We start from the raw sequence: 60948 nt of genomic DNA, 5'->3' as shown, positions 1-60948 counted from the left end.
TAGGGGTCCAGCTAGGTACCTAGTGGAGGACTAACTGACCCTCCTGCTAGAAGATCCACACCTCCAGGAGGCTGCAGAAGGAAAGAGGCTGTGTGGCTGGACCTTTGGTTAGTTTATTGCTATCATAGTGGTCATGTTTGATTGACATTTTCTGTACATTTTCGGGAGCCTGAATTAAAGCAACAGACACCAAGACCATGTTGAACCACCCTGCCTGTCTATTCTGCCTGGTCTCCCCACACCCAGGGGTTGGCTACAACTTTAGATCTGAAGCTGTGACCAAAGATAGGGGTCCAGCTCCCCAAGAAGGTTGATCATCCTGGAACATGACTCAGTTCCTTTTCTCAACACCATGTCGATGATGTCACGTGCCTTCTCTGCCCTCTCAGCTATCACCTTTACTGACTCCATTTCCTCCTGGTTGATGACTGTGTGTTGCAGGAGTCCGTCCAGCAGACCTTCCAGGACAGGTCCTGACACTCGTCTCACAAACTCTGTCCGTACAGAACGCAGCTGCTGCTCTGCAGAACCAGTCAGACTGCTCTCAGCCGGACGCCCTACCCCCAACACAGCACCTGAGAGAGGCAGGTTACAAAATAACTACATTTGTTCATTCACATTTACATTTCAGACATTTAGAAACAGAATTCTTTCAGAGTGACCTACAGTAAAAGTCTTCATTGTATTGTTAATCTTTGCATTAAGAACACATTCTGTAACAATAACAACCTGCATCAATGAACACATCACACCACTACTGTTTCATTCATATTTAGGGTTGGTTTTCACAGACGTAGAAAAACAGGCTGGGGCATTCAGAACCAGGCTAATCTACATCACGTCCTGGAGGAGATGTCATTGGGGCATTCAGAACCAGGCTAATCTACATCAAGTCCTGGAGGAGATGTCATTCAGAACCAGGCTAATCTACATCAAGTCCTGGAGGAGATGTCATTCAGAACCAGGCTAATCTACATCAAGTCCTGGAGGAGATGTCATTGATCTTGAAGACAGCCTTTTATAATCAGGACTAGTCCAACAGTAAACCATGTCGACTGGCCCTCAAGCCATTGGTTTGTACCTCTCATGTTTACTTACTAGTTGAATGGGTTTCAGGGATGTATTCATCTGAAAGAAACAAAAATAGGTTTTAATCACTAAATAGCATCTGTCAGAAAATAACAGAGTTATGATTGACATATTCTCCTACCTGTTGGTACCATATCTCTCCATACTGTCCTCTCATCATCCCCGATTAACTCCATCTCAATGTCAACCCCTGTGTTTCTCATAACCATCTTACAACAGCTTGGTGTGGTGTCTGCAGGTAACAGCTGAATCTTCTGTAGAAGGTCATATGGTGCAACGATTGAGACAACAGACAGAGAGAGAGAGAAAGAAATAGAATGATATTCCAGTTATTCATATATAATATGACAGATTCATGTCCTCAGCCTGCTAAAACTGCACCTCTGGATTGATGGAGGAGGAATGGGGATTCTTGACAGCAAACCAACTGTTCAGCTTTAAGGACCCGTTTGGACTTGACAGGACCAATTCTGAATATCCTTGGGACACCTGATGTTTCTCCCGGTCCCGAACAGCCTACAAAATGAGCAACGTAGTAGTCAGTCTGAACAATGTAGTCTAATAATTCACACAACATGCAGCTCACTGAGCAATCCTTTTTTGTCAACATCAAAAAAATGTGTACACTATTTTATTTATTTATTTTACCCTTATTTTACCAGGTAACTGACTGAGAAGAGAGTCTATTTTACAGCAACGACCTCGGGAAGTGTTACAGGGGAAAGGGGATGAATGAGCCAATTGGAAGCTGGGGATGATTAGGTGGCCGTGATGGTATGAGGGCCAGATAGTGAATTTAGCCAGGACACCGGGGTTAACACCCCTACTCTTATGATAAGTGCCATGGGATCTTTAGTGTTCACAGAGAGTCAGGAAACATGTTTAACGTCCCATGCGAAAGACAGCACACTACTCAGGGCAATGTCCCCTTCACTGCCCCGGGCATTGGGTTCTCCTTCGAACAGAGAGAAGAGTGCCGTCTACTGGCTCTTCAAATGAATGAGACAGAAATAGATTTCTCACAGAGCTGCATGTTGTCTTTGTAATCTATAGATTTTCAACAAACTATCAGCTTTCCTTTAGTAAGTTTCAACATACTGGTGTCACTTCAATGATGGTGCCTCACCTCTTTCTGACTGGAGTTTCTGAGGAGCATGTACAGCCGTGAAATTACTGTTGCCTTTTTTACTGCCATATAGAGGACCACGTCACAGTGGACATCTACGTTCCAAAAAATATATAGCTCAGTATAACAGCGATAGGTGAGAACTTGGGATGGAGAATCTTAGCATGGAATCTGGTGACCTCATGCACTTCCTCAACAGACACTCCATGTTCCTCTACATGAAGAATCTTCATCTCATTCCTCAGGGAAGGGTTGGTCCCTGAACAACACAATAAAAAGGAGACAGAAAGACAAATATTGTATTATTCATCCAACTAAATCACAAAGAATATGCAGTATCAGATCACAGTAAATAAACTCCTAGAATATTCATTTATTCATTCAGGAAGTGAAACTCAGTCACATGGAAATGTCTTTCTGAATACTATGTCTTTATGGTTTTACCTAAACAGACAAAGTGTGGCAGATGAACTTCCTCCAGTTCACCTAACTCCATAGTGATGTCCAGCAATGGACCACCTTGTCCGTACTGCATGTCTTTCAGAAGGTGACTGTAGGGTTCCCAGTTCCTGAAGTGATACTTCAGAATGACATCTCTCTCACACACCCAGCGGAGCCCAGACACTGTGCACTCATAACGCCCTTTGGGTGTCCTGTGCCTGAGGGCAACAACAAGATATGGTAGAGAGGGTCAATCGTCAAATGGAGAGGTTGGATTAGAAGACTATTCCCAAAGGTAATGGGGAAATACACTAGCAAGCGGAATTAAATGTTAAAAGTAGTTATTTTACCTGAACATTGTCACTCCCTGGACAGTGGAAGTCAAGGGTTCAATCTGAAGCCAGTGTGTGGAGTCCTGAACAAGGACAAGCATGTCAGTTATACATATGGGGCCAGTTTCCTGGACACAGATTGAGTCTAGTGCTGGACTTTAAGCCTAGTCCTGGACCTTAAAGAACTTTCTATTGAAACTTCCATTGATCATGCTTTATCTGTGTCCGGGAAACTGGCCCATTAACCAAAGTAACTAATCTAATGTATTTATTCAATGTTACATGGAATGCTGGTATGACAACAGCTAAAATCCTGCATGCCTACAAGCAGAACACAGGACCGTCTATATCCCAGTATGAATGGTTGGTCAGTACACACCTGGCTTTCAGACTGTGTTTATATTACTAAAGCAGAACACAGGACTGTCTATATCCCAGTATGAATGGTTGGTCAGTACACACCTGGCTTTCAGACTGTGTTTATATTACTAAAGCAGAACACAGGACTGTCTATATCCCAGTATGAATGGTTGGTCAGTACACACCTGGCTTTCAGACTGTGTTTATATTACTAAAGCAGAACACAGGACTGTCTATATCCCAGTATGAATGGTTGGTCAGTACACACCTGGCTTTCAGACTGTGTTTATATTACTAAAGCAGAACACAGGACTGTCTATATCCCAGTATGAATGGTTGGTCAGTACACACCTGGCTTTCAGACTGTGCCTGACTCATGAAGGTATGTAAAAGTAAGAATTGACATTATGACTTACCTCAACATGGTCACAAGTCTTACAGCTCTGAGGAATCCCTGAAGTCAAAAGTAGTTGTTATTTAAAATGGACAATCTCATGTAATAGTTAATTCATAATGATTAAATAGACTTGTAATAAAAATATATATATGTTAGCAACAGTCTCATTAGCACACAGTGTTATATTAATGAATGTTTGTGGAAGCAGGAAACAACATGGTTCTGGTCCATGTTTTGGAGATGTTGGGGGCCTGATTTCTGGTAGATCCCAGGATGAGAGCTTAAAGGTAGAGTCAGCTAAATGATGTTGTACGAGCAGCACCGCAGATATTGTGATGAGCAAGATGCCTGACTTCTCTCTCACACAGTATCTGCCCGTGTGCACGGGTTCTCTTCACTCTCTTACAGCGTGGTAGCCACGGGACCAAAGCAGAGAAGTTTAGCATCGCGCTCCAACGCTCTTAGTTGTTGTAGAAATTGACCCACTATGCTATTTACTTTGTGCATCTACATCATATTGCTGACTCTACCTTTAAGTTTGTTTTGACCAAATATATCGTGATTGTGTTCCTTGCCTGGGACTCAAGTATAATGAATGCTTTAAAAGTATTTTGATTGAAAAACAATTAAATCAGTTAACACTCACATTTCTCAGGAACAGGCTTGATACAACACTCTCCACCGTGGTCTCTGGTGTTGGGAAAGCAGATGGATAGACTGTGATTAAACTAAATACAACTTATAAAGGCTTTATATAGCATACATTCAGTCTTCATAAGCAATACAAAGGGTGTATAAAGGGTGACAGAACCACTCCCTATGTAGGGTGCATTGCCAAATGTGACATAACACCCTGTCAACTTCCATGAAGTCAATACTGATGGTGACATTACAGGTGACATTGCTTATCTTGATGAAAGCCCCTAGAGATGTGATGTCACCCGGTATCATGAGTTACTGTCTGTAGGTCCAACAGAACACATTAAAACACACCACTACTACTAATCTAACTGTCTGTAGGTCCAACAGAACATATTAAAACACACCACTACTAATCTAACTGTCTGTAGGTCCAACAGAACACATTAAAACACACCACTACTACTAATCTAACTGTCTGTAGGTCCAACAGAACACATTAAAACACACCACTACTAATCTAACTGTCTGTAGGTCCAACAGAACACATTAAAACACACCACTACTACTAATCTAACTGTCTGTAGGTCCAACAGAACACATTAAAAAACACCACTACTAATCTAACTGTCTGTAGGTCCAACAGAACACATTAAAACACACCACTACGACTAATCTAACTGTCTGTAGGTCCAACATAACACATTAAAACACACCACTATTAATCTAATTGTAGGAATGATTCCAGAGGAAAACACATGATAAAACATTGCTATGACTCACCTTTGAATGTGTTGGTCATCTATCTGACACAGGGTCATTGAGGAGGAGGAAACCCCAAACCCAGGATAGAGGGGTTCAGTGAATGTGGTGTGTTCTGTGTAAAGGTGTGTCAGTGTACCAGAGGAGGACACACTATAGAAGGACAAAGTACCAGCTGGCCAGTCCAGATACACTCCAACTCTGTTAGAAACAGGACCAGGGATGGTTATGCTTCGGACTCCAGCATGGTAAAAGTCATCACCACTATCAGAGCAGACTAAACACCAGGACTTCCTGTTGAGTCCAATCCAACTGTCCTCCTTCTCTCCCTTCCTCTTCATTCCTTTGTACACCACACCAATGTCAGCCCAGTCACCATCCCTCTCCACCTCCCAGTAATAACGACATCCAGATAAGACTTCTCTGCAGAGAACTTGGGAATGTTGGTCAAATCTGTCTGGATGGTCTTCATAATGCTGCTTCTCCTCCACCCGTGTCACCTTCCTGTTCCCCTCAGACAGCATCAGGTTTGGGTTTGCTGTATTTGGGTCCAGGGTGAGATGACAGGCATCTGTAGACAAAAAGAGAGTTTAATCAAACCACATCTTCATATAATATGCTGTTTTGTAGGTACAGAACAAGTATTGCTTAGTTACTATGTTACTGTAGTTCTGAATATGCAGTTAATTAGGATTGAAGAGACTTACATTTCCTCAGCCCTGATTTCAGCCTGAACTCTCCACCATGATCCACACTGTAGGAGAAACAGGTTATTGACTGACAAAGACCTAATGAAGCAGTCAACATTTACACCATATTGTTGTGTTCTGATGCACTATCCAAGTTCATTACTAGAGAAATACAGGTATTCTATCCTACCTACTGCATACAGAACAGATTACAATTCATTACTAGAGACATACAGGTATTCTATCCTACCTACTGCATACAGAACAGAGTACAATTCATTACTAGAGACATACAGGTATTCTATCCTACCTACTGCATACAGAACAGAGAACAATTCATTACTAGAGAAATACAGGTATTCTACTGTCAGTTGGTGCTGTAGGTGGGTGTGGTGCTGGAATCAGGCGCAGGACGCAGAAAATAAGTCCAAAAGACTTTAGTGCAGGCACAAACAAATACACGATCCAAAAGCCCTGAGGCGAGAAACTCTGCACGCAGGCGTAAAACAAAAGGCGCACTAAACAGGTGCGAAAAATACACTCCTAAACAGAGGAGGAACGCTACAAAGAGCAAACGGTATACTGAAGAGCACAAACACGACAGCGAAACAATCACACACAACACCTGACAAAACCAACGAGAACTTATAGGACACTAATGACGCTAAACGACAACAGGTGTACAATACCAGACAAGACCAAACGAACATAGAAACATACAACGGTGGCAGCTAGTATTCCGGAGACGACGAACGCCGAAGCCTGCCCGAGCAAGGAAGAGAGGCAGCCTCGGCCGAAACCGTGACAGTACCCCCTTGACGCGCGGCTCCAGACGTACGCCGACTCCGGCCTCGGGGCGACCAGGAGGACGCGGAGCAGGGCGCGTCGGGTGACTACGATGGAATTCTGTCAGGAGAGACGGGTCCAAAATGTCTCTCCTCGGCACCCAGCACCGTTCCTCCGGGCCGTACCCCTCCCACTCCACTAGATACTGGAGACCCCCCATCCGACGTCTCGAATCCAAGATGGACTGCACGGAGTACGCCGGTGCCCCCTCGATGTCCAACGGGGGCGGAGGAGTCTCCTTGATCTCATTTTCCTGGAGTGGGCCAGCTACCACCGGCCTGAGAAGAGACACATGGAACGAGGGGTTAATACTTTTATACTCAACAGGTAGTTGTAATCTGTAACACACCTCGTTCAATCTTCTCAGGACTTTAAACGGCCCCACAAACCGCCGACCCAGCTTCCGACAGGGCAGGCGGAGGGGCAGGTTTCTGGTAGAGAGCCAGACTCGATCACCAGGTGCGTACACGGTCCCTCACTGCGGTGGAGATCGGCGCCGCCTTTTGACGACGGAGGGCCCGCTGCAGGTGGACGTGTGCAGCGTTCCACGTCTCCTCCGAGCGCCGCACCCACTCATCCACCGCAGGAGCCTCGATCTGGCTCTGCTGCCAAGGTGCCAGAACCGGCTGGTAACCTAACACACATTGGAAAGAGGTTAGGTTAGTGGAGGAATGGCGTAGGGAATTCTGGGCCATTTCTGCCCAGGGAACGTACCGTGCCCACTCCTCCGGCCGGTCCTGGCAGTATGATCTAAGAAACCTACCCACATCCTGGTTCACATGTTCCACCTGCCCATTACTCTCCGGATGGTAACCCGAGGTGAGGCTCACCGAGACCCCCAAACGCTCCATAAAGGCTCTCCAGACTCTGGAGGTAAATTGGGGACCTCGATCAGACACAATATCCTCGGGTACCCCGTAGTGCCGGAAAACATGGGTGAATAGCGCTTCGGCGGTCTGTAGGGCAGTAGGAAGGCCCGGCATAGGGAGCAAACGACAGGCCTTAGAGAACCGGTCCACAACGACCAGTATAGTAGTATTCCCCTGTGAGGGAGGAAGGTCAGTAATAAAGTCCACCGAGAGGTGAGACCATGGTCGTTGTGGAACGGGCAGGGGTAGTAACTTACCCCTAGGCAGATGTCTAGGCGCCTTACACTGGGCGCACACCGAGCAGGAGGAGACATAAACCCTCACATCCCTCGCCAACGTGGGCCACCAGTACTTAGCACTAAGGCAGTGCACTGTCCGGCCGATACCAGGATGTCCAGAGGAGGGTGACGTGTGAGCCCAATAGATCAATCGATCCCGAACCTCGAGCGGAACGTACTTCCGACCCTCTGGGCATTGAGGTGGACTAGGGTCGGTGCGCAACGCCCGCTCGAGTTCAGCATCGACCTCCCACACTACCGGTGCCACCAGACAAGACTCCGGCAGTATGGGAGTGGGCTCCACGGACCTCTCCTCCGTGTCATACCGCCGAGACAGTGCGTCTGTCTTACCGTTCTGTGACCCAGGGATGTACGTGATCTTAAATACGAACCGGGTCAAAAACATATTCCACCGCGCCTGGCGAGGGTTCAGTCTCCTAGCTGCCCGGATGTACTCCAGGTTACGGTGGTCCGTCAAAATGAGGAAAGGGTGTTGAGCCCCCTCAAGCCAGTGCCTCCACACCTTTAGGGCCTGTACCACGGCTAACAGCTCCCTGTCCCCTACGTCATAATTTCGCTCCGCCGGACTGAGCTTCTTGGAATAAAAGGCACAGGGGCGGAGTTTAGGTGGCGTGCCGGACCGTTGCGAAAGCACGGCTCCTATACCGGCCTCTGACGCGTCCACCTCTACCTGAAATGGTAAAGAGGGATCCGGATGCGCCAGCACCGGAGCCGAGGTAAACAGGTCCTTCAGCCTCCCAAAAGCCCTGTCCGCCTCGGCTGACCACTGCAAACGCACCGGACCTCCCTTCAAAAGAGACGTTATGGGAGCTGCCACCTGTCCAAAACCCCGGATAAACCTCCGGTAGTAATTCGCAAACCCCAAAAACTGCTGCACCTCCTTCACAGTGGTTGGCGTTTGCCAATTACGCACGGCTGACACCCGGTCTACCTCCATTCTTACCCCTGACGCAGACAACTGATAACCCAAAAAGGATACCGACTCCTGGAAAAACAGACACTTCTCTGCCTTGACATACAGGTCGTGCTCCAACAGCCTCCGCAACACTCGGCGCACCAGAGCCACATGCTCGACTCGGGTAGACGAGTACACGAGAATGTCATCTATGTACACGACCACCCCCTGCCCCTGCATGTCCCTGAATATCTCATCCACGAATGATTGGAAAACTGAAGGAGCGTTCAACAACCCGTATGGCATGACTAGATACTCGTAATGGCCCGAGGTGGTACTAAAGGCTGTCTTCCATTCATCGCCCTCCCTAATGCGCACCAAGTTGTACGTGCTCCTGAGATCTAATTTAGTGAAGAAACGCGCCCCGTGCAATGACTCCGTCATGGTCGCAATCAGCGGAAGTGGATAACTGTACTTCACCGTGATCTGATTGAGACTACGGTAATCAATGCACGGGCGTAACCCTCCATCCTTTTTCTTCACAAAAAAGAAACTCGAGGACGCAGGGGAAGTGGATGGCCGTATGTATCCTTGTCTCAGAGATTCGTCTATGTAAGTCTCCATAGCTCTCTTCTCCTCCTGAGACAGAGGATACACATGGCTCCGTGGGAGCGCAGCTCCTGCCTGGAGGTCTATCGCACAATCTCCCTGCCTATGGGGAGGCAACTGCGTCGCCCTCGACTTACTGAACACAATAGCCAAATCCTCATACTCGGGGGGAATGTGCAATGCGGGCACCTGGTTTGGACTCTCCACTGAGGTAGCCCCTACGGAAACGCCTAAACATCGACCCACACACTGGTCAGACCACTCCATCAGAGCCCTCTCCTGCCACGAAATAGACGGGTTATGGATACTCAACCAGGGCATTCCCAGCACCACCGGATACGCAGGCGAGTCGATCAGAAATAGCTGGATCATCTCCTGATGACCCCCCCTGCGCACACATCCTAAGTGGCGCCCTGACCTCCCTGATCAAGCCCGATCCCAACGGACGGCTATCTAGGGCATGAACGGGGAATGGGACGTCAACAGGAAGAAGGGGAATCCCTAAATCTAAACAAAATTTCCTATCAACAAAATTCCCAGCCGCGCCTGAATCTACCAGCGCCTTATGCTGGGAATGAGGTGCTACCTGTGGAAAACGCACAGGTATACAGAAGTGCGCAACAGAGAGCTCTGGGTGAATGAGGCGTCTACTCACCTGGAAGGACTCCCCAGTGCGGGGCCTGTCGTCTTCTCCCCTAGGAGGCCATCCCCAGCACCTAGCCGCGGTGTGTCCTCCACGGCCACAGTTGGTGCAGGAGATGGGCCCCCTCGTACTCCGACCCCTCCTCTCTCTAGCGCCAGCGCCCCCAAGCTCCATGGGACTCGGCTCGGAGGCGCTGGAAGGTGAAATGGACGGACCTCCCTCGGGACGTCCGCGGGTCGCCAGCAGGGTGTCCAGCCTGATGGACATGTCGACTAACTGGTCGAAAGAGAGACTGGTATCCCGACAGGCCAGCTCCCGACGGACGTCCTCACGTAGACTACAGCGGTAGTGATCGATGAGGGCCCGCTCATTCCACCCTGCATCCGCCGCTAGAGTACGGAATTCTAACTCTAATTCCTGGGCACTCCTCCTCCCCTGCCGGAGGCAGAACAGACGCTCCCCCGCCGCTTTCCCCTCCGGTGGATGGTCAAACACCGCCCTGAAGCGGCGGGAGAACTCAACGTACGTGATGGTGGCAGCGTCTATCCTCCTCCATTCGGCGTTAGCCCATTCTAACGCCTTGCCGGAAAGGCAGGAGATGAGGGCGGACACGCTCTCGTGTCCCGAGGGCGCCGGGTGCACGGTGGCCAGGTAAAGCTCCACCTGGAGAAGGAAACTCTGACACCCGGCAGCGGTCCCATCGTGACCCTCGGGAGCGAGAGTCGAATTCCCCTGGGTTCCGGAGTTGGGGGTGTCCCTCGGGTCTCCCAGCGTTGGAGTGTGTTGATAACATCCTGCAGGGCAGTCCCGATCCGCAGGATCTGGTCGTTCTGCTCCCGGACCCGATCCTCCAACGTCTCCTGTGCTGCTGCGGCTCCTGCTGATTCCATTCGGTGTGGTGTGTGATTCTGTCAGTTGGTGCTGTAGGTGGGTGTGGTGCTGGAATCAGGCGCAGGACGCAGAAAATAAGTCCAAAAGACTTTAGTGCAGGCACAAACAAATACACGATCCAAAAGCCCTGAGGCGAGAAACTCCGCACGCAGGCGTAAAACAAAAGGCGCACTAAACAGGTGCGAAAAATACACTCCTAAACAGAGGAGGAACGCTACAAAGAGCAAACGGTATACTGAAGAGCACAAACACGACAGCGAAACAATCACACACAACACCTGACAAAACCAACTAGAACTTATAGGTCACTAATGACGCTAAACGACAACAGGTGTACAATACCAGACAAGACCAAACGAATATAGAAACATACAACGGTGGCAGCTAGTATTCCGGAGACGACGAACGCCGAAGCCTGCCAGAGCAAGGAAGAGAGGCAGCCTCGGCCGAAACCGTGACATCTACCCTACCTACTGCATACAGAACAGAGTACAATTCCAACAGGATATCAGAGATGCAGAAGAAGAGTATTAATGTAGTGATAATGTATGCTGTGTTGGAGTGCTAAGCCTGCTGGGTAAACGTCCCCTTAATTCTACCATCATGTCCTCATGTTACTGAACCTACTACACTACATAGGACACAACCACTGCTCACACTATTAGGACATCTATTCTGACTTACTTCAGCTTCATCAGTTTATCTGTGGGATCCACCAGAGCAGCTGAAAGCAGTCCCCCTGCAGAGTCTCCTGGGTGATTGTAGCTCAGGACCAGCTCTTTCAGGTGGGAGGGGTTTGACCTCAGAGCTGAAGACAGAGCTGCACAGCCCTCCTCTGTGACCAGACAGCCAGACAGCCTACAGAGAGACACAACAGCTGTCTAGGTTGGTGGACTGGTGTCAATCATCTTGTAGGACACCCATCATTTTGTCCATGACACAAACATTGTAATGAAACATTCGATTTTTGTTTTACTAAGCTCAGTACCGGCCTGACTGAAACAGCTGTACATACCCCAGTGTGTGTAGTTTACAGTCTGGATCCTCCAGTCCAGCAGAGGGCAGTGTAACTCAGCTCAGTACCGACCTGACTGAAACAGCTGTACTTACCCCAGTGTGTGTAGTTTACAGTCTGGATCCTCCAGTCCAGCAGACAGCAGTGTAACTCCTGAGTCCTGCAGGTCATTGTCTCTCAGCTCCAGTTGTTTCAGTTGTGAGTTGGGTGAACTCAGGACTGAGGCCAGATCTGAACAGCAACCCTCTGTCAGACCACACTGAGCTAGACTAGAGGACAGAAGAGCACATGATTAACAAATGTTTAAAACATCCACATAATAACTCATACTGAAGATAGTTAACTCACACTAGTGTCTGTATGTTGCAGAGTGCACTGGTTAGTCCAACACAGAGCAGCTCCACTCCTCTGTCTCCCAGGTCATTGTAGCTGAGGTCCAGTTCTCTCAGGGGGGAGTTTGGTGTCTGCAGAGCTGAAGCCAGAGTCTCACAGGATTCATATGTGAGTTTACAGCCAGCTAGTCTGGAGAGAGGAGATATAGTGATATACTGTTAAATATGCAAAGCTTTAAGAATAATGAGATACATTTAGATAATAACAGAAGGACACATGATTAACCAATGTTAAAAACATACTAACTCACTCAAGATATTTACCTTGGTTTGATATATGTTGTTATGTATGTTTCTGGATATGTCCCAAAAATGTTAAAATAATGTTAAAAACATACACATACTAACTATACAGAACAGAAATATAAACCCAACATGTAAAGTGTAGGTCCCACGTTTCATGAGCTGAAATAAAAGATCCAAGATATGTTCCATACGCACAAAAGCTTATTTCTCTCAAATTGTGTGCATACAGTGAGGGAAAAATGTATTTGATCCCCTGCTGATTTTGTACGTTTGCCCACTGACAAAGACATCATCAGTCTATGATTGTAATGGTAGGTTTATTTGAACAGTGAGAGACAGAATAACAACAAAAAAATCCATAAAAACACATGTAAAAAATGTTATAAATTGAATAGCATTTTAATGAGGGAAATAAGTATTTGACCCCTCTGCAAAACATGATTTAATACTTGGTGGCAAAACCCTTGTTGGCAATCACAGAGGTCAGACGTTTCTTGTAGTTGGCCACCAGGTTTACACACATCTCAGGAGGGATTTTGTTCCACTCCTCTTTGCAGATCTTCTCCAAGTCATTAAGGTTTCGAGGATGACGTTTGGCAACTCGAACCTTCAGCTCCCTCCACAGGTTTTCTATGGGATTAAGGTCTGGAGACTGGCTAGGCCCCTCCAGGACCTTAATGTGCTTCTTCTTGAGCCACTCCTTTGTTGCCTTGGCCGTGTGTTTTGGGTCATTGTCATGCTGGAATACCCATCTACGAACCATTTTCAATGCCCTGGCCGAGGGATGGAGGTTCTCACCCAAGATTTGACGGTGCATGGCCCCGTCCATCGTCCCTTTGATGCAGTGAAGTTGTCCTGTCCCCTTAGCAGAAAAACACCCCCAAAACATAATGTTTCCACCTCCATGTTTGACGGTGGGGATGGTGTTGTTGGGGTCATAGGCAGCATTCCTCCTCCTCCAAACACAGCGAGTTGAGTAAATGCCAAAGAGCTCGGTTTTGGTCTCATCTGACCACAACACTTTCACCCAGTTCTCCTCTGAATCATTCAGATGTTCATTGGCAAACTTGAGACGGCCCTGTATATGTGCTTTCTTGAGCAGGGTGACCTTGCGGGCGCTGCAGGATTTCAGTCCTTCACGGCGTAGTGTGTTACCAATTGTTTTCTTGGTGACTATGGTCCCAGCTGCCTTGAGATCATTGACAAGATCCTCCCGTGTAGTTCTGGGCTGATTCCTCACCGTTCTCATGATCATTGCAACTCCACGAGGTGAGATCTTGCATGGAGCCCCAGGCCGAGGGAGATTGACAGTTATTTTGTTTCTTCCATTTGCGAATAATCGCACCAACTGTTGTCACCTTCTCACCAAGCTGCTTGGCGATGGTCTTGTAGCCCATTCCAGCCTTGTGTAGGTCTACAATCTTGTCCCTGACATCCTTGGAGAGCTCTTTGGTCTTGGCCATGGTGGAGAGTTTGGAATCTGATTGATTGCTTCTGTGGACAGGTGTCTTTTATACAGGTAACAAACTGAGATTAGGAGCACTCCCTTTAAGAGTGTGCTCCTAATCTCAGCTCGTTACCTGTATAAAAGACACCTGGGAGCCAGAAATCTTTCTGATTGAGAGGGGGTCAAATACTTATTTCCCTCATTAAAATGCAAATCAATTTATAACATTTTTTATATGCGTTTTTATGGATTTTTTTGTTGCTATTCTGTCTCTCACTGTTCAAATAAACCTACCATTAAAATTATAGACTGATAATTTCTTTGTCAGTGGGCAAACGTACAAAATCAGCAGGGGATCAAATACTTTTTTCCCTCACTGTACATTTCTTTAGATCCCTGTTAGTGAGCATTTCTCCTTTGCTAAGATAATCCATCCACCTGACAGGTGTGGTATATCAAGAAGCTGATTAAAAAGCATGATCATTACACAGGTGCACCTTGTGCTGGGGACAATAAAAGGCCACTCTGAAATGTGCAGTTTTGTCACACAACACAATGCCACAGATGTGTCATGTTTTGAGGGAGCGTGCAATTGGCATGATGACTGCAGGAATGTCCACCAGTGCTGTTGCCAGAGAAATGAATGTTAATTTCTCTACCATAAACCGCCTCCAACATCGTTTTAGAGAATTTGGAAGTACATCCAACCGGCCTCAAAACCGCAGACCACATGTAAACACGCCAGCCCAGGACCTCCACATCCGGCTTCTTCACCTGCAGGATGGTCTGAGACAAGTCACCAGGACAGCTGATTTAACTGTGGGTTTTCACAACCGAAAAATGTCTGCACAAACTGTCAGAAACCGTCTCAGGGAAGCTCAACTGCGTGCTCGTCATCCTCACCAGGGTTTTGACCTGACTTCAGTTCGGTGTCGTAACCGACTTCAGTGGGCAAATGCTCACCTTCGATGGCCACTGGCACACTGGAGAAGTGTGCTCTTCACGGATTAATCCCAGTTTCAACTGTACCGGGAAGATGGCAGAAAGCGTGTATGGCGTCGTGATGGGATTGTGTGGGCAAGCGGTTTGCTGAGGTCAATGTGGTTAACAGAGTGCCCCATGGTGGCGGTGGGGTTATGGAATGGGCAGGCATAAACTACAGACAATGAACACAATCACATTTTATCTATGGCAATTTGAATGCACAAAGATACCGTGACGAGATCCTGAGGCCCATTGACGTGCCATTCATCTGCCGCCATCACCTCATGTTTCAGCATGATAATGCACGGCCCCGTGTCGCAAGGATCTGTACACAATTCCTGGAAGCTGAAAATGTCCCAGTTCTTCCATGGACTGCAAACTCACCAGACATAAATGTTTGGGATGCTCTGGATCGATGTGTACGACAGCGTCTTCCAGTTCCTGGCAGTTTCCAGCAACTTCGCACAGCCATTGAAGAGGAGTGGGAGAACATTCCACAAGCCACAATCAACAGCCTGATCAACTCTGTGAAGGAGATGTGTCGCGCTGCATGAGGCAAATGGTGGTCACACCAGATACGGACTGGTTTTCTGATAAACACCCATACTTTTTTTTAAGGTATCTGTGACCAACAGATGCATATCTGAATTCCCATTTATGTGAAATCCATAGATTATGGCCTAATGAATTTATTTCAATTGACTGATTTCCTTATATGAACTGTAACTCAGTAAAACCTTTCAAATTGTTATATGTTGCATTTATATTCTTGTTCAGTATACAGTACATACATGATATTTAAACACTCACAGTGGGTACTGAAGATAGTTAACTCACACTAGTGTCTGTATGTCATGAGCCCTCTCACTCCACCGGGTTACCACCTTAATTGGTTTCCACTATCTTCCACTCTGCTCACCTCCCTCTCTCTACTCAGCCTAACTAGCTCCACCTGTCCCTGCTCTGCTCGGCTCTAATTACTCTGCCAGCTGCGCTGCATTACCCACTAACCTCTCCCAGTATTTAAGGCCCTGTCTTTCAGCTCTCCGGTGTCAGATCGTCTGCAAAGCTCACACCCGGAACCTGTTTGCTCGCGCTTCTGGCTCACCCTGGTTTTGTGACCCCGGACCTGCCTGTTTGTTGGATACTCTTCTGCCTTAGGAGATCCAGACCTGCTTCTGCCATTACGACTCCTGACTACTCTTCAATCCCGGTAACTCTGACCAGCCTTCTGCCTTGCTACTACGTATTCTGGATTCCCTTGAACTGTACTGCTGCCTGGTTTCATTCCGCCCTGTTGTGTCTGTGTCTCCCCCCAGGACTTCTGGACCACCCACCACCGGCTTCATAGGACGCATCGCTGCCACTGGGGGGCACAGACCCAGCGCATTGGACGGGATCCCTGTTACCCCTGGAGCCTTCATTCACTCCCTACTTCCCTTTTCCCTTAAGTTTAATAAACTTTCTGGTGTGACGCAATTGTGGTCCTCTGGTCGTCTGTCTGAATCGTGACAGTACGATCTGACCATTATGGACTCAGCGCACACTTTCCCGACATGGAAACCGATGAGCATGAGCAGCAGTTCCAGCAGCAGCAACAACAACTCGCCATGCTCATTCAACTCCTCACCAACCTTACCTCAGCCAGTCTGCCCACCAGCCCAGCCCCCCGAGTTACCTGCCCCGGTCATTGCAGCCGCTGCTCCGAACCCAAGATTGGAAACCCCGAGCGGTTCAACGGCGATTCAACCCAGGCCCGGCCATTCCTGACTAGCTGCCGACTTCAGTTCTCCTTGCAGCCAAGGACCTTCGCCACGGAGGGGGCTAAAGTTGGGTATGCCATCACTCACCTGACGGGCCGAGCTCGACTCTGGGGAACAGCAGAGTTCGAACGTCAAACCCCCGCATGTGCAACCTTCGACCTGTTTGCTGAGGAGATGCTGAAGGTGTTTGACCTGGATTCACCCACCGCAGAGGCGTCTCGTGAACTGTTCAGTATTCGACAAGGCAGACGTACAGTCGCAGACCATTCCATCGACTTCCGAACCCTGGCTAGACGAAGTTCTTGGAACACACCACCGTTGGTGGACGCGTTCTTCCATAGTTTGGCTGACTATATCAAGGACGAGTTGGTCTCCCATGAACTGCCTTCCACTCTTGATGAAGCCATCGCACTGACTGTCAGGATCGACAGAAGGATACAGACCCGTCGTCGTGAGAGGGGGCGCCAAGGTCCACCTACTACCGGCATTCGGAGAGATCCGACTGGGCTCCTGTCATCTACTGCCACTCACCCAGGTCAGCTTGATCAGTCTGAGCCTATGGAGATTGGGCGAGCCTCCCTCACTCCTGCAGAGCGCCAGCGCGCTTCACCTCAAACCTCTGCCTCTATTGTGGAGGTGATGGACATCGTGTGGTAACCTGCCCTTTAAAGGGCCGAAGCTCACCGGGCGTAGGGGGAGTCCGGTCGAGTTCAATGACCATCCAGTCCTCCGACCGCAAACCCCTGCTGCAAGTTCACCTCCGCCTCTCTGACTCAACTCACACCCTGGCTGCTCTGGTGGATTCTGGCGCCGAAGCCAACATAATGGACGTCAAGCTGGCACGCCAACTGGGACTGGAGAACCTCCGTTTGACACCTCCTATTCCTGCCCGGGCACTGGACGGACACTTACTCGGATCGGTCACTCATGTCACGGCCCCGGTCTCGATGGGTCTGTCCGAAAACCATCAAGAAACTATCCAGTTTCACCTGCTCCCCTCTCCAGGCCAACCCCTCATCCTGGGTTACCCATGGCTCCGCCCGGCACAACCCTCAGCTCGACTGGGTGACCGGGGTGATCAGGGAGTGGGGAGAGGACTGCCACCGTACCTGCCTGCTTGCTGCCGCACTACCCCTCGGCCAGTACCTACTAACTCCGCTCCGGACCTCTCCAATGTCCCAGAATGCTACCATGGTCTCAGAGAGGTGTTTAACAAAGCAAGAGCCACATCTCTGCCCCCTCACCGACCGTACGACTGTGCCATCGACCTCCTCCCTGGAACAGCTCCTCCAAGGGGTCGTCTTTATTCGTTGTCTGCTCCTGAAAGAAAGTCCATGGAGGACTACATCAATGGCTCTCTGTCCGCAGGATTAATCCGTTCATCTTCATCTCCTGCTGGTGCTGGCTTCTTCTTTGTGGGGAAGAAGGACGGATCTCTTCGCCCCTGCATCGACTACAGGGGACTCAACGACATCACAGTGAAAAACCGTTACCCTCTGCCTCTGCTCACCTCTGCTTTTGAGTTGCTCCAGGGAGCCACTGTTTTTACCAAGTTGGATCTCAGAAACGCTTACCACCTAGTGCGGATCCGGGAGGGAGATGAATGGAAAACCGCATTCAATACACCAACAGGCCACTACGAGTATCTGGTTATGCCTTTTGGCCTCACCAATGCTCCTGCTGTGTTCCAGGCTCTAGTGAATGATGTACTGCGGGACATGTTAAACAAGTTTGTCTTCGTTTACCTGGATGACATCTTAATTTACTCCAGAAACCTGTCTGAACACACCCGCCATGTCCAGCAAGTCCTTCATCGTCTTCTGGAGAATTCCCTCTACGCCAAGGCAGAGAAATGTGAGTTTCACGTCAAGACAGTGGCCTTCCTGGGGTACATAGTGGCAGAGGGAAGTATCCAAATGGATCCTGCCAAAGTATCAGCAGTCACTTCGTGGCCAGTTCCGGGAGAACAGAAAGAAGCTGCAACAGTTTCTGGGGTTTGCTAACTTCTATAGGAAGTTTATCCGGAACTACAGTACCGTTGCTGCCCCTCTCACTGCTCTAACCAGCACCAAGCAACCCTTCACCTGGACCCCAGCAGCCGACAAAGCCTTCAGTACCCTCAAGGTGAGGTTCACCTCCGCTCCCATCCTCCAGATGCCTGATGTGGACCGGCAATTCATTGTGGAGGTGGACGCCTCGGATGTGGGAGTTGGTGCTGTGATTTCTCAGTGGGCTGCGGAGGATAGGAAGCTCCATCCCTGTGCCTTTTTTCTCACGTCGGTTGTCCCCCTCTGAGTGCAATTACGACATAGGGAACCGTGAGCTGCTGGCTGTGAAGCTTGCCTTGGAGGAGTGGCGTCACTGGCTGGAGGGGTCCACCATTCCATTTCTCGTTTGGACCGATCATAAGAACTTGGAGTACATCCGCTACGGCCAAACGGTTGAACTCCAGGCAGTCCCGCTGGGCCCTGTTCTTCACCAGGTTTAATTTCACTCTGTCATACCGGCCTGGATCACGCAACACCAAGCCAGACGCCCTCTCCCGTCAATTCCAGAAGGATGACACCCCCTCCAAGGACCCTGTGTCGATTCTGCCAAGTCCCTGCATCGTTGCAGCTCTGACCTGGGCTGTTGAGGAACAGGTGCTGGAGGCTCTCCGTAACCAGCCAGGTCCCAGCACTTGCCCAGCTGACCGCCTTTTTGTCCCCCGAAGACCTGAGGTCCCAGGTCATTCAGTGGGGACATGACTCCCGCCTAGCTTGTCACCCTGGCTCCACCCGCACTTACAACCTGCTCGCCCAGAGGTTCTGGTGGCCCTCTCTGAGGAAGGATGTACGGGAATTCGTCCAAGCCTGCCCCATCTGCAACCAACACAAGTCGTCCTGCCAGCCCCCAGCCGGATTGCTGCAGCCCCTGCCTGTGCCCAGACGTCCCTGGTCTCACATCGCCCTTGACTTTGTCACGGGGCTGCCCCCCTTCAAGTGGCATGACCGTCATTCTCACCATCGTTGACCGTTTCAGCAAGATGGCACACTTCATTCCCCTCCCCAAGCTCCCAACCGCCAAGGAGACCGCCCAGGTGGTCCTGGAACACGTCTTCCGGATCCACGGACTGCCAAGGGATGTTGTTTCTGACCGTGGTCCACAATTCTCCTCCGCTTTTTGGAAGGAGTTCTGTCACCTGCTGGGAGCCACAGTCAGTCTGACTTCCGGATTCCATCCCCAATCCAATGGGCAGTCAGAGCGGGCTAATCAGGAGCTCGAAGGCACTGCGATGCATGACTTCACGCAACCCCCACTCCTGGTCGCAGCAATTGACATGGGTGGAGTACGCACACAATTCTCTGACCTGCTCTGCCATCGGTATGTCCCCTTTCCAATGTGTTTATGGATACCAGCCTCCTCTATTTGCCAGCCAGGAGGAGGAGGTTACTTGCCCATCTGCACTTGCTTTTGCCCGTCGATGTCGCCGCACCTGGTCACAAGCCCGAGCCACACTCCTCAGGTCCGTTGCCAGCTACACTACCGGGGCCAACCGTCGGAGAATTCCTGCTCCCACCTACCATGTTGGTCAAAGGGTGTGGTTGTCATCGAAGAACCTGCCACTCAGGGTGGAGTCGCAGAAGCTGGCACCTCGGTTCATTGGCCCATTCCCTATCATAAGAGTGATTAGCCCAACTGCTGTCCGGCTCCAACTGCCTAATTCCCTGAGGGTGCACCCCACTTTCCATGTGTCTAAGATTAAGCCCATCCATGAGAGTCCGCTGGTCCCTGCTGCGCCTGGTCCTCCTCCTCCACGGCTCGTCGATGGTGGTCTGGTTTACACCGTCCGCCGCCTGCTTCGGTCCAGACGGAGGGGTAGGGGTCTCCAGTACCTCATTGACTGGGAGGGCTATGGACCTGAGGAAAGGACCTGGGTGCCAGCTAGTCGGATTGTGGATAGGACTCTCATCACCGCTTTTCACCAACGGCATCCTGATCAACCTGCAATCCGTAGGGGGCCGCCCCAGAGGGGTCCCTAACCGTCCGGCCCGCTCGGCTTCCTGTCCTGTGCCTGATCCTGTCTCGGGACCTGTCCCATCTCCCCGACCACGGCCCTCCGGCTTCCTCCGAGGATGAGGACGTTCACTCGGACCGTTCGGAGGAGTTCTAGCCCTCCTCCGGCTCCCCTCCTCCCGCCCGGCGTGGTGTTGCTCTTGGGACTTCTGGGGCCGTCCCTTGGGGGGTTCTGTCATGAGCCCTCTCACTCCACCGGGTTACCACCTTAATTGGTTTCCACTATCTTCCACTCTGCTCACCTCCCTCTCTCTACTCAGCCTAACTAGCTCCACCTGTCCCTGCTCTGCTCGGCTCTAATTACTCTGCCAGCTGCGCTGCATTACCCACTAACCTCTCCCAGTATTTAAGGCCCTGTCTTTCAGCTCTCCGGTGTCAGATCGTCTGCAAAGCTCACACCCGGAACCTGTTTGCTCGCGCTTCTGGCTCACCCTGGTTTTGTGACCCCGGACCTGCCTGTTTGTTGGATACTCTTCTGCCTTAGGAGATCCAGACCTGCTTCTGCCATTACGACTCCTGACTACTCTTCAATCCCGGTAACTCTGACCAGCCTTCTGCCTTGCTACTACGTATTCTGGATTCCCTTGAACTGTACTGCTGCCTGGTTTCATTCCGCCCTGTTGTGTCTGTGTCTCCCCCCCAGGACTTCTGGACCACCCACCACCGGCTTCATAGGACGATCGCTGCCACTGGGGGGCACAGACCCAGCGCATTGGACGGGATCCCTGTTACCCCTGGAGCCTTCATTCACTCCCTACTTCCCTTTTCCCTTAAGTTTAATAAACTTTCTGGTGTGACGCAATTGTGGTCCTCTGGTCGTCTGTCTGAATCGTGACACTGTATGTTGCAGAGTGGACTGGTTAGTCCAACACAGAGCAGCTTCATTCCTCTGTCTCCCAGGTCATTGTAGCTGAGGTCCAGTTCTCTCAGGGGGGAGTTTGGTGTCTGCAGAGCTGATGCCAGAGTCTCACAGGATTTATATGTGAGTTTACAGTTAGCTAGTCTGGAGAGAGGAGATGTGTTGATACACTGTTAAATATGCAAAGCTTTAAGAGCCGGTAGAGCGCGGAGCTTGTAACGCCAGGGTAGTGGGTTCGATCCCCGGGACCACCCATACACAAAAACAAAATGTATGCACGCATGACTGTAAGTCGCTTTGGATAAAAAGCTTCTGCTAAATGGCATATTATTATATTATTATTATAACAGAAGGACACATGATTAACCAATGTTAAAAAACATACTAACTCACTCAAGATATTTAACCTTAGTTTGATATATTTATCACATTTGATGTATGTTTCTGCATATTTACCAAGATGTTCAAATAATGTTAAAAACATACACATACTAACTACATACATAATATATAAACACTCACAGTGGATACTGAAGATATTTAACTCACACTAGTGTCTGTATGTTGCTGAGTGGACTGGTTAGTCCAACACAGAGCAGCTCCAACCCTCTGTCTCTCAGGTCATTGTAGCTGAGGTCCAGTTCTCTCAGGGGGGAGTTTGGTGTCTGCAGAGCTGAAGCCAGAGTCTCACAGGATTCATATGTGAGTTTACAGCGATCCAGTCTGAGAGAGGAGATAATATGTTAGATATACAAATCCTTCAGAATAATGATACTGTAAACAGCAACTCAATAGCAGAACTTACAGTGCTCTCTTGCAGGTTTTCACTACCGGCAGAAACCTCTGATAACCTTCCTCTGATGTGGTGTATGTCTTCAGGTCAAACTCCTCCAGCACCTCCTCTGACATCAGTAACAGGTAGGCCAGGGCTGAACATTGTTGAGGTTCTAGCTCTGTTTCTGAAAGAGTTCCTGATCGCAGGGAGGTTTGCATGTCTTCAACTAGAGAGTTGGCACCAAGTTCATTCAGACAGTGGAACAAGTTGATGATCCTTTCTGGTGAGGATTCCTCCTCGATGTTGTATGAAAGGTACCTGACTGTTCTCTCAACTGTTTCCTCATTGCTCTGTGTTGTACTTCCTGTCTGTGTCAGAAGGCCTCGTAACAGATTCTGATTGGACTCCAGTGAGAGGCCCAGAAGGAAGCGGAGGAACAGGTCCAGGTGTCCATTCTCACTCTTCAAGGCCTGGTCCACTGCTCTCCAGTGTAAGTCAAACAACTGGATTGACTCCTCCTCTTCATCCTCACTAGTGGTGGAAAAAACATTTTCCTTCTTGTCCAGACATGATTCTAAAGCATGCACTGCTGCTAGAAACTCCTGAATGCTCAGATGCACAAAGCTGTAGACCTTGTCTTGGTACAGCCCAGATTCTTCTTTAAAGATCTCTGTACACAATGCTGAGTACTCTGATGCCTCTGTGACATCAAGGCCACACTCTCTCAGGTCCTCCTCATAGAAGATCAGGTTGCCCTTCTGCAGCTGTTGGAAAGCCAGCTTTGCCAGTTTCAGGATCATCTCTTTGTCTGACTGAGACAGTTCCTTTGGGTTTGTCTCTGTGGCTTTGTTGTACTTCTTGTTCTTCACAATGATTTGGATGAGCGTGAAGTGTATGTACATCTGGGTCTGAGTTTTGGGGACTTCATCCTTCTCGGCCTCTTTCAGCATCATCTCAAGGACAGTGGCTGATATCCAACAGAAGACTGGCATGTGGCACATGATGTGGAAGCTCCTTGATGTTTTTATGTGGGTGATGATTTCATTGGCCAGATTCTGATCTGTGATTTTCTTCCTGAAGTACTCCTCCTTCTGTGGATCATTGAACCCTCGTACCTCTGTCACCTGGTCAACACACTCAGGAGGGATCTGATTGGCTGCTGCAGGCCGTGAGGTTATCCAGAGGAGAGCAGAGGGAAGCAGATTCCCCTTGATGAGGTTTGTCAGCAGCACGTCCACTGAGGTTGGCTTCGTGACATCACAGCACTTCTCATTGTTTTTGAAGTCTAGAGGAAGTCGACACTCATCCAGACCATCAAAAATGAAAACAGTTTTGGTCTCCCCATCTTCAATGCTGTCAATCTCTTTCAGCTCTGAGAAGTAGTGGGAAAGAAGTTGCATCAGACTGTATTGGTCCTTTTTCAGGTTCAGATCACGGAAAGGAAGAGGAAACATGAAATGAACGTCCTGATTTGCTTTTCCCTCTGCCCAGTCAAGGATGACCTTCTGCACAGAGACTGTTTTTCCAATGCCAGCGATTCCTTTTGTCAGCACAGTTCTGCTAGGTTTGTCTTGTCCAGCTAAAGGCTTGAAGATGTCGTTGCATTTGATTGGTGTCTCTTGTGTGGTTTGTTTCTTGGATGCCATCTCTATCTGTCTCACCTCATGTTCATTATTGACCCCTCCACTTCCACCCTCTGTGATGTAGAGCTCTGTGTAGATGTCCTTTAACAGACTTTGGTTTCCATGGTGTCCAATTCCTTCAGATATGTGTTGATACTTGTGTTTCAGTTTAGCCTTAATGTCTTGTTGGACTGTCAGAAGAGTTTGACCTGTAGGAAAACAATGAGAGTTGGGACTCATAAGTTTGTGTGTGTGTGTGTGTGTGTGTGTGTGTGTGTGTGTGTTAGAGGGGCCTTTGTACCGTTCTTTGTAATATTGTATGAAACACAGTCTTACTTCTTCTGTCCAGAAGGTTGCGTGTGATCTTTAATGCATCCTCACTGTCTAAACTCTCCACTTCCTTATTGTCATCTGGTAATGGTTCCTGGCTGAAAGCAGGTGGCTGATCACTCTTCATTGATAGCAGGCTGCGGGCAGGTGACTCTGCTCTGGGCTTCTGGACACTGAACAAAACAGGGAGGCAGATCACCTCATCAATATCTCATCAATACCTCATCAACATCATTTCAACAAGTGTATAGCTGAACTCATAGAAGTCCTGATGTTTCTTTATAAAGCTACAGTCTGCAATTTGTAAATCGATTTGGGAACTTTTAAATTAATGATGTAGAACTACATTTGATGTAATTTGGGAAAACTTTTCCCTTTAGTTTTATATCTTTAAGAGAACTGTATATTTTACATGTCATCTCTTACCTCTTAGAACTGGTGTCTTGAGTCATTTTAGAAGCAGTGGTCCCCTCCTCTCTCTCCCCAGAGAGACTCATTTTAGAGGCAGTGGTCTCCTCCTCTCTCTCCCCAGAGAGACTCATTTTAGAGGCAGTGGTCTCCTCCTCTCTCTCCCCAGAGAGACTCATTTTAGAGGCAGTGGTCTCCTCCTCTCTCTCCCCAGAGAGACTCATTTTAGAGGCAGTGGTCTCCTCCTCTCTCCCCCCAGAGAGACTAATTTTAGAGGCAGTGGTCTCCTCCTCTCTCTCCCCAGAGACTCATTTTAGATGTAAGTCACAGCTCAATCAGCTACAATTAGAAATAACAGAACAGTCAATATTTCTGAACATTGTTGAAGAACCATTAACAATGACAACACTTTTACTGTCTGTGGTCAAAGTTCAAACAGAGACTTCATACTGCATTTAAACATGCACAGTCCAATATGTTATTAATTTGATTTGATTTGACTTGGATCCCCATTAGCTGACGCCATGAAGCTAAACTGAGCGAGCTCAACTGTGATTGGTTCTGATGCTCCAATAAAAGGTGTCAAGGTAAACCAGCTTGGATTTTGGCGTCACTCCTATCAGATCACATTGAGAGCATACGTCATTGACAGAAACAACTTGAATTCAACTTGAAAACATTATTACAACACATAGAGAACCACCGTCAGTAAAACCCACATACATTTATAACTGTCACTTTAGTGTTCGTTTTCTTCCATTTGTAGCTTCCATTTAGCATCATTCCATTCTGTTTCCCTTTCTTTCCTCTGTCACGTCAGTTGTTCCTGAGGGTCGTTAGCATTAGGCTAACGTTGTGCAAGAATTTAGGACATGTAGCCTGTTTGAATCATTATGGAACTCAGACCACACGTAGCAGGTTAAACCTGTAGCCTGGTTCACGGTTCACGACGACTGAACCGGTTTCATACAGTTCCATGATTAGTGAGAATTAGGGTAAATGTATAGGACCCCCCTATTCAACCCCTATTGTACACTTTTTTCCCATCTTCCAATATTTCATGGATTGAACTTGAATGTGACAACTTTCAGGATGAATCAAACCACTGTATTTTTTATTCATCAATATATTTAGTGTGTAAAGGTTCTCCAAACCAGTTTTTTTATGATTCATACATACTTTCCTAACCCTAAAATGTGCCTAAATAATCTACAAAATCGGAGTATTTTTAAATCTACCAGTTGGTGCTGAAACGAAGATGAAGATACATAGATGGTATTCTTTCATTCATCCCTATATTCTGAACCCGTCCTCTCGATGTATTCTAGTCTGGCGACAAATATCCAATTAAAGGTACACCGTATTTAAAGGCATGGCTTAAGATAAATGTACTGAAAACGCTATTGAATGAAACTCCACCAGAAAATCTGTTGGCCAGCAAGTGGGAGTGTTTTCAGCAGTTGAATTACATTTAGTCAGCGCACGCAAGGGAACCACGCCTGCAAAACCCGTTATGCAACTTAATAAGGTAAAGTCTGAATAGAAACTATGAGCAGTGCGTAGGAAAGGCGAAATTTCATAAATTGGAATAGTGCCCTTAGTGAATACACACATGCACTGCTTGACTTCACATGAGGTGCCAACAGTTTATCTCGTCCGTTGCACCCGGGCTTGTATTCAGGTGTGCCGAAAACGATGCGGAACATTACGCAACAGTGCGCTGGCCAAGTTATATGAAGCGTACAGCACTGAGCAAAACGGATCACAGCCTTTCTGATCGGTGTCGCCAGAAAGCATTTTCAACTTGAACTTTGATTTATCCCAACATTTAAATAGTTTCTATGTCTATTGTTGCGCGTCATTTTTACTTGACTGACTTGTCGAAACAGACTATTTTCTTTAGTGACAGCTTTACATAATTCCGATGCACGTCTTTCTAACGCAGTTTCGACATGCGGATAATAATCACGATAATGTGATGTCAATCGCCTTTACCATTAATACCCTACCTCATAGCCCTGTAGCCTATAACATCACATCACATTGGATCATATTGATTAGGCTAAGCAATATGAATCAACACCAATGTACAGTAAAATTAGCATTTTTGAAAGTTGAAATCAGTATTGTATTAACTTTACATTTCTGTAGATGTCTTACCCCTAAATCATCTGTCTCTCTATGATAGCCTCACTTCTCCAGAACACTTTTCTACATTAAATTGTAAAAGAAAGCTACAGACCTCTGATGTTTTTGTCTTCTACCTGTAAGGTCCATTTCTTCCTCTACTTCCTGATACTACCTATGTTGGGACATGAGGTGGAGGGAGGGGAGAGGTGGAGGGAGGGAGGGAGGGAGGAGAGAGGGAGAGGTGGGGGAGAGAGGGAGAGGTGGAGGGAGAGAGGGAGGTAGGGAGAGGTGGAGATTGAGCATAATGCAATATCAAAAGTAGTGCCCTATATAAGGAAAAGGGTGTCATTTGAGAGTACGTACTCTATACACTGTGTAGTAACATAGGACCTTAGAGCTTATTGACATAGGATCTGCCTCTCTCTCTAACAGACACACACACACACACACACACACACACACACACACACACACACACACACACACACACCTTAACAGAGGTGACTACACTGCATTTACAACTTGCGGTAACTCTCTGTGGTTCTAAATCAATAGTTGTTTAGTGGTCCGAATAATGTCGGAAACATTAACTTGCTTGACCATGATGTAGGTCATGTAACTGTCTGTTACATAGAATATGCATTGTGGACTTAACCGGACAGAAGTTGCTCTCTGGTTTTGTGATAAAACAAACGTGTGGTTGAATTTATTCTCCCACTGTGTCTTCTTATTGTCTCGACCTTTAGGCCTAAAGCCTATATCAGGGTCACAAGGCATATGAATTAACAGGTTATAGAGCAAAACAAATATTACAACACATAGATTGTATTGTATTTTTCTGTCTTCCCCAGTGATTTTACTCACGCACCTCTACTGGTGTGACCTCATAATAGGCGTGGATGCAATTTGGACCCCCAAGCTTTAGGCTTCTGTAGGACTGAACCTGCCGAGTTGATGTATGAGCTTCGGAATGTTTTAATTATAGGCTATGCCCGGGCTTTTCTCCGTTTATTTCACCATTTGTATCATGTTAAATATCAGCCACTATCGAGAGCAACCGTCAGTAAAACCCACATACATTTATAACTGTCACTTTAGTGTTCGTTTTCTTCAATTTGTAGCTTACATTTTGCATCATTCCATTCTATTTCCCTTTCTTTCCTCTGTCACGTCAGTTGTTCCTGAGGGTCGTTAGCATTAGGCTAACGTTGTGCAAGAATTTAGGACATGTAGCCTGTTTGAATCATTATGGAACTCAGACCACACGTAGCAGGTTAAACCTGTAGCCTGGTACACGGTTCACGACGACTGAACCGGTTTCATACAGTTCCATGATTAGTGAGAATTAGGGTAAATGTATAGGACCCCCCTATTCAACCCCTATTGTACACTTTTTTTCCACCTTCCAATATTTCATGGATTGAACTTGAATATGACAACTTTCAGGATGAATCAAACCACTGTATTTTTTATTAATCAATATATTTAGTGTGTAAAGGTTCTCCAAACCAGTTTTTTTATGATTCATACATACTTTCCTAACCCTAAAATGTGCCTAAATAATATACAAAATCTGAGTATTTTTAAATCTACCAAGCAAGTGGGAGTGTTTTCAGCGGTTGAAATACATTTATTCAGCGGTCCCAAGCGAACCACACCTGCAAAACCCGTTGTGCAACTTAATAAGGTCAAGTCTGAATAGAAACTATGAGCAGTGCGTAGGAAAGGCGTAATTTCATAAGTTGGAATAGTGCCCTTAGTGAATACACCCATGCACTGCTTGACTTCACATGAGGTGCCAACAGTTTATCTCGTCCGTTGCACCCGGGCTTGTATTCAGGTGTGCCGACAACGATACGGAACATTACGCAACAGTGCGCTGGCCAAGTTATATGAAGCGTACAGCACTGAGCAGAACGGACCACATTCTTTCTGATCGGTGTCGCCAGAAAGCATTTTCAACTTGAACTTTGATTTATCCCAACATTTAAATAGTTTCTATGTCTATTGTTGCGCGTCATTTTTACTTGACTGACTTGTCGAAACAGACTATTTTCTTTAGTGACAGCTTTACATAATTCCGATGCACGTCTTTCTAACGCAGTTTCGACATGCGGATAATAATCACGATAATGTGATGTCAATCGCCTTTACCATTAATACCCTACCTCATAGCCCTGTAGCCTATAACATCACATCACATTGGATCATATTGATTAGGCTAAGCAATATGAATCAACACCAATGTACAGTAAAATTATCATTCTTGAAAGTTGAAATCAGTATTGTATTAACTTTACATTTCTGTAGATGTCTTACCCCTAAATCATCTGTCTCTCTATGATAGCCTAACTTCTCCAGAACACTTTTCTACATTAAATTGTAAAAGAAAGCTACAAACCTCCGATGTTTTTGTCTTCTACCCATAACGTCCATTTCTTCCTCTACTTCCTTATACATGGACTTCCTGTGTTGGGACATTTACAACGCCTCACCTTAAGAGGTGACGTCACTACATTTACAACACCTCACCTTAACAGAGGTGACTACACTACATTTACAACACCTCACCTTAACAGAGGTGACGTCACTACATTTACAACACCTCACCTTAACAGACTGACTACCCCAACAGACGACTACACTACATTTACAACACCTCACCTTAACAGACTACTACACTACATTTACAACACCTCACCTTAACAGACTGACTACACTACATTTACAACACCTCACCTTAACAGAGGTGACTACACTACATGTACAACACCTCACCTTAACAGACTGACTACACTACATTTACAACACCTCACCTTAACAGACTGACTACACTACATTTACAACACCTCACCTTAACAGACTGACTACACTACATTTACAACACCTCACGTGCATAAGAAAGGCGTATTTTCATAAATTGGAATAGTGCCCTTAGTGAATACACCCATGCACTGCTCGAGTTCACATGAGGTACGATCAGTTTATCTCGTCCGTTGCACCGGGGCATGTATTCAGATGAAAGGTGTGCCGACAACGATTGAACCAGTGGGTAACATTACGCAACGGTGCGCCGGCCAAGTTATATCGAGCGCACAGCAGTGAGCAAAACGGACCACCACCTTTCTGATCCATGTCGCCAGAAAGCATTTTCAACTTGAACTTTGATTTATCCCAACATTTATTTAGTTTCTATGCTATTGTTGCACGTCATTTTTACTTGACTGACTTGTCGAAACAGACTATTTTCTTTATTTTGTGACATCTTTACATAATTCCGATGCACGTCTTCTAACGTTGTTTCATCACGCGGATAATAATCACGATAATGTGCTGTCAGTCGCCTTTACCAATAATACCCTACCTCATAGCCCTGTAGCCTATAACATCACATCACATTGGATCATATTGATTAGGCTAATTAATATGAATCAACACCAATATACAATTGTCAAAGACTCCAGCCACCCTAGTCATAGACTGTTCTCCCTGCTACCGCACGGCAAGCGGTACCGGAGTGCCAAGTCTAGGTCCAAAAGACTTCTCAACAGCTTCTACCCCCAAGCCATAAGACTCCTGAACAGCTAATCATGGCTACCCGGACTATTTGCACTGCCCCCCACCCCATCCTTTTACGCTGCTGCTACTCTGTTAATTATTTATGCATAGTCACTTTAACTCTACCCACATGTACATATTACTTAAACTATCTCAACTCAGCCGGTGCCCCCGCAATTTGACTCTGCACCGGTACCCCCCCTGTATATATAGCCTCCCTACTGTTATTTTATTTTACTTCTGCTCTTTTTTTCTCAACACTTTTTTTGTTGTTGTTTTATTTTTACTTTTTTTTGTTAAAAATAAATGCACTGTTGGTTAAGGGCTGTAAGGAAGCATTTCACTGTAATGTCTGCACCTGTTGTATTCGGCGCATGTGACCAATACAATTTGATTTGATTTATAAATAAGACTAAACTCATCATTCTTGAAAGTTGAAATCAGTATTGTATTAACTTTATAATTCTGCAGACGTCTTACCCTTAAATCATCTGTCTCTCTATGATAGCCTAACTTCTCCAGAACACTTTTCTACATTAAATTGTAAAAGAAAGCTACAGACCTCTGATGTTTTTGTCTTCTCCCTGTAAAGTCCATTTCTTCCTCTACTTCCTTATACTTCCTATGTTGGGACATGAGGTGGAGGGAGGGGAGAGGTAGAGGGAGAGGTGGCGAGGTGGAGGGAGGGAGATAGAGAGGGAGGGAGTGAGAGGTGGAGGGAGAGGTGGCGAGAGGGAGAGGTGGAGGGAGGGAGAGGTGGAGGAGGGAGAGGTGGAGGAGGGAGGGGGTGGGGGGAGAGAGATAGAGAGGGAGGGAGTGAGAGGTGGAGGGAGAGGTGGCGAGAGGGAGAGGTGGAAGGAGGGAGAGGTGGAGGGAGGGAGAGGTGGGGGGAGGGAGGAGTGTGGGAGAGGTGGGGGGAGAGAGGAAGAGGTGGGGGGGATGGAGGGGTGGAGGGAGGGAGGTAGGGAGAGGTGGTGATTGAGCATAGTGCAATATCAAAAGTAGTGCACTATATAGGGAAAAGGGTGTCATTTGAGAGTACGTACTCTATACACTGTGTAGTAACATAGGACCTTAGAGCTTATTGACATAGGATCTGTCTCTCTCTCTAACACACACACACAGACACACACAAACACACACACACACACACACACACACACACACACAGAGACACACACACACACACACACACACACACACACACACACACACACACACACCTTAACAGCAGTGACTACACTACATTTACAACTTGCGGTAACTCTCTGTGGTTCTAAATCAATCGTTGTTTAGTGGTCGGAAACATTAACTTGCTTGACCATGATGTAGGTCATGTCTGTTACATAGAATATGCATTGTGGACTTAACTGGACAGAAGTTGCTCTCCGGTTTTGTGATAAAACAAAGGTGTGGTTGAATTTATTCTGCCACTGTGTCTTCTTATTGTCTCGGCCTTTAGGCCTACAGTCTATTTCACGGTCACAAGGCATATGAATTAACAGTGATTTTACTCACGCACCTCTACTGGTGTGACCTCATAATAGGCGTGGATGCAATTTGGACACCCAAGCTTTAGGCTTCTGTAGGGCTGAACCTGCCGAGTTGATGTATGAGCTTCGGAATGTTTTAATTATAGGCTATGCCCAGGCTTTTCTCCGTTTATTTTACACGTTGTTTCATGTTAAATATAAACCACTATCGACAGCAACCGTCAGTAAAAACCCACATACATTTATAACTGTCACTTTAGTGTTCGTTTTCTTCCATTTGAAGCTTAGATTTTGCATCATTTTTGCATCGTGTGTAAAGGTTCTCCGAACCAGTTTTTTTATGATTCATACATACTTTCCTAACCCTAAAATGTGCCTAAATAATCTACAAAATCCGAGTATTTTTTATATTCTGAACCCGTTCTCTCGATGTATTCTAGTCTGTCGACAAAAATCTAATTAATAGTACTCCGTCCTTAATGGCTTAAGATAAATGTACTGAAAAGGCAAGCAAGTGGGAGTGTTTTCAGCGGTTGAATTACATTTATTCAGCGCACGCAAGGGAACCGCGCCTGCAAAACCCGTTATGCAACTTAATAAGGTAAAGTGTGAATAGAAACGATGAGCAGTGCGTAGGAAAGGCGTGCATAAGAAAGACGTAATTTCATAAATTGGAATAGTGGAGAGGGAGGGAGAGGTGGAGGGAGGGAGAGGGAGAGGTGGAGGAGGGAGGGAGGTGGGGAGAGGTGGAGAGAGAGGAGGGAGGGAGAGGTGGGGGAGGGAGGGAGGGAGGAGGGAGAGGTGGGGGAGGAGGGAGGAGGGAGGGAGAGGTGGAGAGGAGGTGGGAGGGTGGAGGGAGGGAGGGAGGGAGGGGTGGAGGGGGGGGGAGGGAGGAGGGGTGGAGGGAGGAGAGAGGAGGGAGGGAGAGAGGGAGGGAGAGGTGGAGGGAGGGAGAGAGGGAGGGAGGGAGAGGTGGAGGGAGGGAGGGAGAGGTGGGTGGAGGAGGAGGGAGGGAAGGGAGGGAGGGGTGGAGGGAGGGAGGGAGGGGTGGAGGGAGGGAGGGAGGGAGGGGGTGGAGGGAGGGAGGGAGGGGTGGAGGGAGGGAGAGAGGGAGGGAGAGGTGGAGGGAGGGAGGGAGAGGTGTCAAAGGACACCAGAAACAAAATTGTAGACCTGCACCAGGCTGGGAAGACTGAATCTGCAATAGGTAAGCAGCTTGGTTTGAAGAAATCAACTGTGGGAGCAATTATTAGGAAATGGAAGACATACAAGACCACTGATAATCTCCCTCGATCTGGGGCTCCACGCAAGATCTCACCCGTGGGGTCAAAATGATCACAAGAACGGTGAGCAAAAATCCCAGAACCACACGGGGGGACCTAGTGAATGACCTGCAGAGAGCTGGGACCAAAGTAACAAAGCCTACCATCAGTAACACACTACGCCGCCAGGGACTCAAATCCTGCAGTGCCAGACGTGTCCCCCTGCTTAAGCCAGTACATGTCCAGGCCCGTCTGAAGTTTGCTAGAGTGCATTTGGATGATCCAGAAGAGGATTGGGAGAATGTCATATGGTCAGATGAAACCAAAATAGAACATTTTGGTAAAAACTCAACTCAGTCGTGTTTGGAGGACAAAGAATGCTGAGTTGCATACAAAAAACACCATACCTACTGTGAAGCATGGGGTGGAAACATCATGCTTTGGGGCTGTTTTTTCTGCAAAGGGACCAGGACGACTGATCCGTGTAAAGGAAAGAATGAATGTGGCCATGTATCGTCAGATTTTGAGTGAAAACCTCCTTCTATCAGCAAGGGCATTGAAGATGAAACGTGGCTGGGTCTTTCAGCATGACAATGATCCCAAACACACCGCCCGGGCAACGAAGGAGTGGCTTCATAAGAAGCATTTCAAGGTCCTGGAGTGGCCTAGCCAGTCTCCAGATCTCAACCCCATAGAAAATCTTTGGAGGGGAGTTGAAAGTCCGTGTTGCCCAGCGACAGCCCCAAAACATCACTGCTCTAGAGGAGATCTGCATGGAGGAATGGGCCAAAATACCAGCAACAGTGTGTGAAAACCTTGTGAAGACTTACAGAAAACGTTTGACCTGTGTCATTGCCAACAAAGGGTTTATAACAAAGTATTGAGAAACTTTTGTTATTGACCAAATACTTATTTTCCACCATAATTTGCAAATAAATTCATTAAAAATCCTACAATGTGATTTTCTGGAAAAAAAATTCTCATTTTGTCTGTCATAGTTGACGTGTACCTATGATGAAAATTACAGGCCTCTCTCATCTTTTTAAGTGGGAGAACTTGCACAATTGGTAGCTGACTAAATACTTCCCCCCACTGTATGTAAAGAAAAAAGTATTTAATAAGATTATTTCATTCATTCAGATCTAGGATGTGTTATTTTAGTGTTCCCTTTATTTTTTTGAGCAGTGTATATTTGTTTTTAAACATTTAATCGCAGTGGTGTCAATATACATATTTTTTCTTCATTTAGTGAATTTTTCGAATTTTATTTTTTATTTCACCTTTATTTAACCAGGTAAGCCAGTTGAGAACAGGTTCTCATTTACAACTGCGACCTGGCCAAGATAAAGCAAAGCAGTGCGATAAAAACAACAACACAGAGTTACATATGGGGTAAAAAACATAAAGTCAAAAATACAACAGAAAATATATATACAGTGTGTGCAAATGTAGCAAGTTATGGAGGTAAGGCAATAAATAGGCTATAGTGCAAAATAATTACAATAGTATTAACACTGGAATGCTAGATGTGCAAGAGATTATGTGCAAATAGAGATACTGGGGGTGCAAAAGAGCAAAATAAATAACAATATAGGGATGAGGTAGTTGGGTGGGCTAATTTCAGATGGGCTGTGTACAGGTGCAGTGATCGGTAAGGTGCTCTGACAACTGATGCTTAAAGTTATTGAGGGAGATAAGAGTCTCCAGCTTCAGAGATTTTTGCAATTCGTTCCAGTCATTGGCAGCAGAGAACAATAACATGACTCATTTCTTTATTTTATTCAGTTCAATCCAGTTCAATTAAACTGAGTCCAATCCATTCAATTCAATTCAACAGAGTCCAATCAAATCAATTCCAATCCATTCAATATGATTCAATTCAGTTCTTACTGGCGATTTCCAGAGAGGTGTAGGTGTGTCCGCAAATGTTGTCATTTATTAAAACTGAATTTGACATGACAATGTGCTAATCCTCCTGCAACCTTTAGACCATGCGTGCTCACAGTTTCTAGTGGTTGAAGTCTTGCATTGCAAGAAGGCAAAAGTAGCCTAGTAGCTTTGTGCAGATGGGGAATATATGACGAGACTCTTATTCAGAACAAAACAACCGGTAGCCCTAGCTAAATATAATAACAAGATGCAATCATTTGCTGTTAGTGAGAAGAGCGAAAATCGATGTATCTTTACATTCTAAAATAATTAGAAATAGACATATATTTCCTGTTTTTATTTCATTGCCATGATCATTACAGAATAAAGCCTATACTCGCCAAATATCCTATAGGCCTACAACAAGTTAGGATTGGCTACCATTCGTCCCATCTCTCATTTAATAGGACCCACTTCACAGTAGTAAATAGATCAGCTACAGTATTTCCAGCAGCCTATTTTGCTCTATGCGATCCGATCCGAAGCGCAGTTTAACGTTAGAACAGACGATTCACCTTTTCCATTGACGTTTGTAGGCTACGTCTGAATGATGTAATGTGACATTTCTTGCGTAGACAATATTTCATTTATAAACATAATACATTATCATAATCATTGCATAATAAATTCCTCACCTTTTCTGGCCATGATGAGTTCATATTCCCGATGTAGCCATACAACAAATTACCATGCGCATTTCTCATTTAATTGGGCCTATCAGAGAGGCTATTATTTAAAGTGTTGCTCTATGCAGATGACAGGGTGCGCGGCGCTGTTTATAACATACAGCAGAATGTAACAGGTGAACAGACAGCTGATCTTTTGTATTGAAGTGTGTAGGCTACCAATAAACTCTAGTTTATTTTTATTTTTTCGAGTAGACAATGTTTCAGAATTTGTGGGCAGGGTAGCATAGTTAGTTTCAGGAAAAAAGTGAATGCAAAACATTATTGCATTCAAACGATCTGTTTACAGGTCCACAACTATTAGCAGTTGTTTTTGTCTTTTAGAAACGGTCAGATAAAACTACAGCAAATGTCACTGTAAAATAAAACATTCTGCCAACACCTCCAAAGACATTTGATCAAGTTCGCCATGGATATTTCCTTTAGATATACTGTCTAGGCCTAATTCCAATCCTTCCAAAGTATCCAGAAAATAAGGGCGTTATTGTCACCGTAAAAGATGAATGATGGCGTATCCAGTGGCGGCTGGCCGATAGAGGGCGCTAGGGCGCCGCCCCCTTAAATAAAATTATTTTAAAAAATAAAATAAAAAATAAATAAAAATAAAAATAATAATAATAAAAACATCAGTATGTCAATATTTGTGTGTTTGAAATATGGAATGCACACAGTAATATGTGTAAGATATGATAGAAAATCATATTCGCAACCTTTCCTCTGCCTGTCAAACGCCTCGTCAGCTCTGGGCGATACAGAAAGTGCCCCGAGGAGGCGGGTCTACGTAGCAGTTAAGCCAATTGCTAATTTAAGATATGAATGTATGACATAAAATGTAGCTAATCAGCGATTTTAATTCGAATCCAAGGAGGGCGATTATTTTATCGCCCCAAGCTCGCCCCTGATAAAATAAGGACCGGGCTCCAGTGGCGCCATTTTTACTAGACGACAATGGCGAGCGCAAACGTTACTCCTCCAAGACCCAACCCTAACTCGGTGAAATATCTCCTCCAAGATCCGTTTGAGAGGAGAACTTTGTCAGAGAAAGTTCGGGTGAAAGAGCTGGGCCCAGATCAACCTGACCTCTCAATCAGACAGCAGGCTAGCGAGAAAGGGAAGCAGTATATGCGCGGCTTCTCCCGTAGCTGGTACACCAGGAAGGCTTGGCTAGCTGGGTGCACTGATGCTAATGCTTTATTTTGCTTTCCGTGCTTGCTTTTTAAAACGACGGGTCAGATTCAGCATGGACAGGTACCGGAGTGAGGGATATGAAGCACCTGTCAGAGAAGGTAAAGAAACATGAGAACACCAGGGCACACATGGACAACTCTGTAAAGCTAGCTGTATTAGGAAGGGTGAACATTGCTACGCAGCTGGATGACGGCCACAGGATTGCGGTGAGGAAACACAATGAGGAGGTGGATAAAAACAGGCACATTCTATCCAAAATTATCGATTGTGTAAAGTTCTGTGGGGCTTTTGAGTTGGCCTTGCGTGGGCACGAGGAGACTGACTCCTCGGACAACCCCGGCATTTTCCGCGGCTTAGTGGATTTTGTTGCCTCCCTCGACAGTGTGCTGGAGGAGCACCTGAAGACAGCTACCGTTTTTAAGGGCACGTCAAAGACGATACAGAACGAGCTGTTGGACTGTATGCTGTCAGTGCTTAAGGATTACATCCTGGAGGAAGTAAAGAGTGCTGATTTTATCGCCATTCAAGCTGACGAGACGACTGACGTTTCCACCCACTGCCAGTTGGTGCTTGTGATACGCTACATCGATGCTAAAAGTAACGTCCAAGAGCGTTTTTCGAGTTCATTTTGATCGAGAACGCAACCGCCGACACCATCGCTACAGCGCTGCTGGAGAGGCTCAGCACCATACTCTCACATGGACAAAAGGCCAAACTTATTGCCCAGGCTTACGACGGAGCAAGTGTGATGAGGGGAGCCACCGGCGGAGTGCAGCGTAAAATAGTGGATGTGTACGAAAATGCGCACTACGTCCACTGCTATGCACATCAGCTGAACCTCATCATGCAGCAGGCTACTTCACGCATCCCCAGGATCGGCACTTTCTTTTCCGACCTTGCAGGATTTTCTGCTTTCTTCTCCAGGTCTCCCAAGCGAACCACCGTGCTTGACGAAGTGGTTGCGCATAGACTCCCCAGAGCCTCTACAACACGGTGGAACTTCCACAGTCGCGCTGTAAACACTGTGTACGAGTACAGGGATGACCTCCTAACGTGTTTCCAGACCATCAGAGACTCTGGGAACTTTGATGCCCCGACTGTCAGAGAGGCGGGGGCTTTGTGAGGATGCTCGAAGACGAGGCTTTCTGTTTTTCTGGCACTGTTCCACAAGATCATGCCAAATGTGGACATGCTTTTCAGCCAGCTGCAGAAGAGGAACATCGACCCTGTCTTCATTAAAGCACTTGTCCAGAGGTTCACAGACAGCATGCTAACAATCAGGTAAATAACTATATTTACTATTGGCTGATAAAGATGTTGTTAGAAAGAGTGAATAGTTCACTTACAACAGTTTAAAAGCCTAAATGTGTCTGGTCATCAAAGTGAGTGATTATCATAGAGCCGTCACAATTATATTTGTTTTAGTATTTTAAAAGGAAAGAGAAGACACAATCAGACGTTGATAATAATGCAGGAAAGTACTACACAGTTTGTAATAATTATTCAGGTGTCCACCAGGTCAATTTCTAGAAGAGGCCTAGTTGTTATTGAAGATTAACTTTATTGCTAAGTGCACAGCAGAACAAAATGATGTTGCATCCCTCTCACAAATGTAATAGAAAAAAGGCTTTAAAACGTAATAACATCAGTTAATTATGTACATCACAGGTTAAAAGCAGTTACTAGACATAGTTTGTGTGTATATACACACTATCTGTCTGTCTGTCTGTCTGTCTGTCTGTCTATATATATATATATATATATATATATATATATATATATATATATATATATATATATATATATATATATATATATATATATATATATATATATAAAAAGTCACTGGTTGTGTGTTGAGGGGGAATTACAGTGAGTTAAGAAGTCTGATTGCAAGTTATCAAATTAAACTTTATTTTTTGGACCCAGGGCCTCAATTCCCTCTTTGTGTGGGGACAGCGCATCTGACGAGCAGCAACAGCCCATCAAGCGACGGAGGATGCTGGGACCAGGAGAACAACAGAGGTTGGCTATAGAGGTAAGTTGTGATGTAATTGTCAGTGTTTCCCCCTAGAACTATTTTCAGGCCTGGTAGTATGTAGCCAAAACCCCTGAACAATCAGCACCTTGGTAATCATATACTTGAGTTGGACATAGGCATGTGTCAGTCAGGATCACTTGCATCAAAATAGCTTAATTGCAAATTAAAGCTGATGATGTATCTTTACAGGTATGTGATACCATCCTGAGTCATGCCAAAGAGAGGTTCTCCTTCACCCAGCACCTCATCAGCGCAACACTATTGCACGGAGAGTTGTTCCCACAACACAGTGTGAAGTTCCCCGATACAGCGCTTGAAACAACCGTGGAGGCGTACCCCATGTTGAACAAGGCCAAGCTCAAAACCGAACTGTCCCTCATCTATGAGAACAGTGAGTTCAAGGCTTGTAGTGGTGCAGTGCCCCTGTACCAGTTCTTCATGGAGAACAACCTTCAGAGCACTTTCACAGAGACTGCCAGCCTCCTCAAGATCCTCATCACCACACCCATGACAACTGCTGAGTCAGAAAGGTGCTTCTCTACACTGAAAAGGATCAAGACCTTCCTGAGAAACAGCATGACACAGGATCGCCTGAACGCTCTGGCCATGCTCTCCATTGAGAAGAAACTTGTCAGGGACATTCCTGACTTTAATCAAAGGGTCATTGAGAGGTTTGCCACTCAGAAGGACAGACGGGCAAAATTCCTGTACAAATAAGATGACAGACACACACACACAGAGCAGCTCTGGCCGCATGTTTCTTTGTATATAGTTGACCTTAGCATAAAAAATCCAGTTATATATGGTACTCTAGAAAGTCTTAATAGTGTCTTTGCTAATATTACTGTATATATGTTGTTTGTATCAATTAATTGTTGCAGTTCTGGAGCACATTAACAATTAGTCACATTTAGTATGATCATAAAATACTGTATGCTATTCTTCCAGTCAAAGGTTTGAGTTCATCCACTTGATATCCATTTCTATATTATACATCCTTTTATACAGTGTAAGATTTCCTATAAACTTTATAATAATTTCATGTTATTGTCCACTTTCCACTCTGTTCTGACAGCATGCCTGTTGCGTTGCCTGTTTACTACCAATGGTGAAAAGTTCACTTTAAATGCAAATGAAAGGCTTGGGTTTGTGTAATATGTTTTTGTGTAAGAATGCCTCAACTTTTTAATATTGGCATTAAATAATTACTGAATGTTTCACTGAGCACTGCTGTCCTGCAGTTTGTGTTAAAATATATCGCGATGGTTACAGGAAAAAAAAAGTATGGCACAGCCCCACCGAGAATATTTTTCACCAGCCGCCACTGGGCGTATCTCAGGTGGAGTTATAACGCTAGTTCATGCAGGCACCGTTTTACAACATGTCTGATTTATAACTGCAAACATGAATGCGCCAAGTTTATACATCTCAATGCTTTTGTGCACATTTATCAATTTATAAATATTGTGTAGAATCTATCTTAAAATACAACATATAAACGCAATTTTGTTGGTATGCATAGAAAAAGTATGATGTATCAACCAATCCTATGACGCAAACGTAGGAGATCGCCATTGATAAATACCAGTTGTTCTCAGCCTCAGTTCTTGTGTATTACTTTGGCTATTTAGCATTTAGAAATAATAATAATATGCCATTTAGCAGACGCTTTTATCCAAAACGACTTACAGTCATGTGTGCATACATTTTTGTGTATGGGTGGTCCCGGGGATCGAACCCACTACCTTGGCGTTACAAGCGCCGTGCTCTACCAGCTGAGCTACAGAGGACAACGCCCTAATTAACCACATATGGTCAAAATCATCCCTTTAAAGCCCGTGGGGAATGTACAAAGCCTTAAAATGAAATGAAACAACAAAAGCTAAGAAAAAACTTTTCCTAGACTGAAATAGAGGTGTTAGTGTCACATATTTAATACAATAAATGTTACGAATTTCAGTTTAAAAAAAAATCACAATCTTTATTGCGGGACTTTTATTTTGAAGGAAAATCGCCGAGGTCACGACCTTATTCTTTCTAGGTCTTGTTTATTCATACTGGCGGAACAGAGGTGAAGCGAAGTAGCGGCTCCATTGATCTACAATAAGAGGTAGACCCGTTCCTCTACTTCATTATATAAATGAACTTCCTATTTCAACACAGTGGGCTGATTCAACACCCATAGGTTCATGTAAAGTCTTCATACACTTAATACAAGTATTCAGCCTATAAGTTATTATTCAAAAATAATAACAGTTGGGAGTATTAATGGTATTATAATCAATTTTACATTCCTTTTCACAATGCAACTAGTTTATAATAATAGACCTTTACAGGCTTTGTTACATTCACATCTATTGATAGAATTTGACCGGCAATATATTTGATGTGAAAAAAGAACAGCGACTCCGTGAATGGTGGTCCTCAAGAGCTTTGGACAGTGATTTGATGGTCTCCAGAATGGGAAAGTTTGGGAACCGCTGAGCTAGACAGTCACATCTGTGTGGTAACATGATAGGATGGAAAACCAATGATATACAATGATTCTGCATAACCCAAAACAGACTGATTATAATGTATAGTATATGAAGTTACATTGAACTAATCACAGTAATCAGAGACCAACTCACACACAGTATATACAAAGACACACACAAACACACAAAATACATTCCTAGGTGAAGAAGTGTCTTAGTCCACAGACTAGGAGACAGGCCTCAGCGTCTTCAGATTAGGTGAAATCTTAGTCCACAGACTAGGAGACAGGCCTCAGCGTCTTCAGATTAGGTGAAAAGTCTTAGTCCACAGACTAGGAGACAGGCCTCAGCGTCTTCAGATTAGGTGAAGAAGTGTCTTAGTCCACAGACTAGGAGACAGGCCTCAGCGTCTTCAGATTAGGTGAAGAAGTGTCTTAGTCCACAGACTAGGAGACAGGCCTCAGCGTCTTCAGATTAGGTGAAGAAGTGTCTTAGTCCACAGACTAGGAGACAGGCCTCAGCGTCTTCAGATTAGGTGAAGAAGAGTCTTAGTCCACAGACTAGGAGACAGGCCTCAGCGTCTTCAGATTAGGTGAAGAAGTGTCTTAGTCCACAGACTAGGAGACAGGCCTCAGCGTCTTCAGATTAGGTGTCTTAGTCCACAGACTAGGAGACAGGCCTCAGCGTCTTCAGATTAGGTGAAGAAGTGTCTTAATCCACAGACTAGGAGACAGGCCTCAGCGTCTTCAGATTAGGTGAAGAAGAGCCTTAGTCCACAGACTAGGAGACAGGCCTCAGCGTCTTCAGATTAGGTGAAGAAGTGTCTTAGTCCACAGACTAGGAGACAGGCCTCAGCGTCTTCAGATTAGGTGAAGAAGAGTCTTAGTCCACAGACTAGGAGACAGGCCTCAGCGTCTTCAGATTAGGTGAAGAAGTGTCTTAGTCCACAGACTAGGAGACAGGCCTCAGCGTCTTCAGATTAGGTGAAGAAGAGTCTTAGTCCACAGACTAGGAGACAGGCCTCAGCATCTTCAGATCAGGTGAAGAAGTGTCTTAGTCCACAGACTAGGAGACAGGCCTCAGCGTCTTCAGATTAGGTGAAGAAGAGTCTTAGTCCACAGACTAGGAGACAGGCCTCAGCGTCTTCAGATTAGGTGAAGAAGTGTCTTAGTCCACAGACTAGGAGACAGGCCTCAGCGTCTTCAGATCAGGTGAAGAAGTGTCTTAGTCCACAGACTAGGAGACAGGCCTCAGCATCTTCAGATCAGGTGAAGAAGTGTCTTAGTCCACAGACTAGGAGACAGGCCTCAGCGTCTTCAGATTAGGTGTCTTAGTCCACAGACTAGGAGACAGGCCTCAGCGTCTTCAGATTAGGTGAAGAAGTGTCTTAGTCCACAGACTAGGAGACAGGCCTCAGCGTCTTCAGATTAGGTGAAGAAGAGTCTTAGTCCACAGACTGAAGGCCTCAGCACTAGAGACAAGGCCTCAGCGTCTTCAGATTAGGTGAAGAAGTGTCTTAGTCCACAGACTAGGAGACAGGCCTCAGCGTCTTCAGATTAGGTGAAGAAGTGTCTTAGTCCACAGACTAGGAGACAGGCCTCAGCATCTTCAGATTAGGTGAAGAAGTGTCTTAGTCCACAGACTAGGAGACAGGCCTCAGCGTCTTCAGATTAGGTGTCTTAGTCCACAGACTAGGAGACAGGCCTCAGCGTCTTCAGATTAGGTGAAGAAGTGTCTTAGTCCACAGACTAGGAGACAGGCCTCAGCATCTTCAGATTAGGTGAAGAAGAGTCTTAGTCCACAGACTAGGAGACAGGCCTCAGCGTCTTCAGATTAGGTGAAGAAGTGTCTTAGTCCACAGACTAGGAGACAGGCCTCAGCATCTTCAGATTAGGTGAAGAAGTGTCTTAGTCCACAGACTAGGAGACAGGCCTCAGCGTCTTCAGATTAGGTGAAGAAGTGTCTTAGTCCACAGACTAGGAGACAGGCCTCAGCGTCTTCAGATTAGGTGAAGAATGTCTTAGTCCACAGACTAGGAGACAGGCCTCAGCGTCTTCAGATTAGGTGAAGAAGTGTCTTAGTCCACAGACTAGGAGACAGGCCTCAGCGTCTTCAGATTAGGTGAAGAAGTGTCTTAGTCCACAGACTAGGAGACAGGCCTCAGCATCTTCAGATCAGGTGAAGAAGTGTCTTAGTCCACAGACTAGGAGACAGGCCTCAGCGTCTTCAGATTAGGTTCTATAAGAAAGAGGATGGAGGAGAAGGGAAGAGAGAGATCAGAAAGTATGGAGGAGAAGGGAAGAGAGAGATCAGAAAGTATGGAGGAGAAGGGAAGAGAGAGATCAGAAAGTATGGAGGAGAAGAGAGAGATCAGAAAGTAGAGAGGAGAAGGGAAGAGAGAGATCAGAAAGTATGGAGGAGAAGGGAAGAGAGAGATCAGAAAGTACGGAGGAGAAGGGAAGAGAGAGATCAGAAAGTATGGAGGAGAAGGGAAGAGAGAGATCAGAAAGTAGAGAGGAGAAGGGAAGAGAGAGATCAGAAAGTATGGAGGAGAAGGGAAGAGAGAGATCAGAAAGTATGGAGGAGAAGGGAAGAGAGAGATCAGAAAGTATGGAGGAGAAGGGGAGAGAGAGATCAGAAAGTATGGAGGAGAAGGGAAGAGAGAGATCAGAAAGTATGGAGGAGAAGGGAAGAGAGAGATCAGAAAGTATGGAGGAGAAGGGGAGAGAGAGATCAGAAAGTATGGAGGAGAAGGGAAGAGAGAGATCAGAAAGTAGAGAGGAGAAGGGAAGAGAGAGATCAGAAAGTATGGAGGAGAAGGGAAGAGAGAGATCAGAAAGTACGGAGGAGAAGGGAAGAGAGAGATCAGAAAGTATGGAGGAGAAGGGAAGAGAGATCAGAAAGTAGAGAGGAGAAGGGAAGAGAGAGATCAGAAAGTATGGAGGAGAAGGGAAGAGAGAGATCAGAAAGTAGGGAGGAGAAGGGAAGAGAGAGATCAGAAAGTATGGAGGAGAAGGGAGAGAGAGATCAGAAAGTATGGAGGAGAAGGGAAGAGAGAGATCAGAAAGTATGGAGGAGAAGGGAAGAGAGAGATCAGAAAGTATGGAGGAGAAGGGGAGAGAGAGATCAGAAAGTATGGAGGAGAAGGGGAAGAGAGAGATCAGAAAGTATGGAGGAGAAGGGAAGAGAGAGATCAGAAAGTATGGAGGAGAAGGGAGAGAGAGATCAGAAAGTATGGAGGAGAAGGGAAGAGAGAGATCAGAAAGTATGGAGGAGAAGGAGGAGTTCCACCTGAGATAATGATGTGATGATGGTCCTATGATGTAACTACAATAAGATAACAGTCATTTATTACAGACAGAAACACAAAAACATGCTTCCATTCTGGAAAAACAGTTCCTCTTTGATCTGTGGTAGCTGTGTTTTATATTTGACCTATATTTTAATCATTACACATATTCAAGGGAGGGAGCAATGAAAACTGTCTTACCTAGATTCACTCAAGTCCTTAACAAGATGGTTTTCATGTTCAACGAGAGCTTTGAGACAAGCTCCCGTCACTTCTGGTCCTTTGGGGATGACTGCTTTCAGTAGTTTTCTCATTCGGTCCTGTTCAGTTGTTTCAGCTGTTATTCTGGAGTGCTCTTCTTCACCAATCATGTTCTTTGACCACAGATCATCTGCTATTGGCATTGAGTTTTTGGTTCGCTGAATTAGTTTAGCCCAGTGTTTCTTCAGAAACTCCTCAGCAGGAATGTCTGGGACTGTTAATGCTGAAGGGGGGTCAATTAAATTAATATGGCTTTAGGGTTAACAGCAGCTGTTTCTACATCTGCACGCAATAAAGTAATAGAAATTGTTTCCAATCTTAAATAATTATTAATGTTTTATCAACAATCTACTCAGAATCCTCTAATGTCAAAGTGGACTGTCCCCCATACATTCAACATCTGGAAGGTCCCTCAGTCAAGTGTCGCATTTCAAGCACAGATTCAACTATCAAAGACCAGGGATCTTTTTAGAAAGCCTCATAAAGAAGGGCAGTGATTGGTAGATGGGTAACAATAACAAATCAGACATTGAATCTCTCTTTAAGCATGGTCAAGTTAATAATTATCCTGTGGGTGATGTATTAAACCACCCAGACACATCAAAGATGCAGTCGTCCTTCTGAACTGAGCTGCAGGACAGGAAGGAAACTGTTAGTGATGTCACCATGAGGCCATTGGTGATTTTAAAACAGCTACAGAGTTCAATGTCTGTGACGGGAGAAAACTGAGGATGGATCAACAACATTGTAGTGACTCCACAATAATGACTTAAAATAACACAAATATACAGAATAAAAATATTCCAAAACATGCATCTTATATGCAACAAGGTACTAAAGTAATACTGCAAAAGGAAACGGCAAAGGAATATACTTTTTGGCCTAAATGCAAAGCCTCATGTTTGGTGCAAATCCAACACAACACATCACTGAGTAACTGCCTCCTTATTTTTAACCATGGTGGTGGCTGCATCATGTTATGGGCATGCTTGACAATACTGAGGAGTTTTTCAGGATAAAAAGAAATGGGATGGAGCTAAGAACAGACTAAATCCCAGAGGAAAACCTGCTTCAGTCTACTTTTCACCAGACACTGGGAGAGGAATTCACCTTTCAGCAGGACAATAACCTACAACACAAGGCCACATCTACACTGGAGTTGCTTACCAAGAAGACAGTGAATGTCCGGAGTGGCCAAGTTACAGTTTTGACTTAAATCTGCTTGAAAATCTATGGCAAGACTTGAAAACTTCAGTCTAACCACGATCCCCAACATCTTGACAGAGCTTGAAGAATTATGAAAATAATAATGGGCTAATATTGTACAATCCAGGTGTGTAAAGCTCTTAGAGACTTACCCAAGAAGACTCCCAGCTGTAATGGCTGCCACGGTGTTTCTAACATGTATTGACTCAGGGAGCTATTTCATTTCTATCAATCTAAATATATATAAATATTCTTACACTTTGAAATTAGAGTATTTTGTGTAGATTGTTGACAAAAAAATGACATTTAAATCCCTTTTAATCCCGCTTTGTAACACAATAAAATGTGATGCAGATACTTTTGCAAGGCACTGGGTTTCTGTCTGAATGTTCTGTAGCATTACACACCACTGAACATGACTCATGAAGACCTTCATCACCCCACTGAACATGACTCATGAAGACCTTCATCACCCCACTGAACATGACTCATGAAGACCTTCATCACCCCACTGAACATGACTCATGAAGACCTTCATCACCCCACTGAACATGACTCATGAAGACCTTCATCACCCCACTGAACATGACTCATGAAGACCTTCATCACCCCACTGAACATGACTCATGAAGACCTTCATCACCCCACTGAACATGACTCATGAAGACCTTAATCACCCCACTGAACATGACTCATGAAGACCTTCATCACCCTACTGAACATGACTCATGAAGACCTTCATCACCCCACTGAACATGACTCATGAAGACCTTCATCACCCCACTGAACATGACTCATGAAGACCTTCATCACCCCACTGAACATGACTCACGAAGACCTTCATCACCCCACTGAACATGACTCATGAAGGTCTTCATCACCCCACTGAACATGACTCATGAAGACCTTCATCACCCCACTGAACATGACTCACGAAGACCTTCATCACCCCACTGAACATGACTCATGAAGACCTTCATCACCCCACTGAAAATGACTCATGAAGACCTTCATCACCCTACTGAACATGACTCATGAAGACCTTCATCAGTGTCCTTCATCACAACTTGAAGAGACGTTCGCTCTATAACCCATTTTATAAACCTCGTCCACAAAAACAAACGTACCTATTGGATGAGAGTCTTTGCTGTATTCATCTAAAAGACAAACAAGAGAAAACATCATAAAAACATTTTAATAGCATCTGTAAGAAAAGGACATTTATGATTGACATACTGTTCATGTATAGTATTTCTTACCTTTTGATACCACTGATTTCCATACTGTCCTCTCATCATCCCCGATTAACTCCATCTCAATGTCAACCCCTGTGTTTCTCATAACCATCTTACAACAGCTTGGTGTGGTGTCTGCAGGTAACAGCTGAATCCTCTGTAGAAGGTCATATGGTGCAACGATTGAGACAACAGACAGAGAGAGAGAGAAAGAAATAGAATGATATTCCAGTTATGAATATATAATATGACAGATTCATGTCCTCAGCTTGCTAAAACTGCACCTCTGGATAGATGGAGGAGGAATGGGGATTCTTGACTGCAAACCAACTGTTCAGCTTTAAGGACCCGTTTGGACTTGACAGCAGAAATTCTGAATATCCTTGGGACACCTGATGTTTCTCCCGGTCCCGAACAGCCTACAAAATGAGCAATGTAGTAGTCAGTCTGAACAATGTAGTCTAATAATTCACACAACATGCAGCTCATTGAGCAATCCTTTTTTATCAACCCCAAAAAATGTGTACAATCAATGTATTGATTTTTTTACCCTCATTTTACCAGGTAATTGACTGAGAAGAGAGTCTATTTTACAGCAACGACCTCGGGAAGTGTTACAGGGGAAAGGGGATGAATGAGCCAATTGGAAGCTGGGGATGATTAGGTGGCCATGATGGTATGAGGGCAGATTGGGAATTTAGCCAGGACACCGGGGTTAACACCCCTACTCTTACGATAAGTGCCATGGGATCTTTAGTGACCACAGAGCGTCAGGAAATCTGTTTAACGTCCCATGCGAAAGACAGCACCTTACACGGGCAATGTCCCCTTCACTGCCCCGGGTCATTGGGTTCTCCTTCGAACAGAGAGAAGAGTGCCGTCTACTGGCTCTTCAAATGAATGAGACAGAAATAGATATTGTAACTTTGTAATCTATAGATTTTCAACAACCTATCAGCTTTCGTTTAGTAAGTTTCAACATACTGTTGTCACTTCAATGATGGTGCCTCACCTCTTTCTGACTGGAGTTTCTGAGGAGCATGTACAGCCGTGAAATTACTGTTGCCTTTTTTACTGCCATATAGAGGACCACGTCACAGTGGACATCTACGTTCCAAAAAAATATATAGCTCAGTATAACAGCGATAGGTGAGAACTTGGGATGGAGAATCTTAGCATGGAATCTGGTGACCTCATGCACTTCCTCAACAGACACTCCATGTTCCTCTACATGAAGAATCTTCATCTCATTCCTCAGGGAAGGGTTGGTCCCTGAACAACACAATAAAAGGAGACAGAAAGACAAATATTGTATTATTCATCCAACTAAAACACAAAGAATATGCAGTATCAGATCACAGTAAATAAACTCCTAGAATATTCATTAATTAATTCAGGAAGTGAAACTCAGTTACATGGAAATGTCTTTCTGAATACTATGTGAATATGGTTTTACCTAAACAGACAAAGTGTGGCAGATGAACTTCTTCCAGTTCACCTAACTCCATAGTGATGTCCAGCAATGGACCACCTTGTCCGTACTGCATGTCTTTCAGAAGTTGACTGTAGGGTTCCCAGTTCCTGAAGTGATACTTCAGAATGACATCTCTCTCACACACCCAGCGGAGCCCAGACACTGTGCACTCATAACGCCCTTTGGGTGTCCTGTGCCTGAGGGCAACAACAAGATATGGTAGAGAGGGTCAATCGTCAAATGGAGAGGTTGGATTAGAAGCCTATTCCCAAAGGTAATGGGGAAATACACTAGCAAGTGGAATTAAATGTTAAAAGTAGTTATTTTACCTGAACATTGTCACTCCCTGGACAGTGGAAGTCAAGGGTTCAATCTGAAGCCAGTGTGTGGATTCCTGAACAAGGACAAGCATGTCAGTTATACATATGGGGCCAGTTTCCTGGACACAGATTGAGTCTAGTGCTGGACTTAAAGCATGATCAGTGGAAGTTTCAATAGAAAGTTCTTTAAGGTCCAGGACTAGGCTTAATCTGTGTCCGGGAAACTTGCCCATTAACCAAAGGAACTAATCTAATGTATTTATTCAATGTTACATGGAATGCTGGTATGACAACAGCTAAAATCCTGCATGCCTACAAGCAGAACACAGGACTGTCTATATCCCAGTATGAATGGTTGGTCAGTACACACCTGGCTTTCAGACTGTGTATATATTACTAAAGCAGAACACAGGACTGTCTATATCCCAGTATGAATGGTTGGTCAGTACACACCTGGCTTTCAGACTGTGTTTATATTACTAAAGCAGAACACAGGACTGTCTATATCCCAGTATGAATGGTTGGTCAGTACACACCTGGCTTTCAGACTGTGTTTATATTACTAAAGCAGAACACAGGACTGTCTATATCCCAGTATGAATGGTTGGTCAGTACACACCTGGCTTTCAGACTGTGTTTATATTACTAAAGCAGAACACAGGACTGTCTATATCCCAGTATGAATGGTTGGTCAGTACACACCTGGCTTTCAGACTGTGCCTGACTCCTGAAGGTATGTAAAAGTGAGAATTGACATTATGACTTACCTCAACATGGTCACAAGTCTTACAGCTCTGAGGAATCCCTGAAGTCAAAAGTAGTTGTTATTTAAAATGGACAATCTCATGTAATAATTAATTAATCATTATTAAATAGACTTGTAATAAAAATGTATATAAGTGAGCAACAGTCTCATTAGCACACATTAGTGTTATATTAATGAATGTTTGTGGAAGCAGGAAACAACATGGTTCTGGTCCATGTTTTGTAGATGTTGGGGGCCTGATTTCTGGTAGATCCCAGGATGAGAGCTTAAAGGTAGAGTCAGCTAAATGATGTTGTACGAGCAGCACCGCAGATATTGTGATGAGCAAGATGCCTGACTTCTCTCTCACACAGTATCTGCCCATGTGCACGGGTTCTCTTCACTCTCTTACAGCGTGGTAGCCACGGGACCAAAACAGAGAAGTTTAGCATCGCGCACCAACACTCTTAGTTGTTGTAGAAGTTTACCCACTATGCTGTTTACTTTGTGCATCTACATCATATTGCTGACTCTACCTTTAAGTTTGTTTTGACCAAATAGATCATGATTGTGTTCCTTGCCTGGGACTCAAGAACGCTTTAATCGTATTTTGATTTTAAAACAATTATCAGTTAACACTCACATATCTGGTCTCTGGTGTTCTCAGGTCCAGACTTGATACAACACTCTCCACCATGGTCTCTGCTGTTGGGAAAGCAGATGGATAGACTGTGATTAAACTAAATACAACTTATAAAGGCTTTATATAGCATACATACAGTCTTCATAAGCAATACAAAGGGTGTATAAAGGGTGACAGAACAGCTCCCTATGTAGGGTGCATTGCCTAATGTGACATAACACTATGTCAACTTCCATGAAGTCAATACTGATGGTGACATTACAGGTGACATTGCTTATCTTGATGAAAGCCCCTAGAGACGTGAAGTCACCAGGTATCATTTTAACAGGTTCTGATGCCCTCTTGTGGTTAGAGTGAAACTGACACTACAGTGAGACATAGGAGAGGAAACATCTGTACATCCAACAGAACACATTAAAAACACACCACCACCACTAATCTAACTGTCTGTAGGTCCAACAGAACACATTAAAACACACCACTACTACTAATCTAACTGTCTGTAGGTCCAACAGAACACATTAAAACACACCACTACTACTAATCTAACTGTCTGTAGGTCCAACAGAACACATTAAAACACACCACTACTACTAATCTAACTGTCTGTAGGTCCAACAGAACACATTAAAACACACCACTACTACTAATCTAACTGTCTGTAGGTCCAACAGAACACATTAAAACACACCACTACTACTAATCTAACTGTCTGTAGGTCCAACAGAACACATTAAAACACACCAATACTAATCTAATTGTAGGAATGATTCCAGAGGAAAACACATGATAAAACATTGCTATGACTCACCTTTGAATGTGTTGGTCATCTATCTGACACAGGGTCACTGAGGAGGAGGAGAAAGCCCCAATCCCAAACCCAACCCCAGGATAGAGGGGTTCAGTGAATGTGGTGTGTTCTGTGTAAAGGTGTGTCAGTGTACCAGAGGAGGACACACTATAGAAGGACAAAGTACCAGCTGGCCAGTCCAGATACACTCCAACTCTGTTAGAAACAGGACCAGGGATGGATCTGATGACTGCAGAATGGTAAAAGTCATATTCACTGTCAGAGCATAATAAAGCCCAGGACTTCCTATTGTATCCAATACAACTGTCATCCTCTCCCTTCCTCTGTATTCCTTTGTACACCACACCAATGCCAGCCCAGTCACCATCCTTCTCCACCTCCCAGTAATAACGAGATCCAGATAAGACTTCTCTGCAGAGAACTTGGGGAAGACTGTCAAATCTGTCTGGATGGTCTTCATAATGCTGCTTCTCCTCCACCCGTGTCACCTTCCTGTTCCCCTCAGACAGTATCAGGTGTGGGTTTGCTGTATTTGGGTCCAGGGTGAGATGACAGGCATCTGTAGACAAAAGGAGAGTTTAATCAAACCACATCTTCATATAAAATGTTGTTTTGTAGGTAGAGAACAAGTATTGATTAGTTACTATGTTACTGTAGTTCTGAATATGTAGTTAATTAGGATTGAAGAGACTTACATTTCCTCAGCCCTGATTTCAGCCTGAACTCTCCACCATGATCCACACTGTAGGAGAAACAGGTTATTGACTGACAAAGACCTAATACAGCAGTCAACATTTAAACCATATTGTTGTGTTCTGGTGCACTATCCAAGTTCATTACTAGAGACATACAGGTATTATATCCTACCTACTGCATACAGAACAGAGTACAATTCATTACTAGAGACATACAGGTATTCTATCCTACCTACTGCATACAGAACAGAGTACAATTCATTACTAGAGACATTCAGGTATTCTTTCCTACCTACTGCATACAGAACAGAGTACAATTCCAACAGGATATCAGAGATGCAGAAGAAGAGTATTCATGTGGTGATGATGTATGCTGTGTTGGAGTGCTAAGCCTGCTGGGTAAACGTCCCCTGTATTCTACCATCATGTCCTCATGTTACTGAACCTACTACACTACATAGGACACAACCACTGCTCACACTATTAGGACATCTATTCTGACTTACTTCAGCTTCATCAGTTTATCTGTGGGATCCACCAGAGCAGCTGAAAGCAGTCCCCCTGCAGAGTCTCCTGGGTGATTGTAGCTCAGGTCCAGCTCTTTCAGGTGGGAGGGGTTTGACCTCAGAGCTGAAGACAGAGCAGCACAGCCCTCCTCTGTGACCAGACAGCCAGACAGCCTACAGAGAGACACAACAGCTGTCTAGGTTGGTGGACTGGTGTCAATCATATTGTAGGACACCCATATATTTGTCCATGACACAAACATTGTGATGAAACATTAGATTTTTGTTTTACTAAGCTCAGTACCGACCTGACTGAAACAGCTGTACTTACCCCAGTGTGTGTAGTTTACAGTCTGGATCCTCCAGTCCAGCAGACAGCAGTGTAACTCCTGAGTCCTGCAGGTCATTGTCTCTCAGCTCCAGTTGTTTCAGTTGTGAGTTGGGTGAACTCAGGACTGAGGCCAGATCTGAACAGCAACCCTCTGTCAGACCACACTGACCTAGACTAGAGGGCAGAAGAGCACATGATTAACAAATGTTTAAAACATCCACATAATAACTCATACTGAAGAAAGTTAACTCACACTAGTGTCTGTATGTTGCAGAGTGGACTGGTTAGTCCAACACAGAGCAGCTCCACTCCTCTGTCTCCCAGGTCATTGTATTTGAGGTCCAGTTCTCTCAGGGGGGAGTTTGGTGTCTGCAGAGCTGAAGCCAGAGTCTCACAGGATTCATATGTGAGTTCACAGCGATCCAGTCTGGAGAGAGGAGATCATCTGTTAGATATACAAATCCTTCAGAATAATGATAATGTATACATCAACTCAATAACAGAACTTACAGTGCTCTCTTGCAGGTTTTCACTACCGGCAGCAACCTCTGATAACCTGTCTCTGATGTGGTGTATGTCTTCAGGTCAAACTCCTCCAGCACCTCCTCTGACATCAGTAACAGGTAGGCCAGGGCTGAACATTGGTCAGGTTCTAGCTCTGTTTCTGAAAGAGTTCCTGATCGCAGGGAGGTTTGCATGTCTTCAACTAGAGAGTTGGCACCAAGTTCATTCAGACAGTGGAACAAGTTGATGATCCTTTGTGGTGAGGATTCCCTTTTGATCTTGTCTGAAAGGTACCTGACTGTTCTCTCAACTGTTTCCTCATTGCTCTGTGTTGTACTTCCTGTCTGTGTCAGAAGGCCTCGTAACAGATTCTGATTGGACTCCAGTGAGAGACCCAGAAGGAAGCGGAGGAACAGGTCCAGGTGTCCATTCTCACTCTTCAAGGCCTGGTCCACTGCTCTCCTGTGTAAGTCAGACAACTGGATTGACTCCTCATCTTCATCCTCACTAGTGGTGGAAAAAACATTTTCCTTCTTGTCCAGACATGATTCTAAAGCATGCACTGCTGCTAGAAACTCCTGCATGCTCAGATGCACAAAGCTGTAGACCTTCTCTTGGTTCAGCCCAGATTCTTCTTTAAAGATCTCTGTACACAATGCTGAGTACTCTGATGCCTCTGTGACATCAAGGCCACACTCTCTCAGGTCCTCCTCATAGAATATCAGGTTGCCCTTCTGCAGCTGTTGGAAAGCCAGCTTTGCCAGTTTCAGGATCATCTCTTTGTCTGACTGAGACAGTTCCTTTGGGTTTGTCTCTGTGGCTTTGTTGTACTTCTTGTTCTTCACAATGATTTGGATGTGCGTGAAGTGTGTGAACATCTGGGTCAGAGTTTTGGGGACTTCATCCTTCTCTGCCTCTTTCAGCATCATCTCAAGGACAGTGGCTGATATCCAACAGAAGACTGGCATGTGGCACATGATGTGGAGGCTCCTTGATGTCTTCATGTGTTTGATGATTTCATTGGCCAGATTCTGATCTGTGATTTTCTTCCTGAAGTACTCCTCCTTCTGTGGATCATTGAACCCTCGTACCTCTGTCACCTGGTCAACACACTCAGGAGGGATCTGATTGGCTGCTGCAGGCCGTGAGGTTATCCAGAGGAGAGCAGAGGGAAGCAGATTCCCCTTGATGAGGTTTGTCAGCAGCACGTCCACTGAGGTTGGCTTCGTGACATCACAGCACCTCTCATTGTTTTTGAAGTCTAGAGGAAGTCGACACTCATCCAGACCATCAAAAATGAAAACAGTTTTGGTTTCCCCATCTTCAATGCTGTCAATCTCTTTCAGCTCTGAGAAGTAGTGGGAAAGAAGTTGCATCAGACTGTATTGGTCCTTTTTCAGGTTCAGATCACGGAAAGGAAGAGGAAACATGAAATGAACGTCCTGATTTGCTTTTCCCTCTGCCCAGTCAAGGATGACCTTCTGCACAGAGACTGTTTTTCCAATGCCAGCGATTCCTTTTGTCAGCACAGTTCTGATAGGTTTGTCTTGTCCAGGTAAAGGCTTGAAGATGTCGTTGCATTTGATTGGTGTCTCTTGTGTGGTTTGTTTCTTGGATGCCATCTCTATCTGTCTCACCTCATGTTCATTATTGACCCCTCCACTTCCACCCTCTGTGATGTAGAGCTCTGTGTAGATGTCCTTTAACAGACTTTGGTTTCCATGGTGTCCAATTCCTTCAGATATGTGTTGATACTTGTGTTTCAGTTTAGCCTTAATGTCTTGTTGGACTGTCAGAAGAGTTTGACCTGTAGGAAAACAATGAGAGTTGGGACTCATAAATGCATGCATGTGTGTGTGTGTGTGTGTGTGTGTGTGTGTGTGTGTGTGTGTGTGTGTGTGTGTGTGTGTGTGTGTGTGTGTGTGTTGTTTTAGAGGGGCCTTTGTACCGTTCTTTGTAATATTGTATGAAACACAGTCTTACTTCTTCTGTCCAGAAGGTTGTGTGTGATCTTTAATGCATCCTCACTGTCCAAACTCTCCACTTCCTTATTGTCATCTGGTAATGGTTCCTGGCTGAAAGCAGGTGGCTGATCACTCTTCATTGATAGCAGGCTGGGGGCAGGTGACTCTGCTCTGGGCTTCTGGACACTGAACAAAACAGGGAGGCAGATCACCTCATCAATATCTCATCAATACCTCATCTACATCATTTCAACAAGTGTATAGCTGAACTCATAGAAGTCCTGATGTTTCTTTATAAAGCTACAGTCTGCAATTGGTAAATCGGTTTTGGCCTTTTAAATGAATGATATAGGCCTACATTTGATGTAATTTGTGAACACTTTCTCTTCATTAGTTTGATATTTTTAAGAGAACTGTATATTATACAATTAATCTCTTACCTCTTAGAACTGGTGTCTTGAGTCATTTTAGAGGCAGTGGTCCCCTCCTCTCTCTCCCCCAGAGAGACTCATTTTAGAGGCAGTGGTCCCCTCCTCTCTCTCCCCAGAGAGACTCATTTTAGAGGCAGTGGTCTCCTCCTCTCTCTCCCCCAGAGAGACTCATTTTAGAGGCAGTGGTCCCCTCCTCTCTCTCCCCAGAGAGACTCCTTTTAGAGGCAGTGGTCTCCTCCTCCCTCTCCCCAGAGAGACTCATTTCCGAGTCACAGCTCACTTAGCTACACTAAGAAATAACAGAACAGTCAATATTTCCGAACATTAACAATGACAACACTTTTACTGTCTGTGGTCAAAGTTCAAACAGAGACTTCATGTTGCATTTAAACATGCACAGTCCAATGTGTTATTAATTTGATTTGATTTGACTTGGATCCCCATTAGCTGACTCCATAACAACAGCTAGTCTACCTGGTTGGATCCCCATTAGCTGACTCCATAACAACAGCTAGTCTACCTGGTTGGATCCCCATTAGCTGACTCCATAACAACAGCTAGTCTACCTGGTTGGATCCCCATTAGCTGACTCCATAACAACAGCTAGTCTACCTGGTTGGATCCCCATTAGCTGACTCCATAACAACAGCTAATCTACCTGGTTGGATCCCTACCAGATCCCCATTAGCTGACTCCATAACAACAGCTAGTCTACCTGGTTGGATCCCCATTAGCTGACTCCATAACAACAGCTAGTCTACCTGGTTGGATCCCCATTAGCTGACTCCATAACAACAGCTAGTCTACCTGGTTGGATCCCCCATTAACTGACCCCATAACAACAGCTAGTCTACCTGGTTGGATCCCCATTAACTGACTCCATAACAACAGCTAGTCTACCTGGTTGGATCACCATTAGCTGACTTCATAACAACAGCTAGTCTACCTGGTTGGATCCCCATTAGCTGACTCCATAACAACAGCTAGTCTACCTGGTTGGATCCCCATTAGCTGACTCCATAACAACAGCTAGTCTACCTGGTTGGATCCCCATTAGCTGACTCCATAACAACAGCTAGTCTACCTGGTTGGATCTCCATTAGCTGACTCCATAACAACAGCTAGTCTACCTGGTTGGATCCCCATTAGCTGACTCCATAACAACAGCTAGTCTACCTGGTTGGATCCCCATTAGCTGACTCCATAACAACAGCTAGTCTACCTGGTTGGATCCCCATTAACTGACTCCATAACTCCTGGGGTCCAAACACAACTAAAATACATTACAGACATCAACTTTCCAGTTGACATTGAAAGACGGTAGAAGACATTATAAAACATTTACCAAGTAGACATTGCAGACAGTTAAAATAGCTGACAGGTATTTCTTCCTAACCCTTTAAGAGAATACAGCCTACACACCACTGCTTCTTGTTCTTATTTAGTAGTAGCCTACAAGGTGACACGCATTGCTTTGTTATGGGCAATTTTACGGTAACGGAATTACACTGAGACTCAGAGTTATCCCTTTAAAATGTATCCCAAACAAAAAGCATTTATTTTCTAAGTTTAGCTTTAGTTTTACTATTACAACAACTGTATATGCACAAGGACTCGTTCAAACAATTTACACAGAAACTGGAAGAACTGCAGATGCAAAGTTTGGTAACAGAATTACAGTAAAATCTCCCTCAGTTTTTTATGCGACCACGTTTTCCAAAAACAAAAGATTTCTTCAGTAAAAAATGGGGTGTATATATTTTTTTTACTCAGACACCCGTGACCCATTCAAAACCATTTGGGTTGCGACCCACATTATACTGTCCTCTAGTGTACTGAACTCTAATCTACTGTACTATACTGATATGTACCGTGCTGTCCAAACTCGTGAAACATAGACGTCTAGGATTGGTTCAGATTTAGTCCGGACAAAAAAATCTATGTCTGCGGACATTGAAATGAAGGCAGGTCCGAGCCGGCCCAAAAAACTACGTATATGTGGACGTTGAAATCAAGGCCAGGGCAGACTGACCAAATTTCAACGTCCATGGAAGTCCGGTGTTGGTCGGTGCTCAGTGTATGCGGATGCTGGTTACAGTAGATGGGAAGAGAGGGGGCTCATGGGTAGGTGACAGTAAGAGCTGGGAGAGGAGACATTACCTGGAGAGAGAAGAGAGAGAGAGAGAGAGAGAGAGAGGGAGGGTAACATTACCTGGAGAGAGAAGAGAGAGAGAGAGAGAGAGAGAGGGAGGGGTAACATTACCTGGAGAGAGAAGAGAGAGAAAGAGAGAGAGAGAGAGAGAGAGAGAGAGAGAGAGAGAGAGAGAGAGAGAGAGAGAGGGGTAACATTAACTGGAGAGAGAAGAGAGAGGCAAAGAGAGAGAGAGAGAGAGAGAGGTAACATTACCTGGAGAGAGAAGAGAGAGGGAGGGAGAGAGAGAGAGAGAGGGGTTGTCCAGACAGTGTTCACACTCTCGATCTGACCACCAGACCAAGCTTATTATAGTTTGGTGTTTTTATATTAGTTCCTTCTATTCGTATTTCGATATTTATTTGAAATTCAGTTTAGTTTCAAACTTGATTTACTCGTTTCTATTCAGTTTTAGTTTGACAAAAACATTTATATTTTTGTTTTTAAATGATTTAGTTTCAGTTTCAGTGTGAGGGACAGAAAGTATCCATGTTGGAGGCTAAGAGCCAGTTATGTTTTATCTGTCGCAAAGACAACACAGTACAGAGGAAAGGCAGAAACTGCTGCTCCAATAGAAAATCCCCATCACACTTGTAGGCGATGTCATGGCGACATTGGCTGGCTAAACCAACGCAGAAACACGTCATCTGGTCTAATGGTCGTCTCGCACCAAACTGTGCATGTGCAGGCCTTCAAAATCAAAAGCACTCCTTCGATATAAAGTTGTTTTTGACAAAAATGAAAACGTATCACTTTGTCACTTTCACGAGGCTGTAGTAACAACAGGACATTGGCTCTAATCTGTGCTGTGCCTTTACATTTAGAGAAGATTAACAACTACTGAAGACATTGGCTCTAATCTGTGCTGTGCCTTTACATTTAGAGAAGATTAACAACTACTGAAGACTTTGGCTCTAATCTGTGCTGTGCCTTTGCATTTAGAGAAGATTAACAACTACTGAAGAACCTTTCACTTCTCTCATAGACTTCTCAAACCCCGGCCTGGTCTGTTTGGTCTCTTTTCTCAATGTTGCGCCTCTGGGGTTAGAAACTCTGTGCCTACAGTGTATTCGGAAAGTATTCAGACCCCTTGACTTTTTCAACATTTTGTTACGTTACAGCCTTATTATAAAATGGATTAAATAAATAAAAATCTTCATCAATCTACACACAATACCCCATAATGACAAAGTGAAACGTTTTTTGTTTTTTTTTGTGCAAATTTATTCAAAATAAAAAACAGAAATACCTTATTTGAATAAGTATTTAGACCCTTTGCTATGAGACTAGACATTGAGCTCAGGTGCATCCTGTTTCGATTGATCATTCTTGAGATGTTTCTATAACTTGATTGGAGTCCACCTGTGGTAAATTCAGTTGATTGGACATAATTTGGAAAGGCACACACCTGTCTATATAAGGTCCCAACAGTTGACAGTGCATATCAGAGCAAAAACCAAGCCATGAGGTCGAAGGAATTGTCCGTAGAGCTCCGAGACAGGATTGTGTCGGGAAGGGTACCGAAAAATGTCTGAAGCATTGAAGGTCCCCAAGAACACAGTGGCCTCCATCATTCTTAAATGGAAGAAGTTTGGAAACACCCAGACTCTTCCTAGAGCTGGCGGTCCGGCCAAACTGAGCAATCGGGGGAGAAGGGCCTTGGGAGGTGACCAAGAACCCAATGGTCACTCTGACAGAGCTCCAGAGTTTCTCTGTGGAGATTGGAGAACCTTCCAGAAGGACAACCATCTCTGCAGCACTCCACCAATCAGGCCTTTATGGTAGAGGCCAGACGGAAGCCCCCTCCTCAGTAAAAGGCACATGAAAGCCCACTTGGAGTTTGCCAAAAGGCACCTAAAGACTCTCAGACCATGAGAAACAAGATTATCTGGTCTGTTGAAACCAAGATTGAACTCTTTGTCCTGAATGCCAAGCGTCACGTCTGGAGGAAACCTGGCACCATCCCTATGGTCAAGCATGGTGGTGGCAGCATCATGCTGTGGGGATGTTTTTCAACAGCAGGGACTGTGAGACTAGTCAGGATTGAGGGAAAGATGAACGGAGAAAAGTACAGAGAGATCCTTGATGAAAACCTGCTCCAGAGCGCTCAGGACCTCAGACTGGGGCGAAGGTTCACCTTCTAACAGGACAACAACCCTAAGCACACTGCCAAGACAAAGTAGGAGTGGCTTCGGGACAAGTCTCTGAATGTCCTTGAGTGACCCAGCCAGAGCCCGGACTTGAACCTGATCGAACATCTCTGGAGAGACCTGAAAATAGCTGTGCAGCGACGCTCCCCATCCAACCTGACATAGCTTGAGAGGATCTGCAGAGAAGAATGGGAGAAACTCCCCAAATACAAGTGTGCCAAGCTTGTAGCGTCATACCCAAGAAGACTCAAGGCTGTAAATGTGATATTTCCGTTTTTAATTTTTTATAAAGTAGCAAACATTTCTAAAAATCTGTTTTTGCTTTGTCATTATGGGGTATTGTGTGTAGATTGTTGATGGGGGGGGGACTATTTAATCAATTGTAGAATAAGGCTGTAAGGTAACAAAATGTGGAAAAAAAAATCAAGGGGGTCTGAATACTTTCCGAATGCACTGTAAATATGTTTTTGGGGGATGCCACTTCTTGCCACTGGGGGGCAGTAATACATAAGGTAATATATCAGGCGATAGGTCAGGTTAGGTTTAAATTATACATTGGTTAATGGACCAATAACAAACCTCTCTACCAATAGAGAGCAATAGTAATAGTGTATTTCTGTAGGTACTAACTCCACCATGGTTCA

General features: G+C 45.2%; 2 protein-coding genes and 1 long non-coding RNA gene across 3 annotated transcripts; all 3 read right to left on the bottom strand.

Moving 5' to 3' along the window:
* Positions 1–1250: 1250 nt before the first annotated feature.
* Positions 1251–24910, bottom strand: LOC121562571 (protein NLRC3-like). Its single transcript, XM_045216786.1, has 16 exons — positions 24803–24910; positions 24383–24549; positions 22455–24255; positions 22279–22372; positions 12251–12285; positions 11998–12171; positions 11572–11745; positions 5854–5900; positions 5168–5717; positions 4392–4435; positions 3765–3802; positions 3007–3071; positions 2660–2874; positions 2216–2474; positions 1471–1605; positions 1251–1343 (listed from the first exon to the last, which is right to left on the bottom strand). Exons 1-14 carry the CDS (start codon positions 24871–24873, stop codon positions 2311–2313), a joined length of 3639 nt encoding a protein of 1212 aa, XP_045072721.1. The 5' UTR covers positions 24874–24910; the 3' UTR covers positions 1251–1343; positions 1471–1605; positions 2216–2310.
* A 153-nt stretch (positions 24911–25063) lies between these two features.
* On the bottom strand, positions 25064–29373 carry LOC121562570. The gene is made up of 3 exons (XR_006659113.1): positions 29316–29373; positions 27027–27086; positions 25064–25123 (listed from the first exon to the last, which is right to left on the bottom strand). It is a non-coding gene; the product is annotated as an uncharacterized LOC121562570 (long non-coding RNA).
* Positions 29374–51415: 22042 nt separating this feature from the next.
* LOC123485688 (protein NLRC3-like) lies at positions 51416–56024 on the bottom strand. The gene is made up of 8 exons (XM_045216787.1): positions 55973–56024; positions 55552–55718; positions 53575–55375; positions 53318–53491; positions 53065–53238; positions 52734–52907; positions 52228–52274; positions 51416–52091 (listed from the first exon to the last, which is right to left on the bottom strand). The coding sequence occupies exons 1-8, from the start codon at positions 55996–55998 to the stop codon at positions 51529–51531; spliced, it is 3126 nt and encodes a 1041-aa protein (XP_045072722.1). The 5' UTR covers positions 55999–56024; the 3' UTR covers positions 51416–51528.
* Between the last annotated feature and the right edge of the window lie 4924 nt (positions 56025–60948).

Source organism: Coregonus clupeaformis, unplaced genomic scaffold, assembly GCF_020615455.1.
Source record: "Coregonus clupeaformis isolate EN_2021a unplaced genomic scaffold, ASM2061545v1 scaf0801, whole genome shotgun sequence".
Taxonomy (NCBI): Eukaryota; Metazoa; Chordata; class Actinopteri; order Salmoniformes; family Salmonidae; genus Coregonus; species Coregonus clupeaformis.
This window is presented reverse-complemented; position numbering and strand designations above follow the sequence as displayed.

Bases quoted from the DNA above. Each gene is read 5' to 3' on its own strand.
- LOC123485688 (XM_045216787.1), bottom strand. From the start codon at position 55,998: ATGACTCAAGACACCAGTTCTAAGAG. The intron at 53,239-53,317 runs GTGAGTTAACTT...TCTGCCCTCTAG, and splicing joins TGCAACATACAGACACTAGT to TCTAGGTCAGTGTGGTCTGA. The intron at 52,908-53,064 runs GTAAGTACAGCT...GTCTCTCTGTAG, and splicing joins TGTAAACTACACACACTGGG to GCTGTCTGGCTGTCTGGTCA.
- LOC121562571 (XM_045216786.1), bottom strand. From the start codon at position 24,873: ATGAGTCTCTCTGGGGAGAGAGAGGAGGGGACCACTGCTTCTAAAATG. The intron at 12,286-22,278 runs TACAATGACCTG...CTCTGTGTTGGA, and splicing joins TGAGAGAACTGGACCTCAGC to CTAACCAGTGCACTCTGCAA. The intron at 5,718-5,853 runs GTAAGTCTCTTC...TTTTGTCTACAG, and splicing joins GAAATCAGGGCTGAGGAAAT to ATGCCTGTCATCTCACCCTG.